Below are 70212 nucleotides of genomic sequence, written 5' to 3'. Positions count from 1 at the left end.
AAACAGATACCTAGGCAAAGAGCAGAGCAGCCAAATTCCAGGGAGCACTGCCCTGCTATCTCCCTGTGTTGCAAAATCCATGAGTCAGAGGGAGAAGACAGCCCTGGGCAGAGCCTGCAGGGAGAACTCTGACCCCCACTTCTGCAAACCTTGTGTTTCTGTGTGCTCTGCCCCATGTCTGTGAGGAGGTGAACCAAGGTCTGCAGCAGGAACAAAGGGTTCATTTCCTGGAAGGAGATGAGTGCTGCCAGCAGGACATCAGGAGACAGCACCCTCAAAGCCCAACCTCCTGTTGCAGAGTTGTGGTCCAGAGTCTGAGCTGTTATTATAAAAACAAACAGGCCAGATCCTCAGCTGGCACAAAGCCACAGGAACTCAGCACAGTAGCTCAAGCTGTGTCTTCTTTATTGCTTGGGGCACGGAAGATTATGATTGAAAAGATGCCCAGGATGTAACAGATGAAGTAAAGTGTCCTGAATTTACCAGCAGCCTTAAGTAAAAGTCTAAGTTGCTTAATTTATCCTTGGAATCATTTTAGCAGTGAGCTTTTTTTACCTTTCTTGTGGGTGCTGCCATAAATGGCCTGTGGGAACAGTGGAATTGTCATATCTGGACATTTTCAAGAATATCACTATTGAGATTCAAATAGATGCAGCTGAAGCATAGGAACTTGAGTAGAACATCTCCTGGAGTCCCTTCCAACCTTCTTTTTTTCATAATTTTAGCAAATCTGTTCAGTTGCGGTCCTAAGCTGGCAATTTTATCCTGCTTCCAGAGGCTTGTGTCCCAGAAACTCCAGCTCCCAAACCCCTCTACTTCCTCCATGGCTACTCACACAATGAAAATGTAGTTTTGTCAGTTTTGAAAATATTGTGAAATCAAGATCTGAACTGTGGCAACAGTGTCAAGTAAAACAGAAAGATATCAAAGTTAATAGGTAACCTGCTTATTAGTGTTTCATGTCCTGCTGAACATAATTTTCTACTTCAAATTTGGCTGACAGTTGCCCTAAAAACACAAATGTGCTCACAGCAATACTGAAGCAAACTAGGCTTGAAGAAAGGAACCAGAACAAGGTGCTAGATCTCCTTCTAGGAGTTTTCCTAAAGAGATTTAGCTCACCACAGTTGGACATCTGCTCCCAGAGCATCCTGCTATATAACTGTGCTGAGAGGACTCCAACAAAGTAGGAATGATGAGGAGGACTCTATTGATATCAGAAGGTTAATTAATTATTTCTTATACTATATTATTTTATACATTTAAAACTGAATTTGCTAAGCACACAATGGTACTCATTTTGTGACTGTCCACTGACAGTCTGCACACACACACTTGGCCCTGATAGGCCAAGGAAACAAAACACCATGACTTTGGGTAAACAATCTCCATATTGCATTTTACTTTTGCACAAACACAGGCACAGAAAATGATAAGAATTGTTTTTTCTTTTCTCTGAGGTTCAGAGAGTGTGAATTTCAGATATATTCTTGGGAAAATGTGCCTTGCTTTTCTCTGTGAAGAGAAATGTGAGGCTACACTGCTATCACTTCACATCCAAGTGCTCTTGACACTCCACCCTGCCAGTAGCTCTTGTCTGCTGCCTGTGGCTGGGACCAGTGTGGAACCTTGGGCTCCGTTCCCCTCGCTGTAGGAGATGAAAGCACAGGCCACATGTCCAGCCAGAGAGGTAGAGCTGGACATGAGCTGGTTCCTGGTAACTCATAAACCACTGAATTCCCTTAAAGCAATGTGTGATAGTGGACCAGCTCTGTTTAACAGTTCCAGAATACCATTTTCCTGCCCATGATTGTTTTCCAGACATCTTACTTCATCTGAATATGGGTACATTTGTACTTTCCCTCCCAGGGGTACCACAGGTCTATCAGCAACTTCTCCCTTTTCCTTTAGTTCCTAAATCAAGAATTAATAGGAGGAATTTGTCGACACCATTTGAGGTGTGCTGCCAGCACATCTGAAATGGCCTGGTTCTATTCTCTAAAAACCACTGGCAGCTGACAGGTCCTGCAGAAAATGATGCACATGGGAGGGCTGAGCGAGGCGAGAGAGACGCTGCTGTTGATAAGCTGCAATCAGTGTTTGCTCCCAGCACTCCCAGCACCCAAACAGCCAGCTGCAATGTGGTGTGCTCCTGGTGCCTGACCTTCTCCTGAGGCTGCTGTGCCTCTGCCAGCCTGAGAGCTTCCCACCCCACAGACCAGACACTGAGAGGGGGCAGGGGAAATGCGGGGAAAGGCAAGTGGGGAAATAAATACCTGGATCACTTTTTTTCCTGATTTTATACATAATCCAGGGAAAAGGACCAAGCAGGGGGCAAATGATTTCTCAGCACTGCTGTGCTAACATGACAGCTTTATGGGGAGGCAGTTCTGGGTCAATTCCTCCTACCTTTGGTTCAAGAACTGTTATGCAGGGGAAAGAAAGATATTTCCAGGGTAAAATTGTGGTAGGGTGCCAGATAGCACACCTGAAACCTTCCTTTGCCCTGTGACTATGTGGTGTGGTTATATACCTTAAAAATATGGATGATTTTCTAAAAAGTAAGGGCAGAAAAGAAAGGCAGAATGGATCCTGTGCAGGTTGCTGCTCTCTGCAGGTGGTGCCATCCCAGTCTCACTGCCAGCCCCATGGCACGGGAGGAACTGGGGCTCTGTACTGCAAAACCTGTGCTCACACAGCTGTAGCATTTCTCCTGCATCATCTGTGCTATTTTTCCTCCTTCCTTTCCCCCCTTACAGCTGACTGCAGCCATCAAAGCTTGCTTTCTCTCTCCCTCCCATCCTCTGTCAGAGCTCTCTGGCACAGGCCTTTTGTGGCCTGGGGAGGAGAGAGCTGGGTGCAGGGGAGGGCAGATCACCTGAGTGGAACCAGGAACCAGCAGAGCTCAACCTCAGAAACACCAGTTAGTGGGTCAGGATGCTGCCCCAGGGTGGACAGGACTGAGGGTACAGGTGGAGCCAGTCTGTGCTCATGGCTTTCCTTGGCTGCTCTGGTAGAGCACTACAGCCTCAGCCGAAGGAAATTCTGCAGCTGATTTTACCAACAGGATGAAATAAACCTCTCTTTTCACAGGCAGAATCCAGCCCTGAAGGTACATGAAGAATGTCCCCTGAACTGGCATCTGATACTGCTCCCTGCATTAGATCCTGTTAGCAGGGAAACAAGCGAGGCCCCTCTGACCTCCCAGTGGTTGGTGGTGTTCAGGACAAACCACAAATAAGCCCTGAAGGCAGGAGGAGGGACAGGACAGAATGTGGCAGAGGGGTATAAATCATTGCTGTGATCCCAGACAGAAACCAGGCAGGGGTCCTGAGCCTGCTCATCCAGTCAGACAGGTACACGTGCAGACACTGGGCTGCAGATGGTGACACCATGGCAGCACGGCAGCGGGTGACACCACGGCAGCGGGTGACACCACGGCAGCAGGTGAGCTCAGCCCGCCACATGGGAAGCAGAAAGCCCCCCTGCACCTCCTGCAGAGCTGGAGGAGATCCACGTCCCCACTTCTTCCCTCTGCCCTTACACCCTGCAGCCATGGGCTGCTATGGCTGCCACGCTGCCCGGGCAGTCACACGGATTAAATACACTTCTAGACATGGAAGTTGTTATTTCTCTGAAATTAAACAGCTTCCCACACTCTTATTAAGCTGTGCCCTACTTCAGAAATAAATCTAATTTGGAATTTCATAGTTAGCTGGTGCTGATGTTGGTTTGTCCCTGCGTCTTCTCTGATTTGGCTGGGTACATTTAGCAGTGCCATATGTGGCAAAGTCCTATTTATTGTGGCTTGTGAGCACTATTCCTCACAACAGTGTAAGGAGTTGGAGTGGTTGGAGCTTTTTGTTTCATGGGGGCAGAGAAAAGTTAAAGCACAAATGTTTGAAATGTCCCTGTGAAACCACTTTTCCTGTATTGAGCAGAGAATGAATTGCTGTCTGCTAAATGAAGACAGCATTTGTCATCTGGGGTACTCCTGCACATCTGGTCACCTTCCATGGAGTGCCTAAAGGGAACTACTGTACCAGAGAGGAGAGCACATTTCAAAGGACTCGCTGGATTTCTTATGGCAAACATCAAACAAAACAGGCATTGTTTCACAGATACACAAAGTAATGGAGAAAGGGAAGTGGAAACTTCAGCAATGACCCCCACAGAAGCAACAGAACACACAGCAAGTTATGTGGTAGATTCAGCTGCAGATTGCATTACCCAGCCAGCAGAGCAGAGAGAGAGGAAACCCAAACCCTATGCAAGCAGCGCTCAGTGTTTCCTATTGCAGCCACCACACTCAGCTGACTTCATGTAAGGAACCGAACCTAACCAAAACCTCGAAGATGTGTGCAGCGTGAGTGGCTTTTCTTCATCTCATTGTGGGGAGAAAAAGGGGCTAGAGCACAATTTCAGTTCCTCTGGGGCTTCAGCTCTGGTCTGATGCTGTCCAAGTGAAAGACACCCATTCCTGTGGGTTATGCCAGTTATTATTTAACACCTAGATGTTTGCAGTAACACCTCCCAGCTTGTAGCCCAAGTCCTGCACACACACCCCTGCACAGGTGTCTCAGTGATCTCACAGTCCATGTGCAGGTTGTCCCTCCTGTCCTTTGAGCTGGTTGGAAGATAAACTTTGGTCGTGTATTATACTGTGCCCTTTGTAATGAAAGAACGTCGGGTAGTGTGTATTAGTGGTGGGATTTAAATTCCCGAGCTGATTACAAGGAGCTGTTGTAAGGTTTAGCAGCGCACTGTGAGTCTGGAGTGATGTGTACTGTTCTGTGCTTGTGCTCTCTCTGGTGCTGTTGAAAAGGCCAGGGCTTTGCTAGGAACAAACCTGAGAACATCAACAACTGAAGTGTCAGCAATACAATTCGATATTTGGCAAGACTGTTAATAGTGGCTGACCAGAAACCAGTCTCCCATACTGTGAAATCATCCAGCTTTAACAGATTGCTTGCTCGGAGATCCCAGGCGTGTGGCAGTCTCTCCATGCCCACTCCCCAGCAGTCACTAGAGCATAGAAATATTTACTGTGCCTAAAGAATGTAGTGAAACGTGATTAATGCTTGTAAAGAAGTTTTGATAATAGATGCAATGGCAGATTTTTCTGATAAAAGATGCAAAAAGGGACAGTGACTTATAAATTCAGGTGAAGAACACAGGCCTTAGAGGAGCTAAAGACGCCCTGTGCTGCTCCAGATGCGCTTCCCACGTTCAAAGTGGGAAAGCCTCAGAGTGCAGAGCCTCCCTCCATGGCTGCCCGCGGAGGGGAGCGGCTGGAGGGGCTCCGGAGCGGGCTCTCCCTTTCCTGGCCGCCTCCCCGCAGCCGCAGGCCGGCCCGCATTGCCAGCAGCCTTGTTCCGCACGCTGTGCCCGCCGGGCCGCCTCCCCCGGCCCCCGCAGCCCCGGCACAGGGCGGCCCGGCTGAGGCACCGGCAGCCCGCAAAGGGAACCGGGCCCCGCAAAGGGAACTGTAAGGAGAGAGAACGCCCTGCCGGGACGGACCCAGGGCTGCCGGCAGGGATGGAGGAAGGGACGGGAGGAGAGATGGGAGGAGGGACTGGGGCGGGCATGGAGCCCGGGGATGGACGCCGGGGATGGAGCCCGGGATAAGAGCCCGGGATGTAGCCGGGGATGGAGCCCGGGACAAGAGCCCGGGATGGAGCCGGGGATGGAGCTCGGGCGCGGCCCAGCCCAGCCCGGCCCCATCCCGGCCCCGCCCCGCGCGCCGAGACCCCGCCCCCGCCCCGCCCGCGCCCTGACTCGCCTGAGCTGCCACGTCTGCCCGCTGACGTCACCCCCGGCCCGTGCCTCCCGGCCAATCAGCGACGTCGGCCGCCGCTCCGAGCCGACGGGGCCGAGGGAAGAAAGGCCGGCTATCGCGCATGCGCTGCCGCCGCCGCGGTGGCCGCCGGGAGAGCGAGTCCGCAGGAGGGGGCGCGGCCGGGAGGAGGCGGCGGCGCGGACTCGGTTTCCCGTCGCGCCCCTCGGCCGCCCCCCGGCCATGTAAGCGCTGCTCGGCGAGCGGCCGCCCCGTTTCCTGGTCGGGCTCCGGCGGCCATTTTGGGCTGAGGCGCAGCGCGGAGGCCGCGGAGCGGGCGCGGGCGGACGGGCCGAGCCGAGCGCCGGGCGATCGCGGCTCCCTCGGACCAGCGCACCGCGGAGCGCCTGCCTCGGCGGCGGGAGGTGCCGCCGCACCGCCCCCTCACAGCGCGCTCGCCGTCCCTCGGGCCGCGGGCCCCACGGACATGTCCAGCATGAACCCCGAATAGTGAGTGCGGGACGGGGCGGCCCCGGGGCCGCGCTGGGGGCGCCGCGGGGCGCGGGGGGACCGCGCTGGGCCCGCGAGTCCGAGGACCCGAGCCCCCCCTCCCCCCGGTCCCCGCGGAGCCGCGCCCGGGCCCGAGGGCGGCGGGGGAGGAGGAGGAGGAGGAGGGTGGGGGGCGGGAGGCAGCGCGGCCGCCCGGGGGTGGGTCCGGCGGGGCCGGGGGGGGATCGGGGGCCCTGCGGGGAACCGGCATTCGCCGCCCCGGCAGCACCGTGGGGCGCAGCCGCGGCGATGTTCCCGAGCCTCGGGAAGGCACGGCGGGGCCTGGGCTCCAACAAGTGACCGGGGGGACACCGGCGCCCTGTGAAAGCCGATCCCCCGGCCGGCGGCGGCTCCGTAGCCAGGGGTCCACCCTTCGGTTTAGCTGCAAGTCATGTGTGTGTCACATGGCTCTTGCAAAACACTTCTTGCCTATGTAGATTTTGCAACGCTGTGACTCGATAATAGAACGCTCTTGGGGCTGTTTCCAGCTGAAATAGCGCTTGCTGAGAAAGCCTGGTGATGACACGAGGGGTTTTTGGGGGGGGTTGTGTGAGTGTGGCCTTTTTCTTTAGCTGACCTGCTCGGGAGTTGGGCTGTCTGAGCTCTGTTCCCAGGGGATGTCTCTGTTCTGGAAACTCGGGGAGCTGTGTCCTGGCCACCAGGCTGTCGGGAACAATAAACTTTATTTTGTTCCAGACTTTCTTCTGTGAGTTAGAGGAAGGGCTGAAGCTTAATTTAGAAAGTTAAAAAATCAGCTGCCGTGTTTCCAACTCTTCAGCCTTGTCGGGTGTGTTTAGCATCCTTTCACTGTGTTTAGGATCCTTTCACTGGTGCTGGCTTTGCTGGCACCCCAGTTTGGGGTGGTGAAGCCACTGTCACCTCTGATGCCACTGTAGTGGCTCTGGTACTAAAATCCACGTGTGGTGTGACGTTGCTGCTCTGGATATCCATGGAAGCTGCTCTTGGAAGGCACCCACAATTTTGTCCTCTCAGCTCCTGACTCGTGTGGCTGTGGCTCCTGTGCTCTCAGCTTACGTCAGTGGGGTTGGTTGCAGGCACTGTGAGTCCATGAAAATCACCTGAGGAGCAAACAAGTAGTCATCGGCTAGTGAGGGAGCTGGTGACAGCCAGGAGGTACAGCCAGGAACTCGAGTTACATCTTGGCAAGATGACATCACAAACTTGCTCCTGTAGCTGTGGAACACACCAAAACAGTAACTGGAGGTGGGAAGTGGATGAAAACCCAACAAACTGCTGGTGCCTCATGGTCCTAATGGCTGTCAAGAGTTAATTTCTCTTGCAAGCTGTTGAGTTCTGTAGTGGGAAAGCTGCCTCAAAAGAGTGTTAGGCCACTAAGAGAAATGAGTTGGAGGAGGCATTTTCCATAGATTTTTTTTGCCTTTCTTGCAGTCCATGAGCCTCTAGACTGATGCAGAGGGTGGTTCCCTGCAGCGAGGTACTGAGTGCTGAGGTCAGTGTTTTCAGAGAGACTCATTCTTGGTCCTGGTGGTGAGCACGGCTGAGTTCTTGAAAGTGAAACAAAGAGGAGAAGCTGGAGTTGGACGTGAACTCGAAGTGTTAAATTGCCACTTCCTGAGAGGGTGGTGTCAGCAGGATGAGGGGAGGAGATGGGAAGGGTGTGGTGAGAGGGACAGAAAATACCTGTCAGTGTGGTGTGTGTACTTGGATCCCTGTTAAAACAGGAATAAGGTTTAAGGGATTATGACATTGCTGCTTCTGTTCCCTGCAAAGAGATGAGTCCATTTACCCTCTCAGAAGTGCCTTGCCTATAATGTAAGACGTTCTCACTTCCCTATCACAGCTTCAGATCAGGCTGCAGCCCCAGATCCTCTCTCCTGGGCCAGAACTCAATCAGAAGTCAGTGGCATAGCTAGTTAAAATTCCTAACTAAAGGCCGACTTCCTTCAGCTTTCCTGATAAAGCCACAGGGTTAGATCTGCTCGTGCAAAGGTTTGAAGGGGAGTTGTGCTTCTGAGAGCTTCCTTGGAGCTTCAGCCCAGTGGACTGTTAGTTTTTAGATGGAGTGAAGGAGCTGAAGAGGGGTGGATGTGATTCTAGAATCAGTGTTTGGAAGCTGAATTCTGAAAACATCTGCCCACCCAGCACTGGGATGTGTTCCCTGTGTCCCTCCCTGCCGGTGTTTGAGTGAGCAGAATGTCAATATTGACTCTGTTGTGACTAGATCATGTCAGGTTCGGCATTTCCTGCCCTTGGGCCGCTTGCATGGAGCACAAACACCCTGGGGGTGCCTGGGCAGAGCAGCCAGGTGGGATCAGGAGTTAATCTTGATCAGATCAGGGTTCTGCCTGGACCCTGTTCTAGATACCTTCCAGCACAGGTGAGGAAGCTCAGTGGGTTTTGGAGCAAATCTTGGGGGAGATCTTCCTGCATTCTGCAGAGGGGCTTAGGAATACCAGAGAGGTGGGTTTCAGTCTTGGCTGATGGTGGTTAGTAGGTGACAATTGAGTGACAGCTCCTAGGTTGCTGGAAAAATCTGGAAGTGTTTGTGTTCTAACCTTTCTAACCAGCAATCTGCCATGCCAAGTGGCATCGTGTCTGCTGGATTCTGTTTGCTTACACAGACAGAGTGTGATCAGAGTGACAGTCATGCACCTCTTCACCATGTCTGGGGTGGTAGCACCAAGAGTGGGGCTCGAGGCTGCTGTGCCTGTTTACAGTGAACCTGCAGCTGCCATCAGTGATTGAAGCCAGCCAATTCCAGCAGTTCTTGTTGCAGACGGGTGACTGCCTAGCTTTGTCTGTTTTGGCATAAAACCTTCCTGGCATTTAAAAAATCCCCACATGCCTCCTTATACAAATTAGATAAACAGCCCTATCTTAGAGGCCCACAGGTCCCTTGTTCCACACAGCTTTGGCCAGATCTGTCCTCAGCTTGATTTGGAGGTGCCTTTTTTTTTTTTTTTCTTTTTTGGCAAGAGGCAGTTACATTTAACATCTTTGTCCTTTATCTCTGTGGCAAGAGGAAGTTATGGGGAGGATTTGAAAGCCTCACTCTTACTCACCATACCCACCTGCCTTGCTGCACATGCTCTTCCAGTGTGCTCTTGTAAACGACCCAAGGATGACTGGCTTATGTAAATGGTGAGAAATAATTGAATGATTAACCTGAATTCCCACTGTCTCCCCAGGAGCGTGGAGAGGGCTGTACTGCACAGCTCAGCCAGCTTTTTGAAGGCTCCCTAAACCAGAGGAGCTGATGAGTTTTAAGCTTCCAGATTTAAAGAGCAAAATTCAGTGACTTCAGAAGTGTTTGTGTGGCTCTTCAGGAGTAAATACCAAATAACGTGAGTGGCTTGTTGGATGCATTGCTACAGTTGAACCCCTTTACCAAATATTCTATTGGTGTAGCTCAGTCTAGAAATAGGCTTCTACAAAGTTTTATAGCTCTTCAAAATTTTATTTGATTTTGTTGCTGTCCCTAAGAGCTGTGTCAAGCATCACATTCTAACAAACTGCACATTTGGTTCTTATGGCCCTAAATAGGCACCTGCTGTATTTTAAAAGGTCTTGGGAGCTGTATATTTTAAAACTTTAAGCTCTACTTGGAAAGGAAGGCACTACAATATTGGAATATGGATTGTTTTAAAAAATAAAAACCCTGAGTTCCCAGAGTCTTACACTATTCCCAAACTGTTGAAAGTCTTGCCACCAAAATTAGGTTTTTGTGACACAACAGCTGTTTCTAAGGTCAGAGGCAGAGCTAACTCAGTGAAGGCTGTTTCCAGCTGTGCACCTGGTGCTGGCCCTGGTTTGGATGCTGAGGCAGGTGGCTTAAGACCACTGTGTCTCTGTGATTCTGGAAATACTGCAGCCCAGAGTGAGGGGACAGCTAAATAGCAAAGATACCAGATCCAGTGCTTAAGGCTTCTGAGGTCTCACTGTGTTAGCTCAACATTTGTTCCATACCCACTGTTACTGCTCTTGTTGGCTGCTGAAGGGTGAGAGATCTCATGGGGAGGTTTGGCTGGGAGCTGCTCGTAGCACAAGGAGTAGCAGAGGAAGAGAAGTCTTCATGTTTGGGGCCTGGGGAAACCTGGATTACTCTTGGAAGCAAGTGGAAGTTTTTAAGTGGATCTCAGACCCGCAGCTAAGCCTTACTTCTATCAGGAAGGAGTTACTTTTTCCATTAATTTTACTGAAGGCAATACAGTGCCAATATTCTTGTTTTAACATTCTCAAGGGTATTATAACATGCTACAAGCTGTAAGTAATAATTTGACTTCAGGGTTGCTGAAAATTCTGTTTGTAGGGAAGTGAGCAACACAAACTTCCTGCTGGAGTTGGAAGGAGCTGAGTGAAAGCTGAGGCACAGTGGTGGGGAGGAAGGCAAGGCAAGGTGTAAGAGTGGAGCAGGTCCTGGAGCCCTCATACTTTACTTTGCTCTCCAGGTTGCAGAGTTTCTCCTGTTATTGGGGGTGAGAAGTTTTCTGGTCTGTAGTGGTGCTTCAGCCAGCTCAAAGCTACTGAGATGTGTGGGTTGTGGGGTGATGTACCTTGGGTCCCCTGAACAGTTGGGGTTAGTTGTCATTCTCCTAAAGCCATCTTGCCTTGTGGTATTATGTGACTTGACAGGTGGAGTGGTGAATTCTGTGACTGTAAACTGCTAGGTATCCTTTGACTTTTTTCCCATCCCTGTAGTGCTTTTAGCTGTACATTTTTAAGGATTGGGTTATTAGTTGCTACATTTAGCACTTCTGACTCCTCTCTAGCCTGGGCAGGAGTGCTGCAGAGACTGGAGGTTCCAGCTGGGTGTGTTCTGCAGCCTGGGCCCAGGCAGGTGAGGGGCACTTGAGCAGGAGTGGTGAGAAGCTGGCTTGGCCATCTGCTGGGCTGTTATCAGCTGGCCATGGATGCAGTTTCCTGCCTGGATTCCTGCCAGCCAGCAGCAGTGGCGATTCTAGGGAATAATAGATGGGACAGTGGACTTCAGGCACTCCACATATCTTTAATCTTTACCTCTCCTTGCTTAAGGGGACATAGAAATATGACTGTTGTGGTTAAGTGAGAAGAGGACTTTGTCCTGGGCCGTTACAGGGCCGAAGAGTTGTCAACTGAGAATGAGTTAGTGTAGTACTTGAGGAGCAAAATAACTTGTGTAATGGTGGGTTGTTATTTTTCTGTTAATTGCTCTCTAGCTTGAAATTTCCCCATTAGTCTTAGGACTAACAGAAAACCTCATATTTTGCCAACAGTGAAATCTTCTCTACTCTTTGAAGTGTAAATATAGGCTGGTCGGTGACTCTGTGCTTATTCTTTAATGTTGGGAAAACTCAGCATTAAGCACAAGATTTGTCAGTTCTTCCAGTGTATCTTGAGATTTACTGATACCACACCTGACATCCCCCAGAGATGTATCCTCATCTGGGAATGACTTGAGCTTTGCTTTAGTTCCTGAAAGGCAGGTGTGGTATTGGTCACTGCTCATAGTCTGTTGGGGAAGGTGGGTATTCAGTTGTGCTGTTGCGTTCTGCTGGAACTAAAGATGAGTAACTTGCACTGAGGAAAGAAATGGCTGCATTTGGCAGCTCCCTGGTGTTGGTGAAGCTGGGCAGTGGAATCAAACCCTGAGTCCAGAGAAGCAAAGACAATGCCTCTGGAGGGCAGCAGGCTGTTAGCACCTCCTGTGTGTTACCAAGTTCCTCAGCCAGACAGGGGGGCTTGCATTCACTTGCAGGCACGGTTTCCATCTCAGCCAGACCCCAAAGGCTGAGGTAGGACTGTGCTACTCCTGCTGACAGTCCCTCTCTTATCCTCAGAGTAACTTCCCAGGGAGGTGAGTTCCACACAACAATGCTGTGCCCAGAGCACCTACCTCACACTTCCCTTACCGAGTAAATTGTGAATTTCTAAACCAAATAGAGAAGCTTGGAGTTGTAGGTGATTTCCCTAGCAGGGAATTAATTTACCCATCTCAAAAGTCGTAATTTACTGGCTGTAAGGAACTTCTTTTTTGACAGTGTTTTTCATTAAGTGAACTAATTTTTTTTTTCCTTCTGCAGTGACTATTTATTCAAGCTACTTCTGATTGGAGACTCCGGTGTTGGGAAATCTTGCCTTCTACTTAGGTTTGCAGTAAGTGATCATGCTTGGAAACTCTGTAAAAGAGGTACTTTAGCAAGAGCTTCCCTTCAGGTAGCAGGGCTGATGTCTGACAGGCCTGGTAATACCCAAGAATAAGTATAGTATTGCAAAGTCCTCCTGTCTTTTAAATTTGCCTCTATCTGATGTAATTGTTTCACTAAATTGGAAAGAAATAATATCAATAATATGTCCAGCTAAGATTAATTCTAATTTTCCTGTTACTTGAGAATGAGGTACCTTAATTTAACTTCCATCATTACAGTAGTGGTAGAATGCTGAGGATGGAAGGAATTCTGGGAGGGTGCTCTTAGGCATGAGGAGTACAGACCTTGATCAGTTACTACTTGATAAGAACATTTCAAGCAGATGAAGTTTGATATCTGCAGTAAAAAGACCTACCAGTTGTTTAGTCAGAGAAGTAATGTAAATAATACTCTAGGAATAATAAGGCCTTCTGCTTTCTATAGTGAATGTTAAAATTGCTGGTGAGCTGTTCTGGAAAACTAGAAGTTTTCCTGTCAGCAAAAAAAATATAAAATGGGTTTGATAGCTCTTGGTAGAAAAAGCTGAAGTCCAGTGAACTCCTTATCTGTGTCTGTGCCAAAGGTCAGCTTTCCATGTCCCTGGGAGGAGAGGAGGGAAGCAGGATATGGGGCATGAACTTAAAAACTTGAGTGTGGCACTGCTGCAAGGTGATGGCTTTGTTTCCACAGCCTGAGCAGTTCCTCTGGGCACCTCTGCAACGAGCCTGTTGTACCTGGAATTATTAATGTGAATTAATAATTGTGTGTACACACAGCCTCACTTAAAGCCATTGTGGCTGATGTTGGTAGCAGGACAAACAGTAGGAGGATGTCACCTGCTCTGCTCCCAGGAGGGAGGCAGTGGTTTGGAAGTGACACCACAGCTGGAGCAGTACTCCCAGAGTGGTCTAACCTGCTTCTCTTGCAGATACTTTTTGAATTAATTTTGGCTTCATGTGAATAATCCAACTTTTGTTTTTTGATAGCTAGCTTAAGTTTGTGCTCTGTTATCTGATGTTTCTGCGGCTGAGTAGCCTTTTCCTTTTGAGATGCATTTTTCCAGCTAAACTGTTTTACCCTGACATAAGGAATTACCACAGCATAACACACCTGTGTTTTCTTGCTGCTGTAGTTTAAACTTCTTCAGGCTTTTCAGACATACCCTTTGGAGTATTGAAATGCTAAGGAAACAAATGTCATGTCATTCTGAAGGGCTTAATACTTTATTCTTACTTGGATGTATTACCTAAGATGTCTTCCATTCACAGCCCAGAGGAATCCCTTGCTTTTTGTGATACCTACTGGTTGCATAAAGCCTTTTGTGGTACACTGTATGTGAAGTTGTACCCTTTGGGTACTTTAGGAGTAGAAACCTCCTTCATGCTGACAAGCTGGCAGTCACTAGAAGGTAGCAAAGACTGACCAGCAGTTTCTGTGTGCCTTGAGGCCTGTTGGAGACTGCAGTCACATCCCTGCAAGCTGCTGAGGCAGTGCCTTCCCTCCTGTATCGACACGGGCTGCAGAGCAGAGGCCTCAGCACAAGCACTCCAGCTGTAACTCTAACCTGCCTTAGCAACCAGCTGCAGCAGCAGAGCATCTGACACTCAGGTGGGACTGAGACAGCCTCTGACTTGTTCTAGGTAGCTGCTGTGTAACACAGATCAAAAGCCATCAAAGGAAAATAAAAATGTGATGTGTTTCAATAACTTGAGTGGTTATTATAAGTAGACCTTCAGTCTGCCACCATGAGCAAAGACTGTTTTTTACACTGCAGCTCACAGGGACTTGACACTGTAGGATTTGCAGAAAAGAGGCTTTTTTTTGACTGTTTCTGATTGGTGCTTCTAAAAGCTGCAGAATTTTTGAAAAGTAAATACTTGGTGGAAATGCTTGGCCACCTCCTGGACTTTGCCATGAGAGATCAGGCTGGTTTTACAAGGAAATTAAGTACCTTTGTCTGACTGGTGCATAATGAAGTAGGTGACTGCAGAAGAGGTGCAGCTGCCTTGACTTATGTTCACTCTCTCTCCTAGGATGACACGTACACAGAAAGTTACATCAGCACGATTGGTGTGGACTTCAAAATCAGAACTATAGAACTAGATGGGAAAACAATCAAGCTTCAGATAGTAAGTAGTATTTCTCAACTCCTGTGTGCTTCAGTCTCTTGGAGCACGAGTTATATCCACAGCTACTGGTCATGTTGTACTTTAAAACACTTTGAAATACAAGGGGTATTTTCCCTGTTCCAAGAGGTGAGGCAGTTTTTTGCAAGACTTACTTGTCTTTAAAGAAGGGTGCTTATTATCAAGGCCTGGAAGAGGAGATTCTGTGCTGAAGTGCTCCCATATCAGAACTGGTGTAGTTCTGCAGTATTTTGCCAGGATTTGTCTAAGTGCAGGAATACCACACAGTTGTCCAAGATGCCTGAATTCCACAGCAGCTGTTACTACCAGGCTGCTGCACTGTCTTAAGTGCTGGAAACTGCTTTTGTTGACCTGAATGGAAAAACTGACACAAAGGCTTGTAACTGGCCTGGCTGCCTTAGCACTGGGCAGTGTTTTCTGGTTATGCTTTTGGCCTTTCACTTGGAATAAACAGGAGAAGAGACTTGGCAATTCTTTAATCTTGAAGCACTCTAGAAGGGTGACTGGTGTGATGAAATCTAATATCTGTGCAAGGTCAGACAATCCTTGTCAGCCACTGCTTCCAGCTCAGGCTGAGGCTCTCAGGACTTGAAGGCAATGACTCAGGGATTCAGTGTTGTGGAGCAGAGTCCAGCTTACAGCCAGAAGCTTGAGCTTCCAGTCTCTAATGTAACTGTCCTGAGCACAGAGCAGCCTACTAGGAATGCTGTTACTGCTGAAGTCTGTCTGTGAACTCTGTTTTTAATACACAGCCAGTGCTATTCTTGACACAGCTCCAGGGAGAGAAATGTTTGGGTGAGTCCTGCTCCCATCCTGGGTGGGAGAAGAAGTCAAGTGCCTTATGTCCTTTCTTAACTCTCCCAGCAGGAGAAGGGAATCAAGTTTGGTTTGAGTTGTTGCCTTTAAATACCTTTGCTGAAGCCTGTGTGCCAAGAAAGTTGAAGGGAGTGGTCATGTTAGAGACCTGCAGCTCTCTGACCTTATTCCTAGCAGGTTTTCAAGTCCTGGCTTGTGTTTGCTCTTCTAACCATTGAACCATGGCTTCTTCATGGGTCAGAGCTGCTTAATGTTTTCCCCAGAGAGATCTCTTGACTACACTTGGCTGAAACCAAACAAATGAGCACTTTAGAAAAGTACGTACAGAGTGTAATTCTCAGTTAAAATGTGTGATCTCCTCGAATCCTGTTTGGTGTGTACAGCCCCAGAGCCCCTGCTGTGGCTGTGGTTGCAGTGGGATGGCTGCTCTGCTGAGCTGCTTCTGGAAGCTGGTGTGAGCACTGCTGAGCCACGCTGCAGGAGCTGACCCTGTCACTTGTCTTGCAGTGGGACACGGCGGGACAGGAGCGGTTCCGGACTATCACTTCCAGTTACTATAGAGGAGCTCATGGCATCATAGTTGTGTATGATGTTACAGATCAGGTATGTGTTAAACCTGGGCCTGCACGGTTTCTCCAGGCTGATGAGTAAATTGGGAATTTAACAGCTGGGCCCCTCTTAAGGGAGACAGTGACAGAGTTCTACAGGCTGTGTTAAGGCTTATCAAGCTAAATGTATGTGTTTGCCTCTGGTTTGGCAGAAATAAAACACAGAAATAAAGAGAGCAGTGGGATTTGTGGCTCCTAAGCAATTGTATCTTAGGCTTAACCTAAAACGTTGGTGAACAGGTAACTAATTGTCTTGTGTGAATACCTCTCACCTTGCCTTTGGTAGCAGGAAATCTGAATTACTGATGGAAATTGTTGAAAGATTTCTGAATGTACTTGAACTGTGGTCTGCAGTAAAGGCTGGCATTTGGAACAGAAAATTGCCAGCCTGGGTGCAAGATACAACTGAGCCAGTGTTTTCTCTGAAAGGATCTCTGAAGAACTGGTGCAGTTGTTTGAAAGGCACTTGGGAAGTATAGGGTTTCCTGAATTAATAGAAAAAGAACACTTGTGTTCAGTCACTGGAGTATCTGTCCAGCATTTCTGGAGTCAGAGGTTGTTCCAGCATATCTGCAACAAGGTGGCTTGCATGTAGCACCTGATGCTTAGTGAATATGTGGGATGCATCTGGTTTCAGCTGTGTGCCACATCTCTTATCTCTGCTACAAGAGGAGGAAGAAGAGCCCCAGATGGTAGAAGATGTAGAATATTCAATATATTGGAGCAGGGAAAAATAATAGGGGGAAGAGTGCAGGAAGGGCTGACTGTGTAGGGCTGGGAACAGGAGCTGGATGGCCCCTGTGGTGACCAGCCTGTCCCAGGGCCATCAGGGGAGTTGGGCAGATTGGAGAGTCCTCTCCCATGGTTGTGACTCTATCATATGGATCCATCACATGGATAAGTGCAGTGCTTCATACTCTTTGCTGGTCATGACCAAAGGGATAGTGCAGAACTTTCCCCTCCATCAAGGGCCTTGCTTACAGTTCTCTTATCTCGTAGGAGTCTTTCAATAATGTCAAGCAGTGGCTGCAGGAGATAGACCGCTATGCCAGTGAAAACGTCAACAAGTTGTTGGTGGGGAACAAGTGTGATCTGACCACAAAGAAAGTAGTAGACTATACAACAGCAAAGGTATGTTGGGACTTGTGGGTTTGCCTGGCTGAGCCCCTGCTCTGGTTTGTCATGCACAGAGGTGTCCTGGTGCCACGAATGGGGGCAGTTTAATGACCTCCTGCCCTGCAACTCAGACTGGACATGGGGTGTGGGGTGGGATCCAGGAACTTGTGAGTTATCCAGTGGTGCTCCAGGAAATGGAGGTGAGGTATGAACCTGCGTATGAGCTTACTGTTCACTGTTTCTCAATTTGCAGGAATTTGCAGATTCTCTTGGAATTCCATTTTTGGAAACCAGTGCAAAGAATGCCACAAATGTAGAACAGTCTTTCATGACCATGGCTGCCGAGATTAAAAAACGAATGGGCCCGGGAGCGACAGCTGGTGGTGCAGAGAAGTCCAATGTTAAAATTCAGAGCACTCCAGTCAAGCAGTCTAGTGGAGGTTGCTGCTAAAACTTGCCTCCCCCCCTTTTGTCTCACAACAATGAATTTGCAATCTGAACCCAAGTGAAAAAAAAAATTTGCCTGAATTGTACTGTATGTAGCTGCACTACAACAGATTCTTACCGTCTCCACAAAGGTCAGAGATTGTAAATGGTCAATACTGACTTTTTTTATTCCCTTGACTCAAGACAGCTAACTTCATTTTCAGAACTGTTTTAAACCTTTGTGTGCTGGTTTATAAACGTGTAATCCTTGTTGCTTTTCCTGATACCAGACTGTTTCCTGTGGTTGGTTAGGATGTATTTTTGTTTTGATGTTTCTATTGGCATGTTTAGATGTCAGGTTTAGTCTTCTGAAGATGAAGTTTAGCCATTTTGTATCAAACAGCACAACAGTGTCTGTCACTTTCCATGCATAAAATTTAGTAAGATATATGTAAGATCTGATTTGCTAGTTCCTTCTTGTAGAATTATAAATGGAGAGATCACACTATCTGATTAATAGTTTCTTCATACTCTGCATATAATTTGTGGCTGCAGAATATTGTAATTTGTTGCACAATATGTAACAAAACTGAAGAAATGTTTAATAAATATTGTACTTATTGGAAGTAATATCAAACTGTATGGTGATAAATATTGTCTTAATTTGTATGGCTAAGGGGGAAATCAGGCTTGCATTGTGCACAAAACAACATATCTGTGTGTGCAGCCATGGCTCTCAGACCTTCCCTGCAACTCGCCCAGTGACTGTGGCCCCAAAGCCTGAGCTGTCATGGTGCTCAAGGCACAAGTGCTGTACCAGAAACACCCAGCCAAGGTTCATGAGGCATAATGCACTCTGAATGTACAACAGTTCCCTAACTTAGTCTTGGAACTTAATTTATTTCTCAAGGACTCTTTGTAGGGAATTCCTGTCAGCTTTGCATAGCAGGGGAGAGAACAGTGTTTCCCTAACGTGAATGATTTCAGCGAAACCTTGAGGAGGTATGACTTTCTACCAGTATATTATGTCTTTTCTATATACTGTTAATTCCATCCTCTTTTAATCAGTACCTTCTGACTTAGTGCAACAGCTTAGCTTCTGTTCCCTTCTGCAGTGAGGCACCAGGAGGGTGACATGGGGATAGCAAGGCCCCCACCATACTGTTGCTCAAAGTAGGCGCTTTCTCAAACAATTTGGAACTAACCAGCAGCCAAGAGGTTTTGGATGGTGTGTGATTCTTTGTACAGAGCTAATCAAATCATTAGTGCCTGATGTCTAGCTAAAAGCCACAGGAAAGCTAGCCTATAACACTTCCTATACATGTAAAATTGTTCAGCTTTATCTAAACTCAAATGTTCAGCCTATTCTGTAAATAGTCTCATGTTTGAAAGACCATGTAACATTCCCCTAGTAGTAAATACACCCTGTGATAGTAAAAATATAGCCTAGGTATGTTGTGAGGTATAAACTAAAACTGGTGCAAATATCCTCTGATTTTTTTTTTTTTTTTGGGGGGGTGACTTTGGCTAACAGCTTTCTTCAACATAGTTGCATAAATCAACAGGCAATTGTAATACATAAAGTATTGTCATGGTTAAGTTGAACTCTTTCACTTGAGACCTTCACAATAAAGTGATGTGCTTTCTAGTAGAGATGTGCTTGTTGGTATAATTCATTATAAATGTGACCTGCTGCTCCTCAGGAGCAGGAGGAGCAGTGAGTGCTGCTGAGATCAGGAAGTGAAGCAGAAGGAGGTGTGTTGAGGGTAAAACATCTTCCCTGCAGAGAGTGCACAAATGAACTTCAATGTCGAGATGCCTGCTACCTACTATCCAAACCAATGTTAATATATACAGTAATAAAAGCATTGCAAAACCAGTTGGGCTACACCAGGTGTTTGGTGGTTCTTTGTTTCCCCCTCAGTCACCAGTGGGTCACTGGGCCAGTGCTGTTCTGTGCTGAAGCCTGGGCTTGTCAGGCTGAGCTGTGTGGTGAGGGTAGAGCAGGCCTACAACTCCTGGGAAAAGGCACTGTTGTTTCTTACCTGTGAGCTGAAATATTGAATATTTTTGCCACAATGGGCCAGAAAATTTGCCCTTCAAGCCAAGGATGTAGAAGATGGGAGAATACCAACCCTCCCCCACAAACCCCAATGAATTATTTGCTGTAACTGCTTCAGTTTAACTTTGCTTTCAGCTTCTACTTGTACAGAACAGAAACTTCTCTCTGTTCTGTTCATAGGAATGGGAGGAAATCATTGTGTTCTTGTGCAGAATACATCATTGCCGTTCAGGTTAAAGGTTAATTAAAGCCAAGTACCACATTCTGTGACTTTTTTTTGGCCACTTACCTTATGCTGCTTCAGAGCTGCCCTTTTTCTGTTGGGGAAAGGGTGTGGAAACCCTTGATGAATGTTCTCAGCACTGACTTAACTGCAGTAGCTGGAAGGGGGGAAGGCACAACTTCACCCCAGGAAACCAGCAGAGCACTAACCCAGCTCCTGCCAGCAGCAGGTTACACAGAACCTGGCTCCTCCCTGCCTGAACTCCCTTGTTTATTATTTTATTTGGATTCATTATTACAGCTTTTTGTGTTTATGAATAACAAAATTGAAAGTTAAGTAGGCTCTGCTTCAGCAGGGAGTGGCAATTATAAACAGGCCTTGAGTTTGCTATTTCTTGGCTTCTCACACCTATTTTTGACGAGCATAAACAAACCATGAGAACAGGGCTATTAAAATCACACGGCTTTACTTAGCGAGCGCACGGCACACTATGGATTGCTCAGTTAAAAAACTTCCTGACATTTTGCTAACACAGAACAGCCCACTTCAATAAAAAAGGAAAGCTATTAAAAAAACCAGAAAAGGCCAGCTGTACATTCCTTACACAACTCTGGACATCCCAGCACACCTGCTGTATGGAGCACCTTTCTCAAGCCATGGCACAAATCAGCCCCGTGGGCAACTGGACACAGATTTTGGCACCTCTGGAGAGGTGATGGAGGTGGTTTGGCGCTTGCTGCAATTCTTCTCAGCCCTCCTGAGATGGGCTAACGCAGCCTAGGTCTGACAGAGGCAGCACCTGAAATAAAATGAGGTGTTTGGTGCTGTGCTTTGCCTGCAGTCTGACAAAGAAAGAAAGCCCCATGCTCTATTCCCCCATCTCACCAGTGCAGAGTACAGCTGTGTAGAGGCAGCAATTCAAAAACCACAATAAACCAAACACTACTTAAGACACTTTTTCTCTTCCAAGAGGCTGGCACCCCTGAAACACTTGCCTCCAGTTTTCTTTGAAGGGAGATGGTCAACAAATAAGCAAACAAGTTTTCCAGCCCCTATACCTGAAATCACTTGCTTCCCTTCCCCACCATTATGCTGCAACCACAATGTTTCTGAGAAAATAAAAAACCAGAATGTAGCCTTTCTCATCTCCCCTGTGCTGTGCAAGGGATCTGGGCAGAGCAGGTGTCTGTGCTGGCCTGCTGCCATCCCCCAGTCCTGAGTGACAGGGACCTGCCTGCCCAGTCCCTGCAGAGCTGCCATCGCTCCCCTCATGCTCTTGGGTTTCATCAGCTGGTTCACCCGCCCTGCTCTTTCCCTGACACGGTTAAACACGACCAGGCATCTATTTTGAGTCTCCCTGCTGCCTTCTCAGGCTTCCCAAACAGAATCAAAGGAATAACAATGGAGCCTGATGTTTGGTGTTTGCTAATTGGAGAGTTTCTCTTGCTGTGCTTCCTCCCCTCTGTGCCTCTGCAGCCAGGCTGCTTTGCCCCAGCTTACCCAGGGAGCAGCCGTGTGCTGCACGCCCCGTGTCCTGCCCCGCGTCCCTGCCCCGCACGGGGCCCACAGCAGCCAGCAGAGACTCGTACAGGTGCTCCGCGTGGCTTTCCAGCTCCTCCGACTGTTGGGCAATCAGAGCCAGCGTGTCCTTCAGAGCTGGAAAGCAAAAATGCCTGAATGGAGGTGACAGGACTGCCATAATTCAGTGTCTGTCAGAGCTGACAGTTCTGCTGCTCCAGGCAGACTTTGGAAGGAAATCAAGTGTTAAAAATCAATAATGTGCTGTTCATCCCATCCCCATTGTGATGCAGCATTGGCAGGGGGTGGGACTGACCCAGGAGGCTCCAGGTTCATCATGAAGATGCAGAAGTAGGGGGTCCTAGAGAAAATCTTTGGAAGTGTGCAAGAAAGCCCATCCATAACGCAGCACTCGACCTCCAAAACCCCTCTGGTGACTGCAGCTACAGCCCACCCTTTAGAAATCCCTTCTTCCAAATCACCAGAGCAACCACTCTGTGCTGTGGTGCTGGCCAGGCTGGTCAGGGATTCTGGGGGGCAGATGCTCTGGCCAGCATCACCTGTGTCCATGAGCAGCCTCACACTAGGGCTCCTCCTCACCTGGGGAATTCGATGCCATGCAGTCCAGGAGAGCCTCTCCCCTCTCCAGCACGCTCTCAGTCAGGCTCCGGTGGTCGGCCACATCCTTCCTGAACTCCTGGCACGGCAAGGAGAAGAGCAGCGTTTCTTAGGAGGGTTTTTGAAACACACACCTGTGGCAGGCTGCCCAGGGAGCAGTTTCCGCCAAGCAGGTTCCTGGTGCTTCCAAACTTGGCTTGGCAAACGCAGAGCACCCTGGACCATTCCAGTGATGCCTGGCTTCCCACTGCTTGCTGCCTGCAGCACAGGAGAGGGGAGGAGGCAGAGCAAGGGTGACACCCACCAGGTAGCGGTGCAGCGATGCCAACACGCTGTCGGCATCCGGCGAGGGTGGCACCCAGCTGCCAGTGACATCCACCACCGTGTACAGCCAGTGGATCAGCTCTTCCAGCTGGCAGCAAAACATCTGCTCAACAAAGCATAGAAAGGGGTCACTGATCTATTTCTGCAACAGAGATGGTGCAGGGACATGAAGAGGTGAGCCAGTGGTGTTTTGGAAAGCGTCTGTTCCCTGTTTCTCTCTGACCCTGGAACACAAACATCCCTAAGCTTGGGAAACCAAGAGTCCAATGGGAAAAAGGCAAAAATCCTTAAACTCCTGAACAGTTCCAACACTCACTGAGGGGCAAGAATTGAGGGCCAGCATGAAATGTCTGCATGGAGAGGTGCTGGAGGCTGCTAGCACCCAGGCTGAAGGAGAGGTTGGCCTCCAGCACCTCCCAGCCCAGGAGGTATCCTCATCCTCTTCACCAGAGCCATACAGTTAATTTGCAGCTGGTTTCCCCAAGGGATTGTCTCGTTCAATTAAGTGCTTTCATTTATTTTTAAAGCGTGTCGGTAAGGGATTATTTTTGTAAGATGCTGCATGAAACCCAGGGGCCTCTGCTGGCACCAAAATCAGGCTCAAGACCTGTTCCTGCTCCTCGGGAGTTTGCCATAAAGCAGTGCTTTTCTCTGCCATTGCAATTTGGCATGACAAATACAGAGAAGATGCTTTTAAATCAACAGAGTTATTTCCATACCAGAGGAGGAGATGAGTTTGCAGCTATGTGCATGATAACACTCCTGTGCACACAGCCTAGCATCGTTTCCAAATTCGTCCCAGCACTGGGGTGGGAAGAAGATGGAGAGGAGGGTGGGAGCACAGTGCTGGGATGAATTTAATAATCCACAAAACAACCAGGAAACCCTTAGGAGTTGCTGCAGCTCCTGCCCAGTGCAGCAGCACTGCAGGACGTGTGGGCTGGGGGACCCAGCTGACATCTCCACCCAGCCTGGTCTGTGACACTGAGCCCCGGGGAAGGCAAGATGGGCTCCTGCTCCATCAGAAGGAATTATCTGCTCTGCTGAGCCCCCCTGCATAAATTACCACCAGCTGCCAGGCAGGACACATCATGCAGAACGGGAAGCTTTAATTAATCCTGCCATAAAGACAGGCACACTTTATGCGAGATCTTCCCGGAATAAACTTTATTTCTGGTCTCAGCCTACCTTAACACACTGGATAAGGGACTCGCTCTGCTGGCTCTTCTTTGGATGCCCCTTGACCCGTGGTTCATCCAGGCACATCCCATCCTGTGTGTCCCTGAGAGCAGCTGGCAGATGAAGCCCGCAGGGAGGATCCCTGTGGCTCCAGCCACACGATTCTGTGTTTTCCCAGCTGGGCTTTTGGGAGCTGTGGTGCCGCCACAGCCCAGTGTAACCCTCGGCATTCCCTCTGTCATCCCCACCTCTCCCTTCTTCAAAAGGAGCCAGCCTAGATGAAAGGGACTCCTTGCTGGTGCTCTGATGTGGAAGGTTGTGGTGGTCGTGCCCAGGCACCCTTATAGTTAAGGAAAGATTGGACAAAAACTGAGCCAGCCTTTCCAGCTCCTTCAGTCTTGGAGGCAGGGAAAGAAATTCTTCATCAGTCTCCCACTCCTTCCTCAGGGGGAGCACTCCTGTGGTGGGTAAAAACCTCCTGGTGCTTTTCACCTGCCCTGTGTGGTTTGGGCTTCCTCTGGTATCCCAGCTTCTCCCATCGGCAGCAGGGCGCCCAGGGGAGCTTGGGCCAGATGATTCCACCCTTACATCATTAGCAAAACCTCTGGAAAGGTGAGAGGAAGAACTCCTTCCAAATGATGCTTTGGCAATAGGTGAAGGTTCAAAGCATGAGACAGCTCCTGAGCAGGCTCTTTTTCCAGGCCTCGGGGTGGAGAATCTCTCTGCAGAGGCCACAAACTCCCAAAGTCCGTTTTCTCTGCTTCCCTGAGCCTGCCCAGCTCGGCCGTAGATGCTGGTGGACCTGGACACGCCCTCAGGAGAAGTCGAAAAGCTGTCCAGACCTATTCCCGAGTCATGGAGGAAAGGCTCCGGTATCCTTCCCAGCTTGTACCTCGGCTTCAGTGGGTAAGCATAGTCCAGCAAGTCCTCGTACTCCTTGTGGGGGTTCCAGTGGGGTGAGCTGCGGTCCGGAGATGGGGGCAGTGAATCCGGAATGGCACAGGCCCAGTAATCGGCTTGGTAGGAGGAGATCTCCCGGACGCGCCCCACGGAGCCGCGGTAATCGAGCAGAGCGCCGGGGGGCTCCCGCCTCTGCAGGGCGCTGCCTTCCACCCGCCATGGGCAGCGCAGGTCCCGGGCAGCCGTGCTGGCCGCAGAGGGGACAGCCGTGCTGGCCGCAGAGGGGACAGCCGTGCTGGCCGCAGAGGGGACAGCCGTGCTGGCCGCAGAGGGGACAGCCGTGCTGGCCGGCGCGCTGCCGCACGGCTCCTCGGACGGGCCGTTCCCTTCTGAGGACAGGGCAGAGAGGCTCAGCACGGAGCGGCTCCGCAGGGCGCTCTCGGGGCTGGGCGGGGTTTGGGGCCGCAGGAGCTCCGCCGTGGAAGGACACGGGGACGGAGCTCCCAGACTTTGCCTCCGACGGCCAACGTGGGCATCGTGGCGGCTGCCAGCAGGGATGCTCTCCTCGGCAGAGCTGGCAGGGCTGGACACAGGGCCCCAGCCGCCCGAATCCTTCACCTGCTCAAGGGCGGGATGGAAAAGGAAAGGGAGAGAGAGACATGCAGGAAATGAAACATCCGGACAAAAGGGTCCTTTGTGCTGGGATATGGAGATAAAAGCCCAACCTGGACCTGCCAGGAGCTGAGGCTGGAAGTGGAACCCTGTTCCCTCTGTGGGATGGCCTGCAGCTGCTCAGAGCAGGGCTTGCTTTTAAGGAAAGGCATCTCAAGGGTTTGGGAAGCTGCAGCAGCAAGAGGCTTATCTAAAGTGCACTGTCCTGAGCAAGTTCCCAGCTCTGCACTGGCAACGTGGAATGGAAGCTACAGCTTGGGTGTTGGAGCCCAAGCCCCTCCCCACCACACATCTTAGCCTGGACAGGGAACACTCTGTCTGGGAGAGATGGAAAGCCCTTGCTGGGAGAGCCCTGACAAACTCCTGGGACTTCCTGGTGGTGCAGCAACACCCACAGGCACAAACCCTCTCACCTGCAGCTACCAACCCTCTCACCTGCAGGCACAAACCCTCCCACCTGCAGGCACAAACCCTCCCACCTGCAGGCACAAACCCTATCACCTGCAGGCACAAACCCTCTCACCTGCAGCTACCAACCCTCTCACCTGCAGGCACAAACCCTCCCACCTGCAGGCACAAACCCTCCCACCTGCAGCTACCAACCCTCTCACCTGCAGCTACAAAGCCTCTCACCTGCAGCTACAAAGCCTCTCACCTGCTGATCTTCTGAGGAGAGGAACCAGTGGCCAACTCGACAAGGCACAGGGCCACCATCAGCAGCTCTATCCACCAACACCCCTTTCCCTGAGGAGTTTGCTCTCGCTCTGGGAAATCCGGGTGCAGATGCTGAAGACACGTCTGGGCGGCAGCTGGAGCCTCCGTGGGTGACATCAGTGGCCTTGTGACCGTGCCTGCTCACTGGCACACCCTCTGTCCCTTGCAGGCTGGGCTTGGCCTCCTCTGTCCCCAGAAGGCGGTGCAGGCCCCCTGCCGGCTCCGGGAACTCCATCTCCGTGTCTGCGCCGTCCCACGTCCCATCGCCCTCGGCCTGCCCGCTCAGGGTCTCCTCAGAAGGCGATTTGCCCACACCCACGGCCATCAGCACAGAGCTCCTTCCTCGGGCTCTCTGGAACACACAGCACACAGCAATGGCATCTCAGCGTCCCCCCTTGTCTCCGTGCCAGGAAACCGGGCTTGCCCAATAACAAAGAGCTGAAGCAAGATCAGGGTGAGACCCCGAAATTCATAAAGGAGCATCTTGGTGCACCAGGTGGGGCAGCGGTGAGAGCAAACTCTCCCATCTCAGCAGTATTTTCTGCTTCCAGGGATGTGACACACAGGGAAAATCTCAAACGTGGGCTTTATACCAGGCAGTGATGGCCAATGTCCCCAACACTCTGTGCCCCGTGAGGTCACTGGGCTCGAGTGAGACATCCTTAACCAGGACATGAAGCACCTCCTGGCGTGGCTGAGCCCTGAAGCTGTTGGGGTGGAAAGCTGAGTGTTTTCTAAAGATACAAACCCAAAACCTTGAAGCAGAAGCCACCCAGAAGCAAGAAGCAGCTATAGAAAGTTAGAGAGGGAGGTAGGAGGCTGTAAAACTCAAACCTGGAGCTCAGCTCTGCAGCTTCTACCTCAATTTATGAAATTAACTCTTTGGGAAATTAATTAATTAATGGAAAATCTTGCACTGACTGGGCTTGAGTGAGGAGCTGCTGCAGGATAACCCATGAGCCAAATGAAGGAATCCAACACAGCCTCCTCCAGCCCAAACCAAGGTGCTGGCAGCAGGGAAATGCCAGCAGGGTGGTTCTGCTGGTACTCCCTCCCCAAGCTGTGCCAGCAAAGAGGCCAGCCAAGGGAGCACCCACAGCAAACTCAACTGAAATGAAATTTAAATTATTTAAAAAAAAAAAAAAAGAGGCGAGAAAGAATTCCCAAACAATACTTGGAAGTGGGAAACGAGATTATACTTGCCCTTGGAAAGGCCAGATCTCCACACAAAGTGGTGGGGTTGTTGGGAAAATGCCATCAATAAATCTGCCCTTGTTTAAAAGTGAATGTGCTGTAACCAAAAGTCAGCCTCAGGACAACTTTATTTTTAAGATGCCACAATAAATTCAAATTTGTACATCTTTACCTCCACCAGATTTGGTGATTTGGGTCAGGTGTCAGCCCAGTAAAAACAGCTGTAAAAATCATCAAAGTTTGACCTTAAATCTGAAAAACATGCGTTAAGCAACATAAAATAAAACTTACAGGTCATGACCCATCTGTTATTTTCCTGACTGTGTGGAGGAGGGCAAATATTCTGAAGTTAAGACCATTTGTTATCTTATGGAGGCAGCAAGCAGTGATTTACATTTCTACCATGCCATTGGTCTTTAAAAAAAGAGCAAGTGCTGGTTCACAGGTTCATTAAATCTCCAGAAGCTAATTGGATGCTAAAGAGAAACCAGGAAACCTGCCAATACACAGGAGTGAGAGTAAATCTGCTTACTGCAGGATTTGTGCGGGTATTTAAAGGGACACCAGAGATCTCACTGCATTTTCCAAAGGCTCTAATTCGGGCAGCTGATTTCAATTAACTTCAGAGGCAGCTGGATATCCAAACCACACCCGGACACAGACGAGACGGGGATGCCGCACACACCCCGCACACAGAACAATCGGGCAAAAAGTAATATTTAACAACAAAAATCATATTTAACAACCAAGCGAGAACGCTACTGCCGCTAAGTGCAACTCCCAGCTATGCGAGCGTCTAGCGAACGAGCTTTCTCACCATTTTCCAACAAGCCCAAAAAACTCAAAGGTCAGGTTGCCAGTGGCAGCGACGCATCCAGATTAACCCCGGCGACAGGAAGAGGCAATCCCAAATCCTCGGGCAGGACTGAGGAGGGATGCAGGACCACAGCTATAGGCACGGTGGAAACTTTCCACTGGCCTCAAAAGCACAGGAAAACAGCCCGAACAGCCAAGCCCTGCATTGTCTCACAGAAATGATACCCGTGGATTTAGATAAAAGAAGACAGTGGGGCTATTTCATTCATTTCAAAGGGAAGGTCCGCGGGGATTTCTCCTGAAAAGCGATCCCGAGCTGTTTCAGGCCCCCAGAAGGGACCCGCCGGCACAAAGGCGGCCGGACAAGGAGGGCTCTGCCCAAGGAGCGCCCCCGCCGCCCCGGGATCGCCTGCCTGACGGAATGCACTGAGCGCAGCGGATGCTGATGGAATTTCCGTCTCCTGCCAGCTCCGCTTTGCCTGGGGAGCATTTCTGGGCTTGTTTTGGGGAAAAACCCACACGGCTCTCGCCCCTCAGGCCTGCGGGATTCGGAGGGTTGCTATATTCTGCTCCTCTCCTTGCCCGCTTTCTGCCCGCCGCTGGAAAAAAACGGCAATTAACCAAAAAGACAAGAAGTACAGGCAAAGAGGCCGAGGAGGCGCCGCGCCCAGGGGTACCGGGGTTCCAAAGGGAACGAGGCCGGGACCCCCGGGATCCCCCCCGGGGCCCCCTCACGCCGCGCCCCGGCCCCCACTCACCGAGCGCCGGCCCCGCCCCGCCCCCTCCGCGCCCGCAGCCAATGGCAGCGCCGGGTGCGTCAGCGCGCGCGCCCCCGCCGCCCGACAGCCAATGGGAGCAGAGCTCGGAGGCAGCCCCGCCCCGCGGCCGGCGCTGACCCCGGCGCGGGAAGGGCGGGGGCGACACGCGCGGCCCCGCCCCTGACCCGCCCTGGCCCCGCCCCTTGGCCCCGCCCCGGCCCCTCAGGGCCTGGCCCGGGTCCCGGCGGGCACCGGGAGCATGAGCAGCGTCCCGGGCCACCCTTGAGGAGCTCGTGTCAACAGCAGGGTGTTTCCTTGTACCGCTATTGACCTTCCCGAGGCGGAGCTGTGCCCCGGCCGCGTCACCGCGCTGCGAACCGACTGAAACGGGCCCTGTGTGGGCGGCGACTGCCCGCGCCACGGCCGAGGGGTCCCGGTGTCCCCCAGGCACGGCTGCGGGAGGCGGTGCCGGTGCCAGGCCTCCCCTGGGGGTGATCCCTGTGGGATGCCGGCCCTGCCCTGCCCTCGGGGCAGCTTTCTGGGAAGATCCCCAGGCCACGCTTTAAAGCTCACTGCTCTGGGGTTTGTACCTGGCCAGACCTTCCTTGGAGGCTGGAGTGCACGTACCCTGACAAGTTCCCATGTCATGCAGAAATACAAACCTTTCTCCTTATTGATGTCCATTGGCTGGTTCTGGTTTTTGTCCATGTCACCTGCTTCTGGAGATTATTTCTTAGCTAATGCTGCGATTTTCTAGAGGTCAAGTGTCTGATAAAGTGCTTTATGGACAATACTGTTCCCAGCTTTAGGCCAGGAAGGACCAAAGAGACATCCTGGATTTGCTCCTCAGTTTGGCTGCAGGATGAGGGGAATAGCACAGCTACCCCAAATCCCTGGCAGTGCTTTGGTCCTGAGCACACTTCTTGGCCCTGCAGCCTGCTCCAGGCCTGCCATCCCAGTGTTATGGTCCAGATTCCCAGTGGCTTGGAACTGGGTTTATTCTGCTGCACCCACTGGAGCCAGCCCCAGTTACATCCAGAAGCTGGCCTGTTTACATTTTTCTCTCTAGAGAAACAGTGGCAATATCTTTTCCGGGGCTGCTTCAAGAAGCGGAGCTGTAAGTCTGCAGTAGAACTCACAGTAGAACTCTCAGAAGAACTCACAGCCAGGAGAGATCCAGGATCATCTCTGCTCCTGTGTAGTATTTCTGTATTTGGGGTTTCTTTGATGAATGTTACAGCAAGTGTTCCTGCAGGCTGCACATCCCTCTGCCCCGGATGCACACTTTCAGGAGTTGCCTTTTTATTGGCGTTCACACAGGCAAAGCCCTTGTGAAAGAAAATCCCTGTGAAATGTTGTTTATTGCTCATTCTCCGGGGAGCCGCCTGCCTGCCAGTAGGGGCCGTGCTGATCTCAGGCCCGTGAGTGGAAAGGCGGAAGCAAACACGGATGGGCCATGATTCATGCCCAGGCTGGGCTGTTTTTAGCCGGTGTAAATTCCTCGGGAGCTGCCAGGCATTGTTCTGGGAGCTGAATAGCAGCCGGCCCCGGCAGGAAAGGTCTGCGTCCTGTTCCGCCCCCATCAAACAAGTGCCAGGATGTCTGCAGAAACCTTTCCCCTCCCCTTGGACTGAGTGGTGTCAATAAACAAGAGGGGAATCGGCTGGTGATCTAAAGGAGATGTTTCTTAAGAAATTCAGGGGGACAATACCGATTTTCTTCTGCTGGCATCTGGCCGTCTTTGTTAGGAACTTTGCTGAAGGGAAACTGGCTTATTTGATCTGTAATAGAGGGTCAACCCAGCCAAACTCCCACCCAAGCTCACTCAAGGCTGGCAAAGAATAACAAGGATATTTTCTTGCTGATTTGAGACCTCAGAATTCTTTCAAACTTGGGTTTTTCCAGCAAAGACAATGCACCTGTGCAACTGTGGACGCAACAACTCATCAGTAATCTCCATATCTATGACATGAACTAGAGCTTCCTTATGTTGATCAGATTTCAAAGCAGTGTACTTCTGATATATGAGAAGTTCCCTTTGTGGTGAGAACATGCATGTTTTTTGCACAGAACTGGACCCATCATGAACACCAGCTGTATGTGTTCAGAGTTTCAGTATGCCCTAACTGCAGTGACCTGCAGTTATCCAGGTCTTTGGCACATCAGTGTGTCACTTCTTTCTGCCCTGAAGGGTTTCAAGCTACAAGGCAGACAGTCGGCTCTCTGGGATGAAACCTGAAGCCTGGAGGTGCACTATGTGTTCTTGCTTAGCATCTGCACTATCTTCAGCATCAAATTTCAGTCTTGCAGTGCAAATGTTTGGGATGGATGAGACGTCAGCAAATGCAGGGCTTGGACCTAACCTATCTCTTCCCTGACTGATAACAATATTAATTAGTCTTTGTACAAACTGCTCAGGATGCTGTTTGGGCTGCCTAACCCTTTTTTGAAAAGTGTCTGTCCTTCTCTTCTCGAGGCTTGTTAGCCTTTTCCTTTCCCCAGAGGTCAGGATTTCCACATTTTGGACCATTCTCTCTGTTCTCACTTCATTCTCATTCTTTGGAGCACATTTCTTTGAAGCTCAACACTGATCCAAAGCTCCACCATGGGCTTGGCTGTACTTAGGCAGAACTGGTGGGGTATTCCAGGCTGTGATCCTGCTTACAGGCTGTGATCCTGCTTACACACCCTGGAACAGGATCTGCCTTGTTCACAGCACAGGACTCCTGCTTCTGACTGCCTGTGACTTCCTGATCCTGCTCCTTCACCTACTGCTTCCCACCAGCAGAAGTGCAGGTAATTACTCTTATCTAGGTTAATTCCAGCCTCTGTTTCCCAGACTTTCTCTCAATTTTTCTGATGTTGCTGTGAATTTCAGCCCTGCACTTTTCTGTTTTCCCAGACCTTCTTCTCCAGGTGAGGCCTCCAGATTTTCTCTGTTCTGACATTTGATGTCACTAATCAGCTACTTATGGTCCTGGAACTACAGCAGGAATCCAGTCATTCAGCTGGACAGCTACTCTGGTAATGCCTACATAAGCAGGTTCAAGCTCAGCCATGTTGCTTTAATTTCTTTATAAAGCCATGAGAAGAATTGCCTGAAGCCTACAGACTTCCCATTGCTCCTCTAGATCAGCACTGCACTATTACTGAATATTTCCTCAAAAAGGGAGCTGCTGCTTTTTCTTCCTGGCTTTGGAGAACCACCTGAGAATTCAACTTAAGCATACCCATGGCAGCTACAAATGTAAGGCAGGATCAAGGAAGAACAGAGGGAAAACTGGAGTGAAAGTATTTTAACGTCAGCATGGAAGTGCTGAGTTGGGTGTGCTGTCCAGTGCTAGAGCTGGGCTATTTGAGTCCTTTCACCACGTGTTTGCACAGCTGGAGCGAGTGGCAGGATTTAGCTCAGGGAAAGGTCAAAACCAGGACGTGCACTTCTCCTGTCTGGCCACACGATGTGCCCATCGCACCGCGAACACAGCCCGGCCAGCCCGCCTGCAACTGCAGGCGTAGCCACAAAGGCAGGGGGGGTTCCAGGGGTTTGTATTCCCTCACAGCACCTCCTTGTCTCTGGCCAGGCCCCCTAAAACTCTCACACAGCCGCAGTTCAGGGCCGGAGCCGTGGAGCAGAAGGTGCTGAATGGGGTGGAGTTGGTGTGGCCCAGGTGCTTTGCCTTTGAGGAAGGTGACAAATGCTGTGAAAGAAATAAGAGCCAAGAGGTCAAGAGACAATGGCAACTCTTCATCAATTATTGACTCTTCGTCAATAATTCCAATTATTCACTGCCCAATTATAATGGGCAGTGCACAATTGGAATTAAGTTGCCTTACTAAATGTGAGATTTACTTCTGCTTTTGGTGGGAAATTGTAAGCAACTTCTTTTTCATTCTAATTGCTGGGATGTCTTGGCCCTCTGTCATTTGTATGTTCTCTTAGCAGAACCAAGAGGCTCTTCAGAACTAGAGCTGGCATCTGCAGGAACCAGTCATCAGCACAGAGATTTGTAAAAGAAATATTTGGATTAGCACAGATTAACATCTGTTTATGTAAGTGCCAGAAGAAATAGCAGAGCTGGGGGACTAAGAATGGCTTGAATTTATAACAAATGACACCAGAAAAAAATTTGGGACTGATAATTTGAGCCATTGCTGAGACCACAGGACACACAACTCACTTGAGGGAGAGCCTCCTCCCTGACAGCAGAGGATAGACATCTCCCATTTCCCTCCCCTGCAGCCAGACAGGAAGAGGGACTGCAGCAAAGGATCACCACAAAACAACTATTGATTGTTAAGGATTATTAAACAACTGCCTCACAATGGGATATTTAGTGAAGAATTCACAGGCATCACCCCTTGTGGTGTAGGTTGTACACAAATGACTGGGCTGGACAGAACTGGTTCCATGACAGTGAATGAAATCTGTAAGAGAACCAGTGCAGGTGGCTACAATGAGCATAAAATGTAAATAAATACCATAGTCTCCTTCTGTAATATCTCCTAGAATGATTCAAAGAGACTTTAATACTTATAATGGGGACATAGCAGAGTTCTGACTTCCAACAAACCTACACATTTTAAAGGTGACCAGTGAGTGCAGCTGTACTACACAACCTGTGTGAATAAAACCATTCATTTCAGGGCAGAATAAATGACACTGTCTTCTGTTTAACTCACAAGGCACTTTCCTATAGTTCTATCTACCTTAATCAGACAAACTGGGGATTTAAAAAAAGGACTAATCTGCTCATTGGCCATAATTGCATTTCCTCTGCAAATATTAAGTTAGAACAATAGCAGTGGCTTTTGTAATAAATTTACTTTTAAATGCTTTTCATGTGATCAAGGGAAATGTGTGTTGCCTGCCTAGAGCTTAGAAGAAAGAGGTGAGGAGCATTTTCCTAAAAAATGCTTCAAAAAAACCCAACAAAATGAAGAAGTTGCAAAGCAGGTGGCCAGATTTGTAGGTAGTGGTAGAAGACCAGAATAAAATCAATGAACTTTAATTAAAACTTCTCCATCTTTTATATCTTTGTTGAAATAGTACAGGAAACCATCTCTTTATCCATAGCAATGCCTAACAAGGGCTAATAATGTCTGCCTGGAGGCACCTGGGACTCAGCCTAAGGCTTAGCTCAGCTCCCATTAAAGACAAGCAACCATTCCACCTTTTCCATGGGTCTCACAAATCTTTATGGGTTTCACACAGAAAATCACTATGGCTCTGCCAACCACCCCAGTAGACTTCAGAAAACCTGTATGCAAAGCTGACATGTGAATGGCTCCAGGCTCTGGTCCCAGAGGACCACAAGTGAGCTAGTTCAGCTGGGAAGTGAGAAGCCAAAGACACAACCATGGAGTCAGATAGGCTTTTTGGAAACCACCACATTGATGGTTTTGTAAGATTTACATTCCAGGGCATAACACCAGTCACAATTTGTAAATCATAAATGGGCAGGTCCTTCAAATTCTGCTTCTTTCTTTTGGTGCTTGCAATTCTTGTGAATTTTGCCCCCTTGTTTATTTGTTTTGGGAGTTAAATGATTGAAGCTAACCCACCTACCCTTACATAGCAGATGCTTTTCCCTGGATTTGTGATGTTATGTGTGTGCATCTCAGGACAGACTCCACCCTTTGGAGATATGTAAGCTTTTAATGGGAAAGCTGTATCAAACCCACTTAGGGCAAACCCAGGCCCAGTTCTGAGACCAGCACATTGCCTGGGTGGCTGTGTAGCAAATCTAAAATTACCCTGAACTTACCAGCCTGGCTGCCTATTGAAAAGCATTTCCTAATGATTACTCCCACTCTTCAATCCTTCTCCAAGGAACAAAGTCAGTGGGCTTGGCCAAAGGCAGCAGGTGTGTCTGTCAGCCCTTCCACCCCACCACTGCATAACTGCTAATCTAGCTCTCCCAAAGACCCTTTACAGCCCAGCACCTGTGCAGAGGGCTTGGAGAAATGCCAGCAGGGAAAGGGTTAAATGCTGGCAATCAGTGACACCAGCATGCCAGCAATGGGCAGGGTCTGGGAAAGCAGAACCAAACACCAAACTGCACCATTCCCATGTAGGGCCATTTCCAAAGGAGCCTTTCCTCAGGTGGCACAGCCTGATCCAGCACGATGTCCCACTGCCTCTGCAAAGCTGATCCAACTAAAAGGCCAGGTCTCCTCCAAACAAAGATGGAAACATGAATTCTGTTGGGGTGGTTTTTATTTTAGACTGAGAAGCTACACAAACAGAGAACAAATATACATTTCCATGAGAGAAGGGAAAAAGAGAATATGCCATTGTGTCACCCTCCTAATACAACCACTCCAACCTGAGCCACAGGACTGGTTGCTCCCAGGTAGGCAGGGAGTCCTTACTCCAAAGGGTAAAGCACACAAGAAACATCTGGAACATCTGCCCCAGGGTCCCACACTCCCAACACAGCGGTACGGTCTCGTCTTTGCATCTGTGCACGGACATCTGTTCCTGGCAGACAGTGGAAAGGCTGATACAGAGTCACAAGGGAGAAACCCACAGCTTTGAAAGAGGAACAGCTACTGATGGGCACAAGGATCAACACACCCACATGGCACAAACACCTCTTCAAAGGAGTGGTTATTCTAAGCACAAGGCAGATACGTTTGTATCAGTGATTCTGGATTGTACTGGAGTGGATGGCAGTGAATTTCAGAGTTCATCTTTCTCTTTATTAAAGTAATTAATCAAACTGTTTAGCATATAAAAATACAATAATCCTTCCTCCTAATCAGAGCAATTTGTGTTCAGGTAGAAATAAAAGCACACACACACATACACACCTCAGGATTGCTGCCAGAGCTCACAGGATAAAGAAAAGAAAACCATTTTCCTTGTCTCACACCAGGATATCCCATTCTCCCTCCTGTCTCCAGGGATAATGGAGTCTTTCAGCTTTGGTGCATAGTTATATTTGAAAGCCAAACAGCAACTTGGAATTTGTCCTGAAGGGAGCCAGGACAAGGCACCTTTAAGGATAATAAGGCAGAAGGGGACTCCTCATGTGCAGGGGTGGTCCTGCTATCCCTGAATCTGAGGGATTAATCAAAATCTAATCAAAGTCTTCACCCTCACAAAGCGTGAGTGAGTCAGTCTCAGTCTGCTGTAACCAAGAAGCCGTTCAGGAGCAGAGGTTTGCTCAGCTATTTGCAGTGCTACACATGGTCTCCATCCCATACAGCACAGCCTTACAAGAGTGCAGCCAGGATAGGAACTATGGAAGTCTAAATAAGATTGTGTCCTTAAAAGAATGGAATTCTCATGGATGGCAAACACACCATGAAGTGAAACACGTGTGAAACACATGATGTCTTCCCACAGTGGCCTTCAGGGAAGACAAGTCAACAGAGCATCTGTTGTGGAGTAGAGCAGGGAGGCAGTGACAGCTGGGCCACCTTGGTCACAATTATTTGACTAATTAAGTGTAAAATGTCATTAAGGTATTGCCTTAATGAAGCAAGGTTTGTTCAGTCAGACACTCTCCAAAGCTGAAAACATGTCTTTGTCCCCTCCCAACAGGACAGGAAACAGTCCATGGCCTCAGATGGGGCCAAAATATCTTTAAGTTTGATCTATGTACTATAGGAGCCTGATCCTGCTGGGATCTGGGCAGACTCCAAGGAGCAAACAGACTCTGCAGGAGGGATACAGAGAAGGCAAACTGAACAAAACATGAGGAAGTTTCCTTCTGCTTCAACACCGACCACAAGGAAAACACTTTTTTATTAGAGGCACCACATCATAAGAATACTCTGAGCATGTAAAATGCCTTTAGTTACAGCCAAGAAAGATTGCTTTAAAAACATTGCTTTGCTGTTGCTTGTTGATCATGATCATGTTAAAAGGCCCAGACTATTCATCTAATGCTGCTACAGAGGTATCTCCATCAGAAATCCAGAAACCACAGAAAACTCAGGAAATTACATCAATGCACATCAGTGAAGGCCCTGGACTGTCCTCTTTGCGGCATTCCTTCTGGTTCTAAAAAAAGCTACAATCCAAACCAGTTAAGATCTAGAGTATTTTTTATGGTTAAGCACAACTTTTCCTGTGGGAATGTAATCTGGGGGATTCAGATATTGTAAACAGTTCCTTGAGAGAAGAGTTCCCTTAGTAATTTCCTTCTGTAACATGTAACTGCAATTAAGTTGCACGCACATGCCACGTGCAGTTTAGTTTCAATTACTAAATACATGCTTGGCAAGGAAGAGCATTGCTTTCTCAGTGTTGTTTTACCAGAAGGAGCAAGTGAAAACTATCCTAAGGAACATCCAAGACCAAATTTGTTGGTCTCTGTGGCTTAAAACCACACTGTTAACTTTGCATTACAACAGAGCTGGCTCAAAATCCATTTCCTCATACTGGTTCCTGTTGGTAGCCCTGCTTGCCTTGCAAGCAATATCTGTGGCCTTGGGAGACAAGTATAAATGCTTCTTGAGCAAGATTTTACATAAAAGCTGTGGGCCAGCTGAAATGTCCACAGTCCTCACCTCCTGCTGGCACCAAGATCTGAGGTTAAATCCAAATGAGATTTCACAACTGTTAAGGATGATGCATCTGCTGACACTGAGATATAATTTGATAAGTAACCACCCTGTGAACTCTTGAATGAAAGATTTTTTTTTCCTCTCCTATTAAAATCTCTGTACAGAGTCAAATATATTTATAAGCCCTCAGATGCGGATTCTTTTAAGGAGGTGATAGTTGTTAGCTAACAATGAACCCGGCTTGGGGACTCAGTCTGCTCCTAGCCAGCTTGGCAACTCTTCATGTGACTCAAGAGAGAGTTCTTTCACCTTTTTCTGTATTCATTCACTTGTGCAGATGTGAACTGATGCCTGCTGGTCACAAATTCCTGTAAGGACCCCATGCAGAGTATGAATTCTGTGTTAACATTAACTTCCCAAGACAGTGCTCAGATGTGAAGACCTTCGTGAGCCAAATAAGGCTCTGGATCACTTATTGTCAGAGTTGAAATATTCAGAGGCAACTGTCTCAATGTGTTTCCCAAAGTCTGGAAGAAGTTTTAGATCATTTGTCAAATGATCCTTTTTCCTCCTGCCAGAAAACTGAGGCAGCAAGTGAGCATGGCTTTCATCAATATGCTCCCATAGATAACAAGTTGGTCTTTGTCCTTGGAGAATAATGGTCTCCATGCATTTCTCTGAGGAGCATTTGTCCTAGCTATCCTGCAAGGAGGAATGTGGGTCAATCCCTGATCCAGAACTGCACTGCTGTTCCTCTGGTCATGGCCAGCAGCCAGCAGCAGCTTATCAGAGCTCCATGCTGGCCCTCTGCATGCTGCCTTGCTGCATTTCGGACACTTCAGCACTCCTGCCTCTCCCTGCAACCCCACCCAAGCAGCAGGCAGGGATTTGCATTGTCTCTGCTACGTGCCAGACAAATGCCTGCAGCCTCTTTGATCCTGTCCATATCAAAATGCCAAGGAAAAAATGCTTCTGTATCCTCTTGCTTACCCTGTGCCTCTGCAGCCTTCCAGCTCTTCCTTCTTTTTCTCCACCTTTGTCACCCGTACTGACAACAAGACAACTTGTTCTTTGAGTTGAAAAGCTTTCTCCCACTGAAACTAGTCAGGAATTAAGCTGTCAAGACTCCCAATTTAGATGTTGAATCCATGGTGATGTCTGTTAATTTACCTGAGCCTAAGCTTTCATGGCATGTCAGGTGGAGATGGAAGGAGGCAGATAGAACAGGGCACTGTGTTGTCCTTGACTAAGTCACATCCCCTTTCTGAACTGCAGCTCACACTGACACCAGCTCTCCCCAAACTAGCCCAGCAAATGCATCCACCTGATCTCTTTTCCATCAGTCATTCCTTCTCTAGCACAGTGCAACTCTGCATAATTTCATTACTTGATTCCTTTAAAATGTTTGAAAAGTTCATTATTCTTCAAGATTTACTGCTCTGTGTCGAGTGCTTTCCAAATATTGCAACTCACTATCTTCCACACTATGGCCTGTGAGAGACATCTAAGTATCTGAAAACCTAATTTACAGAAAAGGAAGCACAGGTATAGGACTTATGCAACCTGCCTAATTCTGTGCTGTTCATCTGTCACCAGATCAGTCACTACAGGCAGCTCTGTCATTATGGACTGCCAAGGCTCTGTTAAAATCAGTGAGGATGCAACAATTTTTCTTTGGTGAGAGTTTGTATTTTGGTCTTTTGACTTGGTACCTGAGGCCCACTGCTCACTGCCTGTGGGCGAGTCAGGATTAAAAAATTATCATTTCCAACAGGATGATGCTTTACAGTGGCTGCAGAAATGCTCTGTGCTAGCAAAGGACCAGAGTGAAGATTTAGCCCAGACTGTTGACCAATGCTGCAAATCTTTGCACAAGAGGTGCTGATTTTGGCCCTTTTGCAAGCTCTTGAGGACACAACCTACAAAATATGGCTGGGTGGTCAGTCACAGAGATGACAGGGACTCTGACTTGCCTGAAAGAGGAACTGTGTAAACACCTCAGATTTCATTGTTCTTGCTGCAAAATAAGGAGGAACCATAGGAGAACAGGAATGGTGACACTGGGTCAGGTCCGTATCTGGCACTGGTCACAGCAAATGCCCAGGGAACACAGCAAGCACCAGGAAAGCCTGCCCCTCACAGCCTCCCCCCAGTCTCTCACCACCTCAGGGCCATGGCCTCCTCAGGGCTGCCCAGCAAAGACAAAGCAGAGATTGTTTCACCAGCCCATGTGGTGCTTTGGCTGGCTCCACATCTCTGTTCTACCTGAGGGACACTGTCCCATCTGTCACATCCTGCCAGGGGAAGCCCTGGGATTGGCTCTGGTCTGTTCTCAACACAAAAGCCATCCTGACTGCAGAGACATTCCCAGCAAGGGTTGAAGGGGTTTGCAATTACCCAGCCTCGTAGAGCAATTACCAACACCGAGACTCAGCTAAAGCCCAGTTCTTTGGAATACCAGACCTTTACTGAAAATACCCCACAAGCAGTCAAGTCCTGGCATCTTCCACTGCTCACTGAAGTTTTTCAGGCATCCACAGCCACATTTCACAGCACAGAACAAGCACCTTTCTCAATATGAGAGACAGAGACTGCTTGGCACTCTCAGAGCAACTCTACATTACCAAGGCTCACAAACCTCTGCTGAGGCCAGAACTGGAGCAAGGCAGAATGCAAACTGGAGCCCTCAAAACTCTGTCCACTCTCCCCTTTATTCCTGAGCCACTGAAACATAAAAAGAACATAGGGTATCCCAGGAAACAGGACGAGATGAGGCAGTGATAAATAAAGCATGGAGTGAAAAGTCAGTCCTAGAGAAGAAATAAAAGATGGTGCAAAATGGTCAAAGAAACTTCACTGAAAAAAAAGGCTTGCAGACTCTTCAATATTTTATAGAATATTTCATAGTTGGAAGGGACCCATGAGGATCATCGAGGCCAACTCCTGGCCTTGCAAAGGACACCCAAGAAACACACCATGTAATTTCCATAACTTTCTCTCAAAAAGCAATTCCTGTACTAGAGGGTAGGACATGAGCTGAGGAGAGAACTTGTACCTTCCAGAAAAAAACCAAAACAACAAAAAAACAATAGAAAATAGTGTTTTCTGAAAATAGTGTTTTCAATATGGAATTTATTTCCTCTTAAAAAAAAAAAAAGCAACTGACTAAAGGTTTCCGATTTACAGTTATGCCATGAGGACAGAAATATATGTCCAGACAAGAGACACTGGAGTTAAGTACCACACTGGCACCAGATTAGTGGAGTGCCTGGGTGAGAGCAGAGCAGAGCAGGTACCCCTGGCTGCACCCACAAGGCTCCTGAGCACCTTCTCAGCTCACAGCCTCCTGGAACAGGAACCTCCCAGGGTAACACATTACACTGCAGGTCAGGAACAGCATCTCAAATGGACATCCCCCAACTGCCCTTTCATTTTTCTCCCAGCAGCCTGAAGACCCTGACCACTTGGAGCAAATGGCAAGTCTTCTATCTCATCAGGCTTACCACCAGGATCCACATCATTACAGTGGCAGTTGTTGGAATGCATCACATTTTTTACAGTCTCAGAGAGTGCAATAATGGACCTTTCATATTCCTACCTTAAGAAAACAATCCAGGTAGAGAGTTCTAGAATGCATCATGGCTATCGTGAGGAATGGGAACATCACAGAAAAACAAGAAATGTAAATTTTGACACAAATGATTAAAAAAATGACCAAGAAGATGTTCTGACAAGCAGTAATTATCCAGCACTACTGCTTCCATAGATCCTTCTTGTTGTGCACAAACAACAAAAGACCTGGCACATTTTTAAGTAAGGCTTCTGTAAGACTACAGATTTCTGGCAGGTTAAGAGCTGAATACTCATGGTTCATATAAATCTTATGATACCTGTCTCCAAGAAAATTAATATCAGATTTCCTTGATTAAATTCCTGCTATGAGAATGATTTGACCTCCTTAAATCCAACTGCTCTAACAAGCTTTACATGGGACTAGACATTCACATCCATGCAGAACAGGGCGACCCATAGTGGGGACTGGGAGAGGCATTCAGTGAAGACTGAACTTCTGCATTGCTATTGGAAAATACTAATCCTGGGGGATTTGCTTCAATCCTCCATTTCCTGGGGTCCCCTGTCAGGAACAATGTACCACAGCCCATGGCACACTGCTACAAGGATGAAGCAAGCTCCAGCTGCAGCACCGTAGGGAAGAAGGATCATATGGCAAAGTAGTGCCTTGCAAGGAAGCCCAGCCCTTGGGTTTGCCCAGGGCAGTACTTCTTCCTGTGGGCAACAACATCTTTGGGGTGAAAAAAATTAAAATTGTGATTTCTTCTCTGAAATGGTGAACTGTCAGGTTAGTACTGCCCTCATGTGCTGATCCTAGCTGCATGTGTCACAGTGAGAGAGAGCAGCACAGAACCACAGAATGTTAAAGGGCTGGAAAGGACCTTATAGATCATCCAGTCACAATCCCCCTGAGATGTGCAGGGACAGCTCCCACTAGACCAGGTTACTCAAGGCCTTATCCAGCCTGGCTTTGAGCACTGTCAGGGTTGGGACATCTACAACCTCCCTGGGCAACCTGTTCCAGTATCCCACCAAATTTCATCTCTTGCAGTTTGTATCCATTGGTCCTTGTGCTACCACTACAGTTCCTGACAAAGCCCTTCTCTGTAGGCCCCCTTCAGATACTGGAAGGTTCTCTGGGCTGAACAACCCTGTCAGCCTGTCATTGCAGGGGGTGTGCTCCCATGCTCTCTGTGGCCCTCATCTGGACTTGCTCTGACAGCTCCATGTCCTTCTTGTGCTGGGAACACCAGAACTGTGCACAGTATTCCAGGGGGTCTCACAAAGCACAGGAGCTAAATGTCTGATGAGGGACAAAATTAAACTACAGAACCCAGCCCACAGGAGACAGTCAAGATTTTCAGCTTCCTTGAGACATCCATATACTATTTTAAAATCAAAGTATTTGGGGTTCTGGTGCAGATATTTCAAAGAGATCTGGGGTTCTCAGATATTTCAAAGAGATACTTAGACCTAAAAATGTGCTTTTGGTTTCCTGAGTTGAAAGAAGTTGGGATGATTCTAACAGGAAGAAATGCAAAGTTGATCTGCTGGGCAAAAGACATCCCTACAGAACTGTGTTTGTCTCCTTCCATTTTGAAGGTGAGCCAAGGAATGACCAAATTTTGTGGACATGGTTACAAATAAATTGGTTAAGAAGAAACTCCACCTGCAGTTTCCCAGAGGGCTGACTAATCCCTTCCTACTTGGATTGTCTGCATGGCTGCAGTGCCTGGATTAACCAGCCAGTCATGACACACTCACAGTGCTCTCCCTCAGGGGTGGCCACATCTCACTCTGAGTGTCCTCCTGCAAAATCCATTGTGTCCCTCTACCAGGAGGGATGCTTTGCAAAGGAAGGCAGCTGCTGCTATGGAAGTGGAGTTGCCTCTTCCTAGCACTGATATCTTTCCAAGATAGATTCCTCTGAAGTAAGAAAGGAAACAGTAAAAGGGAGACTTCAGCATTATGTTATATCAAAGCTAAGTGTAAATATATATTGCTGAATTAACAGTGTGGAGATGGACAGTATGTAATCTCTTGTTGCAGTAGCCAAGGGAAAACATCACAAGTCCAGGCAAATCTTGGCATGTGTAGTTATAATTTTCTAACTATTAGCATCCAAAGAGCCAAGATAAAGCAACAGGATCTTTGTAATGAGTTTGCCAGACTTTGTTCAGGTTTGGGATGTAAATTCAGGAAGGACAAAGTAAAGGCAAAAAGGAGGAGTAAGAATCCAGAAGCATTTCAGCGAGCTTCAAGCAAAGGTTACCACCTGCCATGAAAGCATTATCCTGGCCCAGCACCACCCAGAATTAGTACAAGTAAACTGCTGCCAGAAAAACATTTATGGCAGGACCAAACTCCTAGCAGGAACAGGTAGCCAGCTCCCACACAGAGATCACTGGGGTCATAAACTCACCTCTTCTCTTCCCCTTTCAAGCCAAGACTCAGAGTTGCCTGTCATCAGTTCTCACATGATGTGTGTTCAGAATTTTTCTTCCCCTATTCAATTTTGCTGAAAGAGAGCATGACTAAAGTTGTTTTGATTGACCCATTAAATAAACATAAGCAGGACAGGGCGTGCTAACAGAGAATCATGTGTGTTTTCATGAAGGGAACTGACTTTTGGATTTATGGATGTTGTAACAGGGAAGCCTCTTTCAGACATACTAATGCTGGAACAGGCTCTACATTTTTTTCAGCTCCAAAGGGATTGCTTTAACAAAATTTGTTCTTCCTCTGGATTTTTTCCTTAACAGCTTTGTTAGAAGAAAGGAGGAAACCAATCCTTGATCTGCATGAAGATCTCCTCTGTTTGGTCCCACAGTTTGGGAGTTACTAAACAAGGAAAGCTGCTATGAGCTGCAAGGTAGAGAGAGAATGAAACAAGTCCCAATAAGCTATTAATTTAGGTATGAAACAAAAAAAACTTAAAAATAGAAAACAACTAGTTTTAAGGACATATTTAAGGTTTTTAATGGATCGGAGAACATGAGAGGAAGGGGAGTGGGAGAAAAATGTTGCTTCATATCATGGCTGTAATGGTTGGTAAGTGTTTCCAGGCTGGAAAACAAATTTAAGCAACATTTTCACCCACTCTGGAGTTTTTAGACTGCTACTCCATTCAAACAGCAGCAAAAATTTTTCCCTACAATAAGCATATACTGGGTTTGTCTACCTCCCTATCTTCAACCCATCTGAGCCTTCACTAATGGAAGTCTTGTTACACCAGGAGCCTCGATGGCAGTTCTCACGTACATGTACACAAGTGTGCAGCACAACACGCATACATGTACACACATAAACTATCAAAATACTATTATAAAGCGAGTGCTCCTCCTCAACACCCCTCCTCTGCCCACCCCACCTCCCTCCCCTTTCCCAGGCCAGCATATTTCAAAGCAGACTGGAACTGAGCACTTCCAAGAGCCATCCAGCCCCAGGTCGCACTGCAAAGGTCTGGGTGCGTTGCCAAGTCCCTGGACCGCCTCGAGTTCACAATACTGATTCCTTGGATTCAGGGTCTGCTGTGCTGCTTGTGTTGGAGACTGGGTTTTTGTGGGTTACCAAGGGTGACGTTTCTGCTTCAGACTTGCTGTTAGCAACTGCTTCTACGGTGACTTCCTTGAGCTCCTGCTCTCTCTCTTTCTTGTCTTTTTCATTCAGGTAATTAAGGATGCCCGCTCCCAGGGCATCCCCTTCCACATTCACAACTGTGGTGGTTCGGTCCCTGGTGAAGATCAGAAACAAAAACCAAAGCAGCAGGGTTTTAGTTTTAAGAGAGTTGTAACACAATAAGGGGTGCTGATTCACCCCTGCCAAACCACAAACATCAGTGGAACCAGACAAGGGAGATGCAGTTATTACAGGTCTTTTCCACAGAAGCATCATCTCTATTTCAGAACTAAAAATGTGCACCAGAGCAGGTTTAAGGTCAGTCAAACTTACTATCAGCTGGTTCTGGTCTCTCTGTGAGTTGCAGCACTGGCACTGCTCTTTCTCAGGCATCCTGCTTTTCACAGGTCACCTCCTTCCTCTTCCCTTTCTGCAGGCCAGCATTTTTCAAATGCACGTTCAGAGAAGGAACTTACTTCAGGCTTATCCAGTAAGTGACTCAGAACACCCAGCTCTCTTTTTTAACTACTGTGACTGGTATCTTAATCCAAGCACCTACTTAAGAGATCCTTCCAAAAGCAGGCAGAATGACTTGTGTTCTCTGCATTTGTTCCCCATGGCACCTGCCCTAATTTTTGGTCCTATAACACAAAACTCGTGTGCCAGGGTGTAATGGAAGAGATTTACGAGTCATAAAGATGAACAATGTTCTCATGTGGCTTTTGAGACTTGCTAGTCATTCTGCAGCCTAACTTTACCAGAGGCTCAAATTGTAATTGTGGTCCTCTCTGGTAATTAAACAGCTGGCATTGAAACAAGACATGGGACTCCTTCCTGCCTCTTTTCCCCTTTTGTTACAAGGCTGAGCTCCTTGACTAGAACACTGCTGACCACAGAGGGATGCTACCTATTTTAAAAGGGAGGCAACCAGGACAACACAGGCTGAGAGCAGCCCAGAGTGAAAGGATGGGCAAGTTTTTCACTCTTACCTCAAAGCACTTGCAAGTATAGGTGTGGAACACCCAGCCACTACTGCAGCTCCTTAGGAAGACAGGATAAAAAGGGCTAGCCAGTGATTTGCCTGTCTCTCCTGTCCTCTGGAGGTGGCTGATCCCCAAGAGGTTACAGTAAGAAAGAGTGTGATGACCCTAAGGAAGCTGTAGGAACAAGCTCCACAGATGTGTGCTGTGTGGGAAGGGAAGGTAATACAGCTGCCACATTCCCCAGTCTCTGAAATTCAACGGTGTCCTCAGGCATCCTAATTTCCACATCTGCTGTGGGAATGCACCACCTGCACAGAGAGGCTGGTGTTTCCAAAAAGCAATGCTGAGGCATTACATGCAGTCCAAACCAGGAGCTGCCCAATAACTCACCAAATGGAAACAAACTACCTAAGCAGGATTCAGATCACTTGACCCATACTGACCTCTAACCTCCTTCCCTGAAGATGGAAAGGAAAGGTGGTAATACTGCCTGCTAAACTTGTGACACTCAGCAGTGTGTTCCAGCCATGACAGTGCCCAGGGCAGTCCCAGGTGTCACAAACCCTCTGTGTCCCTGCCCTGCCAATGGACAGCACCCCTCTATGACACTTGTGCTGGTACTTTGACCAGTCTTGAAACTATTAAAAAAGTTCAAACAATAGCTGACAAGAGCTTCTGATGGAAACTGCTTCCCACACATGACTAAGGAAGTTTTCCACAAGTGATGTTCAAACTCATTTCCTTTATCCTCCCCTGCCCTTCTAGCATCCAATTAATTTCCAGCAATATCAACACATTCTAAATGGAGTTTTAGCAGCCATTCTAATAGGAACTGAAGCCAAGAAGAAAAACATTTCTACAAAGGCTGAATAAAAAAGCTGAAGAGGGATTTCAGCATACTGACTGCTTTAAATGGGACTGACTGCTTTTCCATTCTCCATCACAAGTTACCTGTCCCATAGGGTCTTACTTTCTACGGGGTTATATTCTGTACTTTGACCACATTTCCAGCTAAGCATGCTACAAGGATGCTGTAGTGATGTGGGTGTCACTCTTTTCCCATGTAACAAGTGACAGGATGAGAGGAAATGGCCTCAAATTGCACCAGAGGAGATTTAGATTTGATACTATGAAAATCTTTTCATGGGAAGAACTGTAAATCATTTGAACAGACTGCCTATGGAAGTGGTGGAGTCCCCATGACATGGCTTAATGGGGAGCACGGTGTGTAGTGCTATATTGACAAAATCTGAACCTTTTTTCCCAGCCTTAGCCATTGTGTAATTCATGTTTCCATGCCTCCCAAGAGCAGGTAGGTGGGGCCTGCAGTACTCACACGATCCAGTCCACAGCCAGGATGAGGGACAGGTCGTTGGTGGGCAGCCCGATGGCCTCGAGGATGATGGCGATGGTGAGGACGCCTCCGGCAGGGACGCCGGCCGCTCCCACGCTGGACGCCGTGGCCGTCACGCTGCAAAGACACGTCCATGCCTGGTTAGGGGGCTCCCAGCTCTCCTCTGCTGCACTCTGCCACCTGCTTCCCACCATGGGAGCTGTAAACAAACGCTCCAGCATGGGACACTACGAGCGTTCCCTTCCCAGGCAAACCCCTTCCTGCTCAGCAGGGATCCACAGCAGTTACCGTGGCGATGGCTCTGGGGTCAGCACCAGGACTGCCTTCTCAGGATAAGAAACAACCAACACAGCTGTATCCTGCTGCCTCACTAACACTCCCAGCTCCAGCATGCTGGGGGACTTACAGCTCCTGACCCCACGTGTACAAAGGCAAACTCTGCCATGCGGGCACAGCACCTTCTCTGTGTCTTGTTTGCATCCCAACACAGACCCTAAAGCAAGAGCTGGAAACCTGCAGTGCCTGTGCTCACCACATCTTTTTGTGTGAACATGTCTGCAACTGAGCTCTCCTTGGGCTATCACTGCATCATCCTCAGACCTGTCTTACACCTGATTCACTGAGAGTACCTGAAAAGCTAAATTGGCTACCCACCCAAAAAAAAAACCCCAGTGTTCCAGCCCTGCCTTAAATAGACAAACAACATACTGGGAAACATAATCAAAAAGAAAATAAAACCTGGCCAGGAAGGGTGAAAAATGCCAGGAACCAGCCCTAGGAGGCATGTGGTGGATGCAGCTGTGGTTGCTTGGCACAGTGAGGAGTTTACAGAACTGCTTGTAGCATCCTCATTTAAGGGATTTTGAGGAGAGAAATGAAGATAATGACACTTCATGGGATATGGGGCATTGGAGGATATTCCAGGCATAGAAGGGAGAGAGTCTTAGAGAAGGAGGTAGGACTGGGGAGGTGGAGGGGATAACGGAGCAAAGCATTAGGAGGGGAACAACAAGAGATCTGATCAGGAAAGCCAGCAATGTGATGGCAGGAAGAACAGAGATAAACAGGAACAGAGTCTTTAGTACAAAGTTCATGCATAAGGAACCAAGGAGCTGGCAGGAGAATTTTCTAAGACATTCAGAGGGGGAGTCAGGGGCTGCTTTCTGGGCAGTGCAGAATGGCTCAATTACCCAGCCTAATGGTGACTGAAGGATGAAGGAGTGAGATGCTTAAGGAAGGAGAGGAATTTCATGTGAGAAAGAGCTTTAAACAGCTCAAAGACTGTTTCAGAATTCAATTACCCCTCCCAGGTTCCACCTTTCATTAAATCGAGACTCTGGCAAATCTTGTAAAGGTTTAAAGACTCCATCCTTTAATCACCCTATAATTATGTTACATAGCAGTTTGTAAGCTTTAGGTCAGAGATGTGGAATGCTAACTGTTAGCTATTAATGGAGAGACCACAGCTTGAATGTGTCTGGGGGCCAGAAGAATGTGGCTGCAAGCAACTTACAGAATTGTGAAGATCTGCCCAGGGTTGAGGTCGACATTATTCAGCTGAGCAATGAACACAGCTGCCATGCACTGGAAAATAGCAGCTCCATCCATGTTTACAGTGGCTCCAATGGGAAGGATAAACCTGCTGATCCTCTTGTCAACCCCGTTGTTCTCCTCGATACACTTGATCATGGATGGGAGTGTGGCTGAGCTGGAAACAGAGCAGGAGAAATGAAACAGAGCACCAGGGTGTTCTGAAAGCCCCATCACTGTCCCATGGCTTCCATGTTGCTGGCATGCTGCACACAGGACTGCAGTCAAGGCAACAATGCCATTTTACAGTCCCTCTCTGGCATGATGGCAATGAGGGACCCTCCTGGTTGAGCTTTGAGCAGAGGTATTTAATAATCTGCTTTCATCCAGAAAGAGCTGATAAGGACTTTAATCTCCCAGAAGCAAGAACTCATGACTTTACACAGTATGCAGCATTACATGGCTGTAGAATGAACAAGTCTCAAACTACAAACATGCAGTAACAGATGCAAATATAGCAGGGGAGGTTGGAACTAGATGATCTTTGAAGTTCCTTCCAAGCCAAACCACTGTATGATTCTATGATAATATAAACACAACAGATGCAACAGCAATCTCTGTTAATGCTGTATTAGTACCTTCCCAAATGAACAGAAAAATAATTAAAAATAAAACACCACTCTTGGATTTACTCCTTGCATTATAAATTAGATGGTTTTATTCATAAACCCTCTCCTACTATGCAGAAGGAGAGAGTTTATAAATAGTATTTCAGCTCCATCAGCAGACATGCGACTGCTTTTGGGGATGACCTGGAATGATTTTATATAATATGTCATCTGATCAGGTGTTTCTACCTGAGAAAAGTGTAAGTGACACACTCAATCATTTGTTTATAACAAATAAAAGCTGATCAGGCCAGATCTTTGAAATAAATAATGTTAAATGCCTTTACACTAACAAGCAAGTCTGCTTTGCTCCTACAAAATTAGTCTAAATTTGTTCCAGGTCCTTCCGAACTTAAAAAGTAAACTTCTGAGGACAAAGTCACTCACTACTGATCCTCACTTCAGTAAAATTGAAAGGACAGCTGGCAGGATCATTTAAAGAAATTATTTTTTTCCTCCCAAGATATTTCCAACTAAGCATCATGCTATGGCCTCAATATTTGAGGAATTCTTTTCAACAGCTGATAACCAGCACGTGCTGTGTGGCAGGCTGATGACAGCAGTGAGCATCTCTGTGCTCAGAAGACTCTGCAACCTCAGGAACAATAGTCACACCTAAAAGTAAAACTGGATACAGCCAGTTTAGGGTGACAAACATACCCAGGCTACAGTCTCAGAAGTGGCACAGAAACCCACCTGGAGCAAGTGGCAAAGGCAGTGGCAAGTGGTGTGATAAGTCCTAAGAGAAAACTATATGGATTTTGCCGTGTGGCTGCAAAATAAATAAGCGGCAGAATGATTCCTCCGTGGATGACGTGACCCAGGATAGAGGCAAAGATGTATTTTCCCAGACTGGTCACCAGAAGCACAATATCTTCCATTTCCACAATCTTGCTCCCAACTAGGAACATAATGCCAATAGGTACATACCTGTGTAAATGAAATATTGGCTATCATTAAGTAAAAACAACAAGCCTTGGAAAACACAACACTTTCTGTCCTGGAGATAATATTCCCCTAAACAATCTGCTGCCCCTACTGAAGGGTAGTTCTTTATTCACCACACACTCGGGTTAGGCAAATTTGGAAGGCTTTTCTATGACTCTTGTTTGGTGGATGGTAAGCAGTTAAATTTTAAAAGGTCTGTTCACTGATGCCCTCAGAGACAGGGCAAGGAGAATGCCAAAGGGAAGGTGAGTGGGAAGCAGAAATGCTGCCAGGAGCCTCCAGGACAAGACACCAATGAGGAGAGGAGGGAAGGGAGCAACATCACATCACTGGAGTACAGAGAGGGGTCAAAGAGTTGGGTTTCAGACATGCAGAAACTGCCAGCAGGAGTTACAGAGTCAGGTCATTAAAATCACAGACACACTGGGTGCCAGCTCTGTGGAGGTTAAGAAAAAGCTGTGCACATACCAGAGAGCTCAGCTAAAGGCTGCTGATGTATGTGCCAAAGACAGCAATTAACTCTGCTATTTGCCTAAAAAGGACTAAGTTAAATGATCAGGCTCCCAGAGCTTCCCCCAAGCCACATCCATGCCTCCTATCTAGAAACATGCCACGTCAGCATTTGTTTGAAGTTTCCTTTGTAAAGAACACGTGGAGCTGCTCCAGGGGAAGGGCCACCTGCAGGCTACAGCCACACCTCTGGTCCCAGTAGCCCTGAAAAGACTGAACTGCCCTTGCACCAACAGCACAGCAGTTCTAAACACACTGTGTGAATCACTGCAGGCCAGGCCCTGCTCCTTCCTAAGCTCTACTGGGGTGTTTGTGTCTGAGTACCCCTGCTGATGCTGTCCACACTTCATCCCTTTCTTCTAAGATTAAGAAATACGGAAAGACCACCCAGCTCCCTAAAATCCTGCCCCAGGAAAATGTGTGACTAAAAAAGATTTACCTGTACATCTCAGGAATAAAAAATCCAATGCCCATGTTCAGAGAAGCTGATTTGTGGAATCAGGACAAACTTCAGAAGGTTTGGTTAAGCATGCAAAGGTCTGGAAAGGTGGGCAAGCCTTAAGGCAGCTCAAATCACTCAGTTTTTCCTGGCCTGCCTCTCCCTCAGTGCTTCTGCAGCTCCTCTGTTCCATGCAGAGAGCATTTCCCTATATCCCAGATCCATGTGAGCATCCTCTGTCCTCCCTTGACCAAATCTCTAGGGGAGCCTGTGGAACATCCCCCACTGAGCCTCTGCAATTCTGCCTTTGAACTGTGTTTCTGAGGAGCCTGATTAGCCAGATCCAGCTGAGCCCTGGTCCTGCACTGCTCTGAACACTGAATTCCTCCCCTTGAAGAGGGAGGCTGGAGAGGAAAGAACTGAAAGCTGAGACCCAAGTAAGTGCTGCTAAAACACAAGAGTGGCTGTTGAACAGGACCAGATATGAGCTCAAGCTGCCTTTGCTGCTGGTAGTGTGGTTTCACCATTTCAAGGTATCCCCTGGGAAGCACATGCAGCTTTACAGATTTTGAACAAATACCAGGACTACACAAAGCCTTAAAGAAGGAAAGAGAACAAGTAAGGGTTTCACTGTTAAGGGTCAGCAGTGGTCCCTATAATCCACAAAATAAAGGATTACATACTAACTGATTGGCTTGAAGTGCTAGCACTGTAATAAGCTGAATGCATGAACTGCCTCTTATCAGTATTCAGTGTCCAAGGAATTACACTCAAGAGCAAAAAGCTTAAGCTGCTTGGAGACTGAATTTTTCAATCCCTTATGATACCAACTAACACAGAGATCTGCCTGTGTAAAATCAGGTATTTTGTTAAAACCCTTCTACTTCTTAGGGAGAGAAAAACAGTAGGAATGAAAAATGCAGAATGAAGGAAGAAAGAAAGATGTTTAAGTATACATTTAATATATGCATTTAAAAATACATTTAATACATTAGGTATATTTACAGCTTTTTCATCAGCTTTGGAAAGGGAGTGAGAAATGTCCCACTGTTAATTTGTTTGCTAGCTATCTTTATGAATATGAATATTTTAAGGTTTGTATGTGAGGTGTTAGTACTGTTGGTTTCAGAGGAGCAGCCTAACTCCACAGAGCTACCAAGGACAGCCATGATACTGCTCTGAGGCCCAGGCTTATCCCACCTGATGGGAAACCCAGCCAGGAGGCTGCTCCTACCCCAGCTTAGGTGGCCTGAACCACTCTCTAGAGGTGCCTGCCTCCTCCAAAGCTGGTTTCTTGCCTAATGAGAAAGTTTAGTGTGCTCCAGCTCCTAACTAAGAGACTTTTTTTTGGCATCAAAAGCTTTGTGGGATTGATCAGAGCACCAGTCAGCCCATAAACTTTTCCAGACTCCAAGGAATCAAGTGAGATAATGTATTTGCTTATTAATAGGCAAGAGAAAAAAAATCAGCATTAGGAAATACTGAGTTTTCTTTCCACTAAATAATCAAAATGGAGTCCTGGAGAGGATTTATAGGCAACCCTTTGAAGTTCTCCATCCTGATACCTTAAGCTATGAGTGATTGTCTCATTACAGGGCACAAGCAAGGAGAGAAGACCCCATGGTGTGACATCACAGCATTCACTTTTGCTGTGATGAGGGATCTCATAGGAAAGAGCTGGACAGAGAGATGAAATGTGAGTTTGCTGATCTGAGCACAACACTGCAGTGCAGATGTTTCTGCAGCCACACACTCACCACATAATCCAGGTAACCAAGACCATAGTTGCCTCATTGAATGAGTTAAAGAAGCGAATCAGATCCTCCCCCTCCGGGCCAAGCTTTTTCAGTGCCACTCCTAAAACCAGAGCAAACAGCACCAGTCCCAGGATGTTCATCCCTCTGATATCAGTACCTACAGGGACCTGCAGAGACAAAAAAAGAAGGCTTGTTACATGTGAGAATAGGACAAAACCCAACAAAAGGGTAATTTTGTTGCTGTCTGATTGATCTGAAATCAACAAGCAGAGCCTATTTTGTCAAAGGGAATCAAGGAGATCTGGATGCAGCTCAGGTACAAACCTGCCTAGTTATGAGCTGGCATGGATTCACTGAGAAGGAAAGGGCCTGCCCACGTGCCCTTCAATATAATAGTTGTGCTCTCAGTGACCTGAACAAGAAAACTCCCCAGTTTACTCAGGACTTAAGTGCAATGATGATACCAAGGTGAAAACCATGAGAAAACAACGAATGTTATGAAGCAGAAGGAGGGGAGAAAGGCAGAGAAAGGCAGCAAACTGTGGCAACCTACTCCTTCATTTGTCCATGTCAGCTGTGGGAGATAGGGAACAGAAGAGAGATACCTGTTCCCCTTCTCAGAAATCTGTCACTGCCTGGAAAAGAGAATAAAAACAGGATCCACCTATTGACAAAAACTAGTCTGCCCACAGGTCTGCTCTGTGGTTAGTCCTTCACGGTTTGCTTCTCAAAGAGAGCCAGAGCTCTCTTTGGCAATGCAGTATCATATGAACTGAATGAGTACTCTTGTGGCTACATAAAAATATAATTGTTTTGACAAACTGGGTTTTTTTCTCTCCAACTTGGCAGTACAAACATGTCAAATGGTTGTTTTATTTGGAAGAATTTCCATAACAGATGAAGTTTGTGTACAAGTTTTGGCCTTTTGGCTAGTTTAAGTGGACACTAGCTCAATACTAGGAAAGAAAATACATTCTGAGCTAAAAGTTTGAAAGTAGTATCAACTAAAAAACTCAGGATACTGATCTGCTAAATCTGATAAAACCAGCCTGCTTAAGATTGATGTTTTTTCTGGAAGTACACTGCTGGACTGGACTGTCTCTCAATGGCAGGTGGAAATAAAGTCCTGCAGGGAAAGGGATAAAATGTAAATTATACACAAAAGCAGGAATATTAGACTGCTGTTAAGGGAAGTGTTTACAAACAGTGAAGGTGCTGGCTTTTTTTATTCTCTAGGTAAAAAAAAAATAGTTATAGAATCTGCAATTTTTACGGTAGTTGCTTGTTCAGGGTTAAACTGCCACTATTTATTTGATTCCTGATTGAGAGAACTGAGAACATAGATACTAAGCATGAGGTACAGTGTATCTCCAGAGATGTCTGAGGAAACATGCTGTCACACACACTAACACTTTCCTGTCTGGATAGTTTTGGCTATATTGTGTTTTTTCTGAATGAAAGCTCTAAACTCTTCTGCAGCGAGAAAAGTAAAGACAAAACAAATTACCCCCTCCTATGAACTAAACAAACCATCTGTGCATGTGGGATGTTATAAAATAACATATATCATTCTATACTGGGTTTGTTTGAGACAGGGGTACATGAAAAGTTCAGCTGGAACTGAATTTTACCATAATGGGCCCAAACCATTCCACAAAAAAAATCCTAAAAACAGTGAATACTCTCTTGTTTTGGTTCCCATTCTGAAAAAAAAAAATGGTATGAAACTTTGCCATGAGACAGAAATTCAGTGTTTCAATGCTGTAAGAGCCCAGCATTCCAACCTGGATGCTGCTGGGAGAGAAACTCTGTACCCTCCAGAATGACAGTACATGGACCTTGGAGAGGTCTCTGTCCACCTTGCCCCCAGCACTGTGGTAACTCCTGCTGCTGTTCTCCAAGTGCTCACACTCACCAGCACTGCAAGCCTAGATTCTGTGATCTGGGGACCCCTGACCTCTTGGTGACCAGAAGATGACTGTGTGTGCCACTGCCAAAAGCTTGTGAGCTGTATCCCCCTATTTGCTGCCATCCTGTCCACACTTTCAGGCCTTGCTCTCCCCTTGTCTCTCACTGATTTCTTTATGACACACAACACTCACCATCACCTCCCAACACTGCAGATGTAGGCAGGAGATGCACCACTTCCCTACAGTAGTAACTTATTGCAAGAAATTTCTCCCTGCAAATCCAGGGCACGATCCTCAGCATTGAGGGAATTCTACCTCATTGCGACACCACACGGAACGAGTCCAGCAGAAAATCTTCAGCGGAAGATCCTCACAATCCCAGCCTCTAAAACTGGCAGATGCTGAACAGCCTTTTTGTACTCTCACACAAGAGTGCATCACCCCAAAGGGGCAGCCAAACCAAGCAGCATTGTGGACACCAAACAAAAACAGCTTTAATGAGAACTTTGTTCCTGGACAAACTACGGGACACGTTATTGTTTGCCTGAAATTATGCATTCTCTTAGGAAGATTCATGGAGCTCTTCTGGTCCTTGAATCTCTCTGAAGATCCCATTGTTTTTTAGCTCTTGAAACAAAATGCTTATCAAGGAAACAAGTGCTGACATTGAACAGTCCCAGTAGTAGGTGGCTGAAAAGAAAATGCAGCCATGTGATGTGAGGAAGAAGAGCAACCACTGGTTTGTGTATTTTTACTCCTGTCCAAAGAGGAACTGAGCCCCCCAGGCTCCCAGTGCTGCAGATGGTAAAGTGAGATAGTCTGTGCCCCAGGAAGTCTTGCTGCCAATGAGAGAGAGAGGATGTAGCCATAAAAGCTGGGTAAACATGAGGTGAGCATGTGAAACAACAAAAAAGGACATGGCTGAGCAAACAAGTACATGTCCCACTGTTCACTTCATCAGTGAGAGAAGACAGAGCCTAGTAACCAGTGGCGGGGGGAATATAATCAATGGAAATTTTTGCTCCACACTATTCATATGAAAAGTTGAAGGAAAATATTTCTCCTCTTCACTCAAATATTCTGCTGATGAAAGAAAAAAGTAGATAGGAATATGATCTTATTCCTCTGGAACCAAACTTCTGTCACTATGATATCCAAAAATCATACTCTTCTTTCCAAACTTAATCCTCATCTATCCATAAATACTATGGCTAGACCAGTACTAAAACTGAGCTGACAAAACTGAGATGATGCTCTCTTTTTATTTGGTCTGTTCTTCCCTAGAGACAGTAGGGCGTCTTCTGGAATTAAAGAAGCTCAGTCTGGTTTTGCTCCAACAACTTAAAAAAGGTTTTGGAAAAGTAATAGCAGAAATAACCTTTACATCATCACAACTGTTGGCAAAAACAGACAGCAGTGGCACATTCAGAATATGTTTTCCTGATGTTACATCAAACAGGAGACTGATAAGCAGGAAAAAGAGAGAGGAAAAATGAAACAATGTTGCATTTTAAAGGGCCAAAAGATGCATTCTTATCTCTTAAGGAAAAGTGAGGGTGTTGAACAAGCATTAAAAAAGTACTTGACAGCAGCACCATTTTCAATGGATTTGGTTAGCCTTAATCCATGCTTGGTTGCTACAGAGCCCATATCAAACCTGACAGTGAAGATAAATAAAAGGCTTACTCCCATTTCACTTACCCTTGCTTAAATGTCAAATAACTCAGCACTCTGCAACAAACACACAAATCCAAGTGCACGTTCCTACAGCCTCTCATACCGAGCGTGTTTCAGCAGCACGAAGCTGCAGGGGCGTGCCCTGCCTGAGGGCACACAGACACAAAGCGCTCCTTTGGGATTCCCGGTGACCGCTGCATCCGTGTCACACGGGGTGACCGTGGAGCCGGCCTAACGCCACCAGGCAGGGGGAGCAGCCTGCCCCCGAGCGGAGCTGCTCACCCTGGGATGCCAGGCTCCCGGGCAAGGCACAGCTTTGAGCACTAATGCCATCCAGCAGGCACCAGTGCAGCTGCTCACCCTGGGATGCCAGGCTCCCGGGCAAGGCACAGCTTTGAGCGCTAATGCCATCCAGGAGGCACCAGTGCAGCTGCTCACCCTGGGATGCCAGGCTCCCGGGCAAGGCACAGCTTTGTCCCTGCTCGGTTCACGCGTCATCCCAGTCACCTGTCACCCTGTGTCTCCGGGGCTGGTGAAAGTTCAGGTCAGGGCTGGAAGCAGAGTTCACAAACGCTGTTTTGCATCACCTGCTCACACACCAGGCATAGGGAGGAGACAGTAATGAAGCCAATGCTTGCTGTGCTCAGGGATAGGCTCCAGAGTCCCTCTGGGTAAGCATAAACTGCTCTTTCCTTGATGGTTTTACAAACTGGTGGGCAAACCCCAGCTGAGCCCTTCCATGACAAATGCAAACATTACAAGTCTCTTGCCCTAGGGGAATTCAAATCATATTAAAAATGTATTTACCCAGCATCTGATACTGAGCTCAGACAGCCAGAATGAGCCTGAGGAAGAGAAAATCACCTTGAAAGTAATTTCTCAGACCAGTCTCCCAAAAATCCCATGGCAGCACATGAGACACTTTATTTGGAGCAAGGTGACACCTTGCAGGCTGGGACCCTGGGTCTGTTTCACAGCATGCTGCTTGTAAGACAACAGTAACTATTGCTGAGCCTGCAACATGTTGGCTCTGGCCAATAATAAACATGTTTGATAGCCCTGTCTGCAGGAGAAATGACACTTAGTGGGATACAGAGCATCTCTGGAAGCCCCACCATCTACATATGGAAGGTCCCACTCTACTTTGCCTACACCTACACACCAGTTCCCTTTTTGACACCATTGCAACAGTAGCCTATTTGTAATCTTCTGTCTGTAATTTTTACTCCTTCAGACCACTTGTTACTGCTTCAACCAAAATTTCAGCAACGAGAAAAAATTGTCAACCCAACAAATTAACAAATTAAGAGCCTTGAGTAGAGGGATAAAACCTCAATCTCTCCAAACTCTTAATGAAGAGTAAGGTTTAAGGGACGTACTCAGCCAGCTTGATTGCTATTTAGTTCCAAGTCTACAGAAAGTTATCTGGAAACATCAGGTAGACTCACTAAAATTTAGATCAAGTGAGACCAGGTCTAAGAAAGCATGGCCTAGAAAAATAAAGTGTCAAGGGTCACATCAGTTGAGCTCAGCTCTCCTCTCAAGCACAGCTTTCTGTTGTGGCTGGGGGTACTCATTCAGCTTGTGTGTGTCTCAGTTCCAGGCAAATAAAAGTACTTGTTTCTTTCTCAAGACTGCTGGAAAGGATTAAAGGCTGTGAAGTAGTCAAATATTACTGACAACAATTTGTTTAAAAACCTAAGAAATGACCTTACCTTTTCCCACGTGATATTTCCAGAGGTTGTGTTCCTGAGCAGCAGCTGATAGTCTGTCGCATACTGCAGGTAAGAAAAAAAACACAACCAAACAAAAATGGTGAGGCAGGCATTAAAATTGTCAGCAAAATACCTAAAAACTAGGGCAACAATTACTTTGATAAACAAACTAGACACCTCACAAAAGCAGGGCACTTCTTTGGGCTTGTTTTCTTTCAATATGAAAGGAGGGAAGGAAAAGCCTCTGTCCTTGTCAATTCCCTGTGACAACAGCAGCACAGAGGAAAAGAGGACTGCTTTATTTCATCCCTGAACACACACAGCCCTGACACTAGAGGCATCACAACACATCCTTTTCATGGTGTTATTTTTGTACTGCTTCTGGTTTTACTCATGGAATATTGACTCGTACTGTATTACATATTCATGCAAAATGGAATGTGATTTTAAGAGTTTGCCCCTGGTTTTGATACAAAAGCAAACCCACCATGAAGGCAAAAGCCATTATTTTGCTCCTGTATCATAAAGAATCATTCTGCCTTATGACAATATTTTCAACACTCTATCCTGACATATAAAAGTAGCATTGACAACTAAAATCAAAATCTTTTTGGAGCCTTACAGCTCCTATCCATCAGTTTAAACCACACTATATTCTGGTGCCAGTTATCATCCCACCACACTGTCTCTGTTGGAAGGGAAACCAGGCTGAGTAATTAATCCAGCAAGGGATACAATGAAAACTACTGAATAAAACCATCAGGCAACAGGTAATGCTTACACACATGGGAGCCTAAAGGTCTTCAGCCCTGTCTGTTCTGAGCTCAGCTCTAAACTTCATAGCCAAAGGATTCCCAGCTAGCTCCTGCAACATGGTCAGCAGCCTGCACAGGATTGCCACTGCTGCCTAGCATGGCACCCAAAGTTTAAAGAATATTTTTGGTGAAGGTAGAAAAGATGGGCTTTGAACATGCTTTTGTTTGAGGAATATTGTTCAAATAATTTGCCATGGAAGTTGTATGTCTGACTGTATCATGTGCTTTTTAAAACCCTACCTTCTGTAAGTAAATTAACTTCTGGTATTTTCTACACCATCTTTCTGGTCCTCTTCTAATAAAAGAGCCTATGCACTGTAGCTCATGTCCAAAGTCCTCACAGATCTTACCGTTTCAAAAGCTGCAGCAACAAGATTTGCAGGGAACAAGTTTCTGTAAAAGACAAACAAGAAAATGAAATATGTCATGGAGAACTTCTAAATAAATGCACCAATGTGTATTACTCTCAGACAGAGTGGCTTTTCCAAAGGCAAGCACATTGGCACTGGTGAAGTGTGTAGCACAGAAGATTCTCCAGCAGTATGAAGCTTGCTTGGCTCACATGAGAGAGGTGACAGGTGCTTGCTGCCACACCTCACCTTGTGGGCAGGGCCACAGAGGCAATCACACACAATGCTGGTTTTACACACCTATTGCCCAGTGGCTACAGAAACTGGTTCAGCCACACCACCTGCAGCACCAGCTTATGGCCTCCAGGGTCAGGCAGGATTTTAGCATTGCTCATGTGATTACTCTTCACTCACAGCATCCACATGAAGGACAATCCAATCAGCAAAATCCACTTATGAGAATGGCTTAACCCTTCAACACAGCACAGCCAGCTTCTGACCACCAAGGCAGAGCACAATAACATCACAGGCCAGACTTCTCTGCAAGGACTTAGACAACACAGGTGGAAAGTACAGGCAACTCCTATGGAACATCTGAATCCAGCAGTGCCTTCACACAGAAATGTCAATCTGGCATCAGGTTAGTGCAGAGAGGACAGCATGCAAAGTGATGTACACTCTTCCTGACCATCCAGTATGTATCTGCATACAGGAAATCAAAATCATGAACTGGACCAAGCAGGGCATTCTTCCAAACTTCTTGTGGTATCTTATAGTTGGTTTTAATGCTCTAATTCCTTTCTCACCTTAGGGAGAAGAGCATGTGTTCCCCTAGCCAAATGACAGCTCTTGGTTTTCTGTGTCAGAAAGGAAAACAGGAATAAAAGCTGATCTCTGGGGTCATGGCAGGACCACAGCTGGCAAGGGCAGGAACATGATGGGTATCAGCTGAAAGTACTGCCAGCAGAAGGCATCACAGAGGCACTTACAGTGCCTTATGGTAAAGCAACACAAGACCTTACCCAGTGCCAGTTAATTGTGGTAAAAAATATTTGGACAGCTGCTCCCCATCCTTTGCTCTCTGTGCTGCTCTGAGGAAGCTGCAGCTCCTTCCAGGCTGTGCCCTGCTAACTTCCCCCCATTTTTGCCACAGTTACCCAGGCAAACATTAAACCAGGCTGTGGTCATTCCACGAATGGCACGGAATGCGCAAATCCAAACCAGAGCAGGAAAAGGAGCAACAGAGTCAAATCTTTGAAATCAAGAGGGAGATTAAAATGTGGTCCAGATAAGGACTTTGGCCTTTGCATGGCTCTGTTCTCCTGCCACACAGGGAGTTTTCCCACAGCCTTGACATCAACTGTAAAGGACATGGAACTTTGTCAAGCACCTGTCTGCTGTGAAATACCTCAGCCTCTCTCTCTCTGATGCACCACAAGTGTATTAGGAGGATTGCTGCAAGAATAATTTGTCTTCTGGAGTCTACATTCCACCAAGCATGAAGGGAAGAGCAACTTTTTCTCCTCATAAGCTGACCATGCAGCTGTCTGTCTGAAAGCAGGAGAGCGAGCTCTCGCTCAGTAAAGACACTCAAGAATCGGCCAAATAAGATCAATGGAACAGCTAACATGCATCAGTTCTTGCACAGCTGGAACTCTCTGGTGGATAAAAACCTTCAGTAAAGTAAAAGCAAACTTGCTTTTATCAGGAGTAAAATATCACATATACAAATGGGCTCATGCTGTTGGGAAAAGAAAGATATTTCTTTTCAGCTTTTCATAGCAGGATGATTATTTTTCTTCAAAAAAGAACTGACTGGACTTTGAAGAAGCAAAGAGATGAAAAAAGACTGAAAATCAACCAGAAATCAATTCTTTTTTTTTCTTTAAATCAGCTTTTCCATCCTGATGAAAACAAAACCAAAGGAAGCAATACTAAAGCCTAAACAACATGGTTCTCCAATGTTTAAATGTGGCCAGGAAACCAAACCCTCCATAATTTGCACAGTATGTCAGGCATGGGCCTCAGTAACTAAACATTAACTTATCTCCAAGCATATACTTAAAGCACACAGTGAAGTGATGCCAGCAACCCTGTTACAGCAAGGCAAGGGGCAGGTTCTTACTTCAAGTGTGAACAGTGCTAAAAAATAACCTAGAGACTTTGCTTTTTTCCTCCAGCACCAGTCGCAGGACTTGACAATTTGCCAAGTAAAAAATTTTGATCTTAAGCAGCTCATAAGGAGTTTCATGTTCTGTTCAATCCAACTTCTAAGTACACCTGACTGCAAAATACCAAAACTACATAAAATAAAAACAGCTCCTCTGTTTCAAATCCCAAAGCTTAAGAACAAATTGTGTCGGCTCATAAAAAGCAATCTACAAATAAATGGCTTATCTTGGAGGCACGAGGTCTGCACAGACTACACTTATTGCTCACCTAAGATCAGCCAGCATGTGAACTAAATTAAACTTTAATTACAGGTGGGTCAGATCACAAGTTCTTACCTTTGGATGGATTTGTGCAAGAACACCACTGCAGTGCCTGAAAAACGGGGCAAGATGCTGCGTGCTTTGGGGAGAGATAAAAGCTGGCTGGTGACCTGCCTGGGCCCATCGTGGACTTGTGCCTGCAGGGCTTGCTCTTCATGCCTGGTAAGGCGAAGCTCACCATCACAGAAACCCAGACACAGCTCTGTCCCTGTGAGCAGAGGAGCTGCATGGGGAAGTGTGGACATCCCTCCTGTGAGGGTGAACCAACAAACAGGAAAGCTGATGAACTGGGTAATTGGGCATGCAAATGAAATTTGGGTGTCTGCCAGTTGTTTTTTCTGTGAGGACCAAAGGTTTAGAAGGTTTTTGTGCTTTGAAAGCCTGTAGCAAATGTGAACATGGAGTTTAGGGAAATCACCCTGGCTGTATGGCCAGATTGTTGACTGTTTCTCATGGCCCCATCCCCATGCCCTGTGCCAGAGAACACGGTCGCCTTTCTGAAGCAGATGTGGATTATCACAAGAACACGGGGCTGGCCAGACCTGGGTCTGGGTGATAAGGAGCCCAGCACAGCAGTGTGGGATCAGACAGCCTTGGCCCCAGATGCAGGGAGACAAAACTTGCTGTACGTGGCAGGAACCAGACAGGCCAATAACACACCACCATGGCAAGGGGACAGACGTGCTGCCTGTACCCCCCGTGCTCCCCTGCTGCCAGCACCTCGCTCCACACACACAGACCCCAAATCCTTTGTGCCAGAAAAGTGAGGCGCAGAGAGGCTTCGCTCCCCTCACCAAGCAGGAAAGCCTCTCTCTGCCTGCTGCAAGTTGTGCAGACAGCCCCAAAAAAGCCATATCAGAAATCCATCTGACAGCTGCCAAGAGGGACAGCTGTGTCCTGGGGCTGAAGCAACAGCTGGGCTGAGCCAAGAAACCTCCATGTAACCACACAACACAGGGTGAGAAAGCACTCTTCTCAGATCCTCTTAAAACAGGAACAAGAAAGTAGCAGCACCAAGGGCAGATGTTAAGTGTGTATTTCCTGCTTGAATACTGTGCTCATCACCCCATCTCCCTGTGCACAGCTGGATAAATGCACCTTTCTTCCTGTGAAAAGCTGCTCCCACCAGTCAGAAATGGACCATTACTCCCCAAAAAGATCCCACTGTATTTCTGGTGTAATAGAAATCTTCAGTTTAGCTGCAACATCCACTCTTGGAAATCCCAGACAACTAAGGGAACCTGGAGCTGGCAAATGGAGAAAAGGAGGGCTGTAACTCTCCTCCTTCTCCATTTTGATATTATGGTCAAATTGCTCTCTTCCTTACAGGCCTGTATCTTTCCACCAGAGGGATGAGGATTATACAGGAACTCCTCCATTGTATGTGTAAGGGATTATTATTAACAACTGTTTCTAAATGATTCGTTTGCTAGAGCTCTGCAAACAACTTTGCTCTGGCAGCAAAAGCATGAAGGGAAATCCAGGGAAATGGAATGAAACCCTAAATACTATGCATTCCTCTCACATTGCTTCTTACAGAAAGGTTCCACTTCTGAGGCCAAAAACCTTGGTGTTGAAAAACTTCCTTTTTTGAGGAAGTCTACAAAAAATATTCTGTGTTGGTTATCTCCAGTTTTCAGGGGTTTTTTCAATGGTACAAGTCCACTTGCAGCAACTTTTATTGCCATTTGTGGCAAAATGCCAGAGCTCAGTTCGAATTCCTCCAGAACCTCTGGTTATTTTCTGTACCAAGATTCTCCTTCAACAACACACAGCAATTTTCTTCATCTGCTTTTTGATATGTGGATGCACAACACATGCCCTGTACATACTCATATCTGTGAGTGTGTGCATTTGTTTTAACACAGAAACTTGAAAATGTGTTTACTTATAGCAGATATTTGACACAATTTTTGTCTTAATGGTCCAGTCTGTATTTTTGATGCTTGCAAAATAAAAAATAACTGGGGGGAGTTAGTTGTAAAAGGCAACAAATGAAGGAGCAGAAATGTTCAGAGGCTCACTGAAAAAGCCCTGCCAGAGAGTGCAGGCACATGAATGAAAACAGAGTTCTTCCTACAGAACTCACTCCAGACTCAGAAAGTGACACAAGCAAGGTGGGACAGTTATCTTCACTTTAAGAACCAGCCATCAGCTTCAAACCCAGAGGTCAGCCTGTCTCCTGGGCTAACTGCAGCCACTGCCTGGACACTTTTTATTCTATTTATGAATTCACAGATGGCAACTCCCCCTCCCCTCTAACAGTCACATTTTACTGTCTTTCCACACTGGGATTTCAGAGATGGGGCCTTCATGGCTGCTGGTTTGGGGTGACTCACTGGGAAGAGCAAGGCTACAAGGAACAAGTGCTACTGGAGCAGCTGGTGCCCAGGAGAGGGTCACTGCCACTCTGGCCACCTGCTCTGCAGCCCAGCCAGCAAACACAACTGATGCTTCTCCCTGTGCTCGTGTCTGCCTTCCCTATGGCTCTGAAGACTCTTGGAGCAAAGGAGGAGCTGCTGTGGGTGCTCCCTTTGGCAGCTTGGCTGGTAACATCTGGCAGACAGACAGAAAGGGCATTGAGAAGCAATAAAATTTAAACAGCTTTTGCACTTGCTTGGCAAACTGGGAAACCCTGACCTTACTGCTTGGGGCAGACATGTGGACCTCTGTGCACTCTCCCTATTAAAAAAAAGGGATTACCGCCTTCCCTTCCCAGATTCTTACAGCTAGGGTTGGATTAAAAACAGAATTTCCTTCTCCAAAGCCAATTTCACAGTTGCAAAACATGTTTTCATCCCAAAATTGGGCAAAGAAAGCCTGTTTCAGATCCTTTTTTCCACTAAAAAAAATTTGTAAAATACTCTGTTGAAATGTTCCTTTTTTGATGAGTGAGATTCTCTACTTAAGTCCTTTGTATAAAATGACAGCAAAACATTGACCTCACTGAAATGAAATGCCACAATCACCCACCATGGAAATTTTGACAGGATCAATAGGTTCCCTGTGAAACTGTTCAATTTTGTTGAATCAGCAAATAGAAATCAGAACTAGAACAAAACTCTGACCTTATTGAAACATTCAGCCGTGACAATTGCCCATCAAAAGTGTTAACAGATCAATAGATTCTTGCAAAACACTTGATGCTGCTGTTCCAGCTGCTTTCCAGCAAGCTGCAGGTGGGCTGTGTGAGCAGGTGGATGGAGTCCCATCCTTGGGACTCCCTCTCCCTGGTTACAGGCAGAGCACAAACACAGCCAAGCCGGCTCTCCCCAGTGTCACCTTCTCAGGTGGGGGCTGAGCCCCAGAGCCCACCACATCCCAGCCAGCCCCTTCCTCCAGCTGCCAACCACTTCACAAGCAAGCTCACAAGCTCTCTTTTTCTCTATTGCTTGATCTTCTCCACCAAATGCATGAGTAAGGGAAAACCCCAGGAATCCCAAAATTTCCTTCACTCTCCTAGTCTTCTGCTGACAGACTTAGGGAATTTTAAGATCCTGCCCTGAGTCCAGGGAACACCCCACTTTCTGGGTGCCTTTTTTAAAGCCATCAGCCTTGTGGAAGTAGCTCTTGGAAGTAACTCTTGCTGGATCCCCTCCCATGATCACTGCCCTTGGCCATGCCTTTAGGAAGCTCCAAGGAGCTGCCCACATGACAGACCTGAGATGAGATGAGATGAGCCATCAGCATTCCTGCCTCGGGGCACAAAAGCACCTTATGGCAGCTCTGCTGTCCCCTCCCCATGGCTGGGGCAGAGGACAGTGTGCCTAAGCCCTGACTAGACATGCTTAAGGCTCACTTGCCAGAAGGGAAACCAGGAGGGTGCTCCAGCACCTCCAGCCAGACAAATCAGACCTGGAGGTTATGGCCAATGGACAAACCCAAACAGAGACAGCCTTTGGGTTCACCAGTGAGTCATCTTTCATTTGATATCAAAGCCCAAGATAAATCTTTTTTCCAGAGGTCATTTGTCCATGCCTAGATGCATGTTTGTGGGGAAGCTTAAGACTTTGAAAAGGAAAACCAAGAACTAAGCTGGCTTCCAGACATCACTGCACAACAAAAAGCAACACCTTGAATCATTACCTAAAAGACTTCCCAAAGTGATTGCAGAACCAAATAGTGACACACAGCTGAGATTTCCTCTTTGCTATTTCTTCCTTGGGTCATGTTTTACACTGGTTTTCAGTGCTGATGGGGGACTCAGTTTACTCACCTGCAACTCATTTTTACCTCTCCTCTGAAACCAAGCAGCAGCAAAGCCTTGAAGGACACAGTCTTGTGCTACACTGAAAACAGAGTTTTCTTGCATGAAACAGAAAGTTTCATGGCCAAATGAGATAAAAGGAGAAGCAAAGAGGAGGATGCTGTAAGACCCACCTACACAAAAAGCAATCATTTCAACCCTCCAGGCCCTATAGAATCATGGCTTTGTTATCTCAAAATGAGTTTACTAAGTTTCATCACAGCAGGGACCAAGTTCAGCGCTCAAACCAGAACACCCAGGTTTTCAAGAACAGTTAAAAGAATAACATTACACAGCAGAGAGATCCTATTTCCTGAAAATCACATACTCTCTCCATCCCTCAGTCTGTCAGGGATTTGTGCTAAGACTGAAAGCTTTAGTGATGGCTGTGTCCAAACACAACTTTTCTGGACTGGATTTCACTGTCACTGCTGTAACAACCTGACAGCCCAACAGTGTGACTGCAACAGCCCTTCTCTGGAGTTCCAAGAAAAAGCTGTATTCACAGCCCCCATACATGCATTACTGAGGGAAAGTTCCTGTCCCCTCACCTCCAAGAAGGGAACTCCTCTGTGACCCACCATGCTTTCCCCAAGCCTCTGCTTTGGAATTAGGGACTCAATCCTATCACCATCATAACCCCTTTGAATATGAACTCTGCACCTGCATTTACAGACCAGACCAAGAAACAGCTGTCTCCTCTGAACTTCAGATATTACCCACAGCCTGAAGCTCACTGGAACATCCCTGGCCTGTTCCTCAGCTCCATCCTGCTCCATGCTGCCAGGTGACACAGGGATGTAACACCAGGATGTGCTGGGCAGCCACCACTACAGGCACCTTCCCAACTCTCCCAGGTGTGCCTACTCCTTTTTATTTTTTTGGCAATTTTCCTTCACCTCCCTCCCCTCCATTCAACAACAAATCACCACCACAGCCAGACCACCTACTCCCATTCCTGCTATTCCTTCTTAACATGCTGTCAGGAACTGCTGGTCCTTAAGAAAGGTCCTTAATTGTTGGTTCTTAGGAGAGGGAGAGGTGAGCTGAGGACACTGAGTACATGGCTGCCAAAGGAACAAACCAGACTTACTTTCTATCCAAAGAGAACATACTTGTCTCAGGGGAAGAAAAGGACATTAACCTGAATTTGTAAATACAGTTCTGGGTTTGGGGTCTTTTTTTTTTTTTAGAAAATCTTTTTATCTTTATTGAGACATCCACTTATCCAGAGAGAGCAAACCATCTCTCAGCTGAAAAACTGGACTCATAAAAGCAAAGCAAACAATCAAAATAAAAAAAAAAACCCACTCAGTTTTGTAATTACCGGGATATCGACTAAGCTCAACTTTCCAGCCACTTCACTGTAACACACACAGGTCACCTCCCTTATTCTTGTGTTTGTACCTGGGTGCAAAGCACAAGGAAATGCAGCTGGAAGCCCAATACTCAAAGCACCATCTGGATGCCTGCCTCGTTTGCCTGTGTGCTCCTACCCCAGACAGATCTCAACAAGACATGGGATTTGAGAAAAACAAAAAAGGTGAAGTTTGCAACTTTGCAAGGAGGAGTAAAGATACACTAAAACACTATCATCTGATTAGAAGTGCTTCCAGATAGATTTGGGGAATGCAAGTCTTGTCTTTGAAAGATGCAGAGGTAAGAAGGGAAGCTCACAAACCTACAGAGCATCCTTACACTGGACTATGTTCAGGCTATGTCCTCCATGGAATTACAGGGCTGCGTTTCCACGTGCACATCTAAGAGGCAGGCAGGCATTTGGGTGAGGAGACTGGTAAAGTGTTGGAGAATTAAAGAAAAAAGTGTGTGTGAGGGATGAGAGGAGCTGCCCAGCCCTGCCTGCAGGAGACAGGCACCAACAGGCAGCAGGGCAGGGAAGGTGCCAGGGAAAGCCTGCCCTGCAGCCGGCACCCAGGAGCCGCTCTCCCTCCAGGCAGAACCAAAAACGGGCCTAAGCACCCAGAACTCCGAGCAAGCCTCGACTCATCCTTGCAGCCACCCAGGCAAAATTAAAAACAAAGCGGGGAGAAGCAGAGCACCAAGCCTACACCTGACCGGGCTGCGGGTACTTGGGCAGAGAGCCCTGTTTCTGGAGAAACCAGGATTAGAATGAGGAGGATGGTAAAATGAAGGAGATAAAGAAGGAGGTTCAGGAGAAGGAGAAAAATGAGGGGAAGGTGCAGAAAGAAGGGTGAGAAGATGCAGGAGGACAAGAAGATGAAGGAGGCTGAGAAGGGGGAGGAGGGCTCCCCGGCTGCAGCGTGCAACACTGCCGGGTCTGTCATCATCCTCGGGCGGCGGGAGGGCGGGGGAAGGAGGGGAGCGGGGCGGCCTCACCTGATGAGGTCCAGGAAGGAGTCCACCGTCTCCTTGCTCTTGGGTAGCGCGCCCGGCAGCCCCAGCTGGGTGTTGAGCGCGGAGGCACCGGCGCCGGGGCGAATGATGAAGCCGAGGGCGACGGCGAGGCCGGAGGCGAGCAGCGTGGTGCCCAGGAAATAGGCGACCGCGATGCCCCCGAGGCGGCCGAGCGAGCGGGTGTCCAGGCTGGCAGCGCCCGACACCAGGCTGCAGATCACGAGCGGCAGGATCACCATGCGCAGCATCCGCAGCAGCAGCTCCCCGGGGAAGGCCAGGTAGGAGACCTGTGCCGGGCTCAGCTCCGCGCTGCGCACGGCGGCCCCCAGCGCCACGCCGGCCACCACCCCCGACACCGTCAGCAGCACCAGCGCGTTGCGCCGCAGGAACCCGCGGCAGCCCCGCAGCCGGGCCCCGCCGCCTCGCCGCTCCTCGGCCGCCGGGCCCTCGGCATGGCCGTTCCGGCCGTGGCCCGCCTTGCCCTCACCCGCCGCCGCCGCCGCGTCCTCCATGCTGCGCCGAAGAGCGGCTCCGCGTGTGCCGCTAGCGTGCGGCGCTTCGGGCACTGACTGAGCGGCGGGCCCGCCCCGCCCAGTGCCGGGAGCGGCGCCGGCCCCGCCCGGGGGAGGGAGCTGCAGCCCCCGGCCCGCCCCGTGCTTGCCCGGCCCGGGCTGGCTCGGCGCCATCGCCGCCTCTGGGCCCGCGCTGCTCCCCCGCGCCCGCCGTGAGGCCCCTCCGCGGCCTGAAGGCCCCTCCGTGTCCCCGCGGTGGCCCAGAGATCACGCGTGTCTCCCCACGGCTTACACATATCCCCATCACCTTCCCGTCCACTTTTGTGTCCTTGTGGGTCACACTTGTCCCTCCATTGTCTCCCCTCAGTGTCCCTATTGTTCGAACACACCGCTGTAGTGTCCCCATAATTCACCCGTGTCCCCTCAATCAGGTCCCCTCGGTGTCCCAGGGCTCACATGTGTCCCCTCTGTTCATGTCCATTTCCCTGTGACTGACATGTGTCCCCTCACTGTTCCCCCTCATTATCATCACAGTTCCTACACACCCCTGCAGTGTCCCCATAGTTCACAGATGCCCCCTCAATGTCCCTACAGCTCACACATGTCCCCCTCCCTGTTCTCGTGGTTCAGGAACGTCCCCTCAGTGTGCCCATGGCTCACACATGTCCCCCTCAGTGTCCCCATGGTTTGCATACATCCCCATCAGTGCTCCCACAGCCCACCTGTCCATTCAGAGACCCCCTCAAGTTCTTCACAACTCACACATTGTCCCCATCAGCAGGGTTCACCTGTGCCCTCAGTGTCCCCCTCTCCTCTGCAGGAACCTCTCACAGAGGCAGGAGCCAGTCTCTGCACCAGGACAGGTTGTGTCTGTGTCCCCTGTCTACATGATCGAAGCCATTCAGCAGGTCCGTGGGTTCATCCAGGGACTCTGAGCACCCTTCCTTGAGGAACCCATGTCTCACCTCACAAGCTGGTTGTCTGAGGAGCAGACAATGTCAGTGATGATACACAGAGCTGAAAAAGGGCACTTAGGGCTTTCAAACCCACAAGAGCCTCGTGGGTGCACCAGTGTCATGTTTGCTCACAAGGGCACTTCCAGGAGATCCAGCTGGTGTTTGGACTCTGTCAGGGGCTCCATTTCAGCTCATTCCCTTGACATCAGCAAAGCACAGCCTAGCAGAAAACATGCTGTGAAAACAGCCCGCCACACATCTGCTTTTCGAGTAGACTGCACTAATTAAGGTGACTGACAGGGTGTGATGCAACAATAATCCCGATTTAATAAGACTTTTCTGTTTTCCAGTCTCATGGATAGGCCTGAAAATCGCTATATCATGGCTGGAGCTCCTGGGAATTGTTTGTGTGTAAATAGGTAACAACACCACTGACAAGCAGCTGTGTCCACCACCATCCACTTTAGACCTTGATGAAAATTCTTGATTCGCTCTTGCTCTGAAATTAGACTCATGATACCAGCACATTCTTATTGATTTTGTATTTTTTCCTTGATAACTTTCCCTTTGAGTAACACTTGGTTTGTGGAAGTCTGTGAATCAATGTCCCATCAAATCAACAGATGTTGGAAACAGAGACTAAACAGGAAAACAAGTACCTGCAAACACTTTTAAAGACATACAATTCCACAAACCTCAAAAAG

The 70212-nt window shown here is 47.8% G+C and overlaps 3 protein-coding genes across 3 annotated transcripts; 1 reads left to right on the top strand and 2 right to left on the bottom strand.

Moving 5' to 3' along the window:
• Positions 1–5900: 5900 nt before the first annotated feature.
• RAB1A (RAB1A, member RAS oncogene family) lies at positions 5901–19464 on the top strand. Its single transcript, XM_058802699.1, has 6 exons — positions 5901–6286; positions 12367–12439; positions 14505–14600; positions 15942–16037; positions 17042–17173; positions 17412–19464. Exons 1-6 carry the CDS (start codon positions 5901–5903, stop codon positions 17607–17609), a joined length of 981 nt encoding a protein of 326 aa, XP_058658682.1. The 3' UTR covers positions 17610–19464.
• A 989-nt stretch (positions 19465–20453) lies between these two features.
• CEP68 (centrosomal protein 68) lies at positions 20454–26140 on the bottom strand. Its single transcript, XM_058802697.1, has 6 exons — positions 25736–26140; positions 23518–25026; positions 22310–22432; positions 21988–22084; positions 21370–21525; positions 20454–20668 (listed from the first exon to the last, which is right to left on the bottom strand). The coding sequence occupies exons 1-6, from the start codon at positions 26117–26119 to the stop codon at positions 20637–20639; spliced, it is 2301 nt and encodes a 766-aa protein (XP_058658680.1). The 5' UTR covers positions 26120–26140; the 3' UTR covers positions 20454–20636.
• An 8661-nt stretch (positions 26141–34801) lies between these two features.
• On the bottom strand, positions 34802–68552 carry SLC1A4 (solute carrier family 1 member 4). The gene is made up of 8 exons (XM_058800728.1): positions 68023–68552; positions 58927–58969; positions 57762–57824; positions 52460–52626; positions 49502–49735; positions 48121–48315; positions 46590–46724; positions 34802–44385 (listed from the first exon to the last, which is right to left on the bottom strand). The coding sequence occupies exons 1-8, from the start codon at positions 68550–68552 to the stop codon at positions 44151–44153; spliced, it is 1602 nt and encodes a 533-aa protein (XP_058656711.1). The 3' UTR covers positions 34802–44150.
• Positions 68553–70212: the final 1660 nt, after the last annotated feature.

The sequence above is a fragment of the Ammospiza caudacuta genome, chromosome 3 (genome assembly GCF_027887145.1).
Source record: "Ammospiza caudacuta isolate bAmmCau1 chromosome 3, bAmmCau1.pri, whole genome shotgun sequence".
Classification (NCBI taxonomy): Eukaryota; Metazoa; Chordata; class Aves; order Passeriformes; family Passerellidae; genus Ammospiza; species Ammospiza caudacuta.
This window is presented reverse-complemented; position numbering and strand designations above follow the sequence as displayed.

Excerpts from the sequence above, each read along its gene's own strand:
- CEP68 (XM_058802697.1), bottom strand. The coding sequence starts at position 26,119 with ATGGCCGTGGGTGTGGGCAAATCGCCTTCTGAGGAGACCCTGAGCGGG. Across the intron at positions 22,433-23,517 it reads CCCTTATCCAGTGTGTTAAG|ATGTTTTGCTGCCAGCTGGA; the intron begins GTAGGCTGAGAC and ends TTTGTTGAGCAG. Across the intron at positions 22,085-22,309 it reads CATCGCTGCACCGCTACCTG|GAGTTCAGGAAGGATGTGGC; the intron begins GTGGGTGTCACC and ends TTGCCGTGCCAG.
- RAB1A (XM_058802699.1), top strand. The coding sequence starts at position 5,901 with ATGCGCTGCCGCCGCCGCGGTGGCCGCCGGGAGAGCGAGTCCGCAGGA. Across the intron at positions 14,601-15,941 it reads AAACAATCAAGCTTCAGATA|TGGGACACGGCGGGACAGGA; the intron begins GTAAGTAGTATT and ends CTTGTCTTGCAG. Across the intron at positions 17,174-17,411 it reads TAGACTATACAACAGCAAAG|GAATTTGCAGATTCTCTTGG; the intron begins GTATGTTGGGAC and ends CTCAATTTGCAG.
- SLC1A4 (XM_058800728.1), bottom strand. The coding sequence starts at position 68,552 with ATGGAGGACGCGGCGGCGGCGGCGGGTGAGGGCAAGGCGGGCCACGGC. Across the intron at positions 46,725-48,120 it reads GGGCAGATCTTCACAATTCT|CGTGACGGCCACGGCGTCCA; the intron begins GTAAGTTGCTTG and ends GTGTCTTTGCAG. Across the intron at positions 44,386-46,589 it reads CTGGCTGTGGACTGGATCGT|GGACCGAACCACCACAGTTG; the intron begins GTGAGTACTGCA and ends GATCTTCACCAG.